The sequence below is a fragment of the Humulus lupulus genome, chromosome 2, assembly GCF_963169125.1.
Source record: "Humulus lupulus chromosome 2, drHumLupu1.1, whole genome shotgun sequence".
NCBI lineage: Eukaryota > Viridiplantae > Streptophyta > Magnoliopsida > Rosales > Cannabaceae > Humulus > Humulus lupulus.
Genome location: NC_084794.1, coordinates 168459647 through 168531735, shown reverse-complemented (window position 1 = coordinate 168531735; position 72089 = coordinate 168459647). Strand labels below are relative to the sequence as shown.

At 37.8% G+C, this 72089-nt stretch overlaps 1 protein-coding gene and 2 long non-coding RNA genes across 10 annotated transcripts; 2 read left to right on the top strand and 1 right to left on the bottom strand.

The window, feature by feature from the left end:
- The first annotated feature begins 32364 nt into the window (after nt 1-32364).
- Nucleotides 32365-37645, top strand: LOC133818697 (uncharacterized). 4 transcript variants are annotated; one of them, XR_009886047.1, is made up of 4 exons: nt 32423-33001; nt 33109-33307; nt 33514-33656; nt 35572-37645. It is a non-coding gene; the product is annotated as an uncharacterized LOC133818697 (long non-coding RNA). The 4 variants fall into 4 exon arrangements; XR_009886046.1 differs by having other exon boundaries at nt 34594-37645; XR_009886045.1 differs by having other exon boundaries at nt 33956-37645.
- A 711-nt stretch (nt 37646-38356) lies between these two features.
- Nucleotides 38357-43031, bottom strand: LOC133818696 (uncharacterized). 5 transcript variants are annotated; one of them, XR_009886041.1, is made up of 5 exons: nt 42733-43031; nt 41120-41240; nt 40767-40929; nt 39369-39553; nt 38357-39249 (listed from the first exon to the last, which is right to left on the bottom strand). It is a non-coding gene; the product is annotated as an uncharacterized LOC133818696 (long non-coding RNA). The 5 variants fall into 5 exon arrangements; XR_009886042.1 differs by having other exon boundaries at nt 40771-40929; XR_009886040.1 differs by having other exon boundaries at nt 40390-40929; nt 42757-42893.
- Nucleotides 43032-49864: 6833 nt separating this feature from the next.
- Nucleotides 49865-51078, top strand: LOC133818695 (NDR1/HIN1-like protein 6). The gene has a single exon (XM_062251730.1). The coding sequence runs from the start codon at nt 50052-50054 to the stop codon at nt 50814-50816; it is 765 nt and encodes a 254-aa protein (XP_062107714.1). The 5' UTR covers nt 49865-50051; the 3' UTR covers nt 50817-51078.
- The last annotated feature ends 21011 nt before the right edge of the window (nt 51079-72089 follow it).

Genomic DNA, 72089 nt, shown 5'->3' with positions numbered 1-72089 from the left:
GTGTGACATGCATGGATATTCGTGAGGCATGTTGATTGTGTAATATGGACATGGATTGCACATGGAATGCTTAGCATATGTTGTTCACTTGTGCATAGCACTAACTAATTAGTCAGGTTTGGCAAAGGTGCTAGTATCAACTGTGAAGCTGTGACTTATTAGTCAGGTTCGGCAGTGGTACTGGGCATTGGTCACGTTGCACTGACTCGCCAGTCAGAATTGGCAAAGGTGTTAGTATCAGCTGTGAAGCTGTGACTTATTAGTCAAGTTCGGCAGTGATACTGGACACTGGTCACATAGCGCTGACTTATTAGCCAGAACGGTCTTAGCGTGGTTCACGCAAGCCAACGGAGATTAGATCTAATCGACCATTAGCATTGAATGGCTCAAAGAGCATTAATGCCAAATCGACCCCGAGGGTCGATGAATGGAAAAAGCACTTGGAGGCTAGTGGCTTGCCTAGCAGCCACTCTCCCTCTTGGATCATGTGATGTTCACTCATTTGTTTGAAAGCTTTATGCTTAGTGTGATTATAATGATAATCATTTGATTATGTTTATGAAAAGTATTATGTTTTCTTGCTGGGCTTTGGCTCATGGGTGCTATGTGGTGCAAGTAAAGGAAAATAAAAGCTCACCTAACCTTGAGTGGAGAGCTGATGTGGTGATGTGTACATATGCGGCCGCTTGACCACCACGGCCAAGGAGTTCTCAGAGGAACTAAGGGGTTTACCCTATTTTTGCCGCTTAGGTCGGTGGGTTTGTAAATTTAAAACAGTAGTGACCATTTTGTACTGAGAACCACTTGTGAATGTTTTATTTAGCTTTGCAGAGCAGTTTGTAATGAAAATCTCCATTTCCTTTTTATTGGTTTTATACCTTAACCTGTTAATTACACTTAGAGCACGTTTTTGACCAAAGGACTCGGGTAGCGAGTCAAATTTCTGGTCCACCGTTCACCGTAACTGTTCTGGGGTAGCCAGGGTGATACACTTTTGGATTTCCTCCAAAGAATAATCCTCATTTTTATGAAGGATTCTTTTCCTATAGTTCTTCCAAGTTGGTGGTAATTTAGCCACTATAGAACCAACTTGAAAGGCCTCGGGAAGCTCAATCTTTAAAACTTTCAGTTTGTTAACAATAATTTCCAATTCATGAATTTGAGGAAGAATAGGTTTATCACCAAAAAATTTGAAATCAAAGTATTGAGATATCAAAAACTTTTTGGTACCTTCCTCTTCCGCCTTGAACTTTTTCTCAAGTGCATCTCATATCTCCTTTACTGATTTGGTCTTGGTGTAGAGGTCATAGAGCCTATCGGATAGGGCGTTGAGGATATGACCCCTACAAAGGAGATTGTCCTCCTCCCTCTTCCTTCTTTTCTCCACCTCCTCGAGAGTGTCCTTGTCGGATGGCGTTGGGAGAGGTTCTAGAGTGGATTCTAGAATGTAGGCGATTTCGAGAGTGGTCAAAAGGAATCTCACCTTGTCTTGCCACCTAGTGAAATTGGACCCATCAAACCTATCCAACCTCACTAGATCTTGATGGTCTCACCTTCCATTAAAACAAACAAAGGGATAAGCTTTTGAATGTTAGGAAAAAATAGATTTTCCTCAATGGAAATGGTAAGAAAATTACAACTCTATGCAAAATATTACAATAGACAAGGATTGATTAAATAAAGTGTTACAACTCTATAACTAAAAATACAAATGAACAAAAGAAGAAGAAGAAGAAGAAGAAGAAGAGAAGAGAAAAATACAACTCTAAGCAAAAGTTGACAAATAAAGTAAAGTGTTTGAAACAAAAGAAAAGAAAAGATTACAACTCTTAAACAAGAAATACAAGTAAATAGAGAAGAAGAATATAAAGATTAAAAACAATAGAATGAAAGAAAGGAACAAGAAACAAAAGATAAACAACTCTTACTCACACTACCAAAGTGAAGAGTGTTGGGGATCACCAACTTGAACAAGGTTTGAAACCTTTGTCCAAAAGCTTATTTTCCCCTAACTCAAGCACTAAGGGATCTCTCTCAGATATTGGAAATGCTTTCTTGAATTATCAAGCCTCAAGGTGTTTCTAGCCAAGTGCTCTAATGGATAGAAATGTTGTGTCTTTCAAGTGAGCTATAGGCTCCTATTTATAGAGTTTAGAGACACCCTTTGAATTTCAAATTCCACCAACCCCCATGGCTGTTACCAATGTTTAATTGGATTAATATGAAATTAAAAATGAGATTTGGGAGTTATTTGGGTTTTTGGAACCGTTCAACACTTTTGGAAAAAATTGAAAAAATGGCCTGAAATGCACCTGCGGTCGCGGCCAGGGACATCAATGGCTGCGGCCACTGCTTTCTGTCCCCCAGGCCACGGCCACCATCATTCAGTGGCCGCAGCCACAGCCTAGTTTCAACACTTGAAAATGTGCTATTTTTCCAAACGGTTCCAAACCCTCTCAAATGATTTTATAACCCCCAAAACACATTATTGGGGTTAAAATCATATCTCTAACAGCCATTTCTCAAATCGCTTTATGAAATTCATCTCAATATTGTGTAACACCAAATTTACACAATAAAGGGTAATATTTGGAAGTTACAAATTTATAACACCTAATATGTTACATTATTTAGATATATCTCATATATCTAAATATTGTAACTCTCTATTATATGTTACAATATGTGACACTCTTTGTCACATTTATTTAATTTAAAACATTATATTATAATATAATATAATATTACATTATATTATATTATAAAATAATATAACATATGTTGTGGCGTTTTGTTCTCTTGGTATCTGTTGGATGGTGTATTTCTTGAACTGAGCAAGCAGGTCCTTGATCATGCTAAGATAAGCTATCATTTTTATTACCGAGCAGTGTACTCACCAAGGACTTGATTGAAAACAAGCTGCAATTCACTGTATATATCCAAGGATTCAGCCTTCACTTCTTTTGCTAACCTCAGGCCCACGATTAATGCTTCATACTCCACTTCGTTATTAGATGCATTAAACCCAAAACAGAGTGCATAATGGATGTGTTGCCCTTCAGGCGTTATTAGTGTAAGACTGGCCCCAGACAATTGTTTGGTAGATAAGCCATCTACATGCAGCTTCCAGCCTTGTGCTTCATTCTCGGAATGGATAGTACTTGACTTTAGTTGTTCATTTTTCTGCTCAGCACTTGTACCGAGTGGTGGTCCAGATTATGATGGCTGCTCGACCATTTCCTCGTCTGTTTCTTGTACTCCTGCACACTCAGCTACAAAGTCTGCTAGAGCCTGACCTCTAATTGTTGTTTGAGGCTAGTAAATCATCTCATACTACCCTAACTCTATAGACCATTTCAGTAGCTGACCAGAGGTGTCTGACTTTTGCAAGACTTGCACAATGGTTGGTATGTAAGGACCTTGTTAGGATGAGCTTGGAAGTATGGACGAAGTTTTTTGGAAGACAGAAGCAGATAGTAAGTCAATTTTTCAATTAACGGGTATCTGCTCTCTGCCCCGATCAGCCTTTTACTAACATAGTAAGCTGGGTGCTGGACTCTGTTTTCCTCTCTGAACAAGATTGCACTAATAGTGTGGTCTGTTATAGCCAGGCATATGCACATTTATTCACCTTCCAGAGGTTTTGAAAGGATCTGGGGTTGGGCCAGCTGTTGTTTTAGAGCTTGAAAGGCTCATTCGCACTCCTCAGTCCATTCAAATTTCTTGGTACCCCTAAGGATATTAAAAAATGGAATGCACTTATAAGTTGATTTGGATACAAACCTACTTAGTGTTGTTATATGCCCTATCCGGCTGTGCACGTCTGATCCTGGTTGGTGAGTGTATGTCCAACAGTGCTTTTATTTTCTCGGGGTTTGCTTCTATTCCCCTGGAGTTCACTATAAACCCCAAAAATTTACCCAAACCCACACCAAAGGAGTATTTCAAGGGGTTCAATTTCATTATGTACTGCCTTTGAATGTTGAAACATTCCTCCAAGTCGCCAATATGCCCCCAACCTTTTTGGACTTCACCAACATATCATCAATGTAGACCTCCATGTTATTTCCATTCTGATCTCTAAACATACGATTTACCATCCGTTGATATGTGGCTCCAGCATTTTTCAAGCCGAATGGCATGACTCTATAGCAGTATAGCTCCACGTCTGTGCAGAAACTGGTGTGCTCCTGATCAAGAGGATGCATGCTTATCTGGTTGTACCCCGAGTAAGCATCCATAAATGTTAAAATCTCGTGGCCGGCAATAGCATTCACTAGCTGGTCAATTCTTGGAAGTGGGAAGCAGTCATTTTGGCATGCTTTATTCAGATCTGTGAAGTCTATGCACACCCTCCATTTGTCATTGGGCTTTGTTATCAACACGGGATTGAATACCCATACTGGGTAGAAAGCCTCCCTAATGAAATTGTTGTTGTAAAACTTCTCCACCTCCTCCTTCAATGCCCTAGCCCTCATTTTATCAAGTAACCTCCTTTTCTGTTGTACGGGCTTGAAGTGGTCTATATCGATATTAAGGGCGTGGCTTATAATAGTTGGGCAAATCCCAACCATATCATCATGAGACCAGGCAAATACATCTTGGTTGTCACGAAGGAAATGGATCAAAGTTGATCTTATGTCCCCGGAAAGCCCTTTCCCTACTTGACAACAGTGATCGGGTGCCCTGGGTCAAGTGGGACATCTTCTAATTCTTCAATTGGTCCCACCCCTATGTCAATATCCCCAAAATGGGGGGCTATGTCCCCCCCCCCCCCCCCCCCCCGCTTTGGGTTGCATCCTATTTCTGGTTACTGGGACCTGTAGGTTGCTCGGTATAGACTGCCTTTTCAGCCTTTTTCACTGATGAATTATAACACTCCCTTGCCACCAATTGATTCCCTTTAAGACACCTGATACATGCCCGAGTTGGAAATTTGACGAGCAGATTGGGAAGATTGAAGTTATTGCTCAGAGGTCATACAGGGTTGGTCAGCCTATCATGGCATTATTCGGAGAAGGGATATCAATTACAATCAACAAGGCCATGACAGTGTTGCTTTTAGGTGTCGTTCCCACCATTATAGGCAGTCTTATGCTTTCTGCGGGGGCCATTGTAGAGTCCAAGAACTTTACTTAGCTAGTTAGATAGTAGTATAATAGTAATAGTAGTAGTATTTTTATGACTGTGGACTTTGGTTCAGACCGGGATTTATATTGGACACTCATAGTAACACTTGTAGATTTTCTAAGTTTAACCTGTAGTTTAAGAATATTAATTTTAACCTAAGGTCTGATTAATATGATTAATATTGGTGGTGATAAATATTATATTATAAGGTTTAGATAGACCCAATAAGAAAGTAACACTTGTCATGAGTATGTTTAATGATAATTAAGTATTTTTGAGGAATAGGTTTATTAAGAGTAATATTTGAATATCCTAGGGTCTATCAACAGCTTTGAAAACGTTAGGGGACTTAGTCAAGGCTGTTTACTCAATTCAAATTAAGCTAAAATTGTGTAATTTGGTGTTTAAATATTCAGTGTATACCGATATATCGCAGCTATAGGGGGCGATATATCGCAGCTATAGGGGGCGATATATCGCAGTACGGGGATACGAAAAACACGAAACTTCGCACGATTGCCTCGGGCATGCTGGCCCAGGTGATATATCGCCTACAGGGGGCGATATATCACCTCCTTCAGTGCATTTTGAAAGTTTTTGAAAATGTTCTCAATTCAAATCTTTAACCTCTTGATAAGTCCAGCATCTTTCTGAACGAATCTTCAGCCTCTACTGAACGATAATTCAAATATTTTTCACTTAAAAAACCATTATTTTTATTCAAGTTAAATGAAGATCTTTTCATTCATAAACTCTATAAATAGGACCTAGTACCCAGCCATTTATTCATTCATCAAACTAAGTTCAGAGGCTGCAAGTTGCTAGATTATTGTGAGAGTGTAAACACTTGGGTTGTGGATTATAAGCTTGATCATTATAAGCTTACCAAACACTTGGGAAGTAAGGTATATAGCACATTTCGGTTCTATGTTTAGATTGGTCATAGAAGCATTCAAGGTATTCCAAACTCTAGCTCATTTGGTATTATTTCTCTTTAAGTTCTTATAGTTTTCTATTCAGCACCCTAACTTTATTCTTTATTCTTGGATAGGAAATCTAAGATCGTGAACATAAGGTTTTTGGTAAGTATATTTTTAATGGTATAGTTCTTCCATTCTTTTCATCTCATTCTCTTTAGTATACTCACCCTTCCATTTATTGTTTTTAGGAGTGTTCCAAAGTCCCAAAACTGTTCTCATATCCCGGTATTTTTGGTAAGGAAAATAGGATAAGATTTATGTGTTATATGATTTATATGATAAATGTTATCTTATGATTATGTGTTATGTAGTATGCTATAATATGTATAATTGTAGACTTGGGCGTGTGACCCGTACAACTAACAAGCCCCAATAAATTATGGGCATATGACTTGCTTAGCTAGCAAGCCCCACTAATCTAATGGGCATATGACTTGTTTAGTTTATGGGACCCCAAGTAATAATGGCCATTATAGTATGTATGTGACATATGTGTTATGATATGTTTTATGTTACATTATGAAATTTATGTATATGGTTTATGTGTTAGATTTTCCTTGTTGGGCATTAGGCTCACTACTTTTATGTTTATATGTGCAGGAAAATAGTTTTGATGGCGGGAAAGGTTCTTGGTAGTTTGGGCATGTGTATTGAGGCGAAATGGAATCGAAGGGCCGAGAGTTCGATTCGAGGATGAAGTTTCTTTACTTATGGTTTTATGTGTATTTTTCCGCACTTTATTATGTAATCCCTTTTAATTACAATTATGTTATGTTTTGATTTTAAAACAATGGGATCCCATATCCTACTTTAAATTTTATGTAAGTTTAACATTTATTTTTACAAGTTTTTAATAAAGTTATGATCATTTCACTTGTAAGTTTTATTAAGGATTAGTGTCTATGTATAGTTTTCGTTAATGGTCCAAAGTCTAGAGTAGTTGGGTCATTACAGCCATGATGTTTCCTGTGAACCCATATAGCATCGCTAGAGTGTATTTTCTCGTGCCTTGTCGGTATTACCAGCCAAATGTGGTCCTCCACAGATCATATCTAGCCGACAAGCAACTGGTGGTAGTAGGAGAGGTTGATTTCCCTCATACTGTTGTGGGGGTTGTTGCTGATTTGGTCAGTAGTCGGTCGTACATACCTCTTCAGATGAGCATTGTTCTGTCGAATGAGGAATTCTATCTCTTTCTTCAAGTGGTTACATTCATAGGTTTCATGACCATAGTCATTGTGAAACTGACAAAATTTAGTCATATCCCGTTTGTTAACATCCTTCCTCATTGGTGGAGGTCTTCTGTACAGTATGACTCTCGAGGTAGCGTTGAAAACATCTGCATGGGGCTCCAACAGGATGGGGTAAGTAGTAAACTTAGGAACATATTATCGTGGTTTGGGCAGCTCGGTAGTCTTAGGCTTCTTATTGTGATTCTGGTTACTACTACTTCCAGCCTCATTACCACGTTTGTCGGTTTTGGCCCCATTTTTACTTTCTCCAGCTGTGTTAGTGGTATTTCCAACTTCTGTTTTTCCCTGCCCAGTAGCTGCTTAAGTTGGATTATCTACCTTCCGTTCAGCTTCCTTAAGCTTAATAAATTCTTCTACTCGATCTAGGAATTCTTGAGTGGTACGCGCCAACTTCCTCTTCAAGCTGCTCCAAAATAGGCTTTTTACTTTGACTCCTGAGTTGATGGCTATCAATTTACCAACATCGCTTAGGGATTTCACCCTGGTGGCTCCTTCATAAAACATTGAATGTAGTCCTTTAAAGGTTCATTATCTCTTTGTTTTATGTCCACCTAGTCATTCGCCTCAGCCAAAAGGGGCATTGCTAAAGAAATTAGGAATAGAATATGCATACAAATCCATCCCATGATGTAATCGACCCTGGCTGCAGCTTAAAGAACCACTGCTGGGAAATTTTCGACAAAGTGGCAGGGAAGATCCAGCACCTAGCATCATCCCGAACCCCCTGGAGATCAGTTTGTAGCTCAAAGTTATGAACATGAGACACTGGGTCTTCCCACCTAGTGTACATCTTCCATGCTAGCATCTTGAATTTGACAAGTATGGGCAACTGGTTAATACGTTCTGAAAATGGGGAACCTCTCTACCTCTCTATTTCAATATCCATTAACTTGGGAGCTTTAGGTCTCTTAATAATCGCGTTAATAGGTCCAACTGGGCCTGGATGTTTGGGTCTACACCTGCCTAGGGCTGCGCTGCATTGTGGACCTCATCCATTCTTGGGTCCCGAATAGGCTTAGGCAGAGTTGTGCTATTCAAGTCCTGGTTTTCCCTACTGCGATTGAGATCATCTCATAAATCTTCACCTCCCCTGGGGCCCATACGGTTGAATACAGAGTTTGGTCGTGGCCTTCCCCCAACGTTTTGGCTATCTGGTACTAGAGGTACCCTCTGGAACCCTTCACGCCGGGGTGTCTAGTTGATCGGTACATCCTACCCTTGTGGTAAAAATGGTCCTTTGGGCTGGTTACCCCTTTGAACCTAATTATTTTGTTGGCGGACTTGACTCGCTGCCTCCTCATGATTATATCCATCGGCATAGTGGGATCTGTATCCACTACTAACCTCTAGCTCCTCCTTTCTGGATCTTGGTCGGTAGTTCTGGTGCTGTTGTACCGACCAGGCTGTTGTTGGTTGTTTCGAGGCTGACCACTCCTATTCAGCATTGGTGCTCAAGGGTTTTCATGCCGTCCTACATCCCCAAGATTTCTGTCATGGCCACTGCTCTGAGATCTCGGCCGAAAGTTTTCTGCTTGGTCATGTCCCTTGTGGTGCCTTGAAAGGACATGTTCGTTAGCCGGTAAGGGATGCCTGTTGTTTTTGGTTTGGATGCCCTAGCCAGATCGGTGACTCCTGGTCGGACCTTGATTCCCATTCAGAGATCGAGCTTATGGTCCATTCATGACTCCATTGCCAAAACCAAAAACAAGAGGATGTTGTTGGTTGTGAGCGGTAGTTCCAGCTGCAGTCCCCATACCCTAAGTCTGCTATTGTTGCATATCATTGCGGATGGATTCAGCAGCCTTCCTCATTTGGCGTTCCATGTCTTCCTGACGGGTCTGCATCTCCTGAGCATGTCGATCCATCCATTCTTAGAAATCTCTTTTTGTTTTTCGAAAGCCTCATTAATGGCCTCCTGGGTGGTAGCTCGCCCCTGGTTCATGGTGGCAAGTTGATCTTGCATTTGTCCCATGACTTCCCTTATCTGCTCAATTTCGGGGTCAAGTCCTTCAATATCCACATGGGGTTCATATCGTTTAGGACCTCCAGCTCTCGGTCCTGGTTGGTCAGTACCCCTTGTAGCACCTCCACCTGAGGCTCCTGCATTAGTAACTCCTGTAAAGGTAGTAGCCCCATGCCCGGCTGTAGTGGGCTCTGCAGCCTACCCCTCAGTGCCAGGCGGGTTTCTAGGTAGAAAATCAGCTCGCCCCCCATTCAGATTTCTCATTGGGGGAACTCGGTGCGACGATATAGCTTTGCACTCCAGAGGTTCTTGACATGATCTTCTTGTTGAAACCACCATCTTTGTAGTAACGAAATTTGAATGTGATTGTTCTTGATCTCAATGAAAGCACCAAAATGTTGACTGGTGTTTTAGCCAACTGACGCGGAGTCAAAATAATTAATTTGAGAGCTTTCATTAAAACAATAAATGAGTCAAGAACCTAGTAATGATGAGCAATAAACAATAAAGAACACCAAAATTTATAGAGTTTCGGCCCCAATGATTGGTAATGACCTACTTCCTCTTAGATTTGTATTAATATTAAAGGTTTACACAAGATCACATGGGATTACAATTGGATTTCTATGTGTAAAAGACAACACAATAAGGCAGATTAGCTGCTAGGTATGGAAATAGGTTGTGCGATATGTTTCTAAATACTGGTCGGTAGGCAAGTTCGTGAACCCCCTCCACTGTGGTGGAAGGTTTGTATTTATAATGTTCTATTGGCCTAGGGGTTGCACATAGTGTAGCTGAATCATGGAAATATCCCATTATTCTCGCAGGTAGTTACAGTCTTATTTGTGAAGTCTTGACCGATTCTTCAGGGCTATTAGGCGCCCCTTGAGGGTGGTCGGGTGATTCTAGCGAACTTCTAACAGTGAGTGTAACCTCTTTTTGCCGACCAGGTTTGTCTATTCGTTACACTGACCAGCTCGTTTTGCTGGTATACTTGCCGAGCAGTAATTATTATGCTTTTAGTGTTTACACGCTGACCAGCCTGACTGGCCTAATGCCACGTGTCTAAACTTAATGCCACGTGTCTAAAGTATAATGCCACGTCATATTTGCCAATTTTTGGGACAACAATGAGGATATACTATCATTTAGGAAGATTACAAAAAACAATGCTTTTCTTACTCGAGCTATGTTCTTTTTAGGGTTTCCTCTTTGTTTCATCATTTCTTCTATTGGCGAGGGGCCCCACCAGCCTTGTTTGTGCCTTGGTTTAGAGAGGATATCGCCCTTGTTTATTATGGGTGGGTGTGATAGATTCAGGTGAAGAGGTTGCTTCCATGCATCGGTTCATCTCAACTCATGCAGTTTCAAGATTATCATGTTGGGTGTTCATGGCTAGTAAGGCTCTTGTGTTTTAGGCATGGGGTGGGGTTTGTTTGTTGGCATCATGGGTGTTTGTGGTCGGGAACCTTGTTTTGTTCATGCTTTGGTGGAACAACAACCTCCTTTGTTGAATGGTCTTCCCTTGGTCCAAGGGTTTTGTGGTTGGGATCTGGGGTAGTTGCTTTTTTTGGCAGTGACGAGATGGGTGTCTTTGTTCCACAGTGGATCGAGATCTTGAGTTGCGGCATGGTGGCTCTTTCAAATCTATGTTGTTTTATTTTCAATTTTTTGTTGTTTGTTTTATATTCTATTTTTTAGTGTTGTTAATAAAGTCCCTCTATCTGGGTGGGTGTAGATCACCATGTGTGGTGGTGTTATGAACAGTCTATGTTGGATAGTATGATATTTCGTTCACTTTGTCACGTTGGACCTTGCCATTGTGTTCCCGTGAGAAGATTCTAATTGTCCAATATTGTGACAAAGTTAGACTCCGAGATGCCTTGAACTTTGAGACAAGGTTACATCTTTTTTCACCATTTGATAATACTAGATGTATGATGTATGACTCCTTGAGTAGATGAGGATTTGACTCTTAATTTATAGAATTATTTATTTATTTTAAAAAAATTAATAGGGATATATTTATATTATTTTATTATAATTATATATTCGATAATAATTAATTAATTATAAAATCAAAAAATAACCCTCTTTCCCCTTCACTTTTGCAAGAAGTACCCATTTACCCCATATCATTTGACATTATGCATATTTGCCCCATAATTTACAAATGTGATTCAAATTTTCCTTATTTCTCTAGAAAAAATTAAATTTACTACTTATTATGTAAATGGGGGTAAGACAAATAACTATTTATTAAATATACTCTATATAACTTTTTAGTAATACACATATGAAATAGAAATATACATATAAAAAAGAAAAAAATTAAGGCATAAATACCTATGAAGTTTGTTTTGGCAGCAAAAATACCTACTATTACTCTTTTAGTGTGAATGTTGGTCCCTAGGCCGCTATGTGTGTCAAATGGTACACATGCTAGCACCCGATTAGTGGAAAAATTCTCTTTTGGAAAAAATTTAGTATAAATACTTGTGTAATTCGTTTTGTTACACTTAAATGCTTATGTAAATGTTGACGCGGTTTTTCACCAACAGTGAATTAAGAAATCTGACAACAGAGATATTAGTACTTTCTTTCTAAACTGTAATTAGTCAAATGAACAATATCTCAAACACTCACACTTTAACATGGTTCAGTGGTTAAAATCCACCTAGTCCACGAGAAAATCTTACTAATCTCTTTAAGGCTCTGGATGAAATTATTTCTTACAATTTCAGCAGAGTTTCTGTATATGAAGAAGTAGCCCATTTTCCTATCCATTCCCCTAATATTTATAGAGGATTTTCCTAGACAACTTTGGGTAAGCGAGTGTGTAGATATGGTAAATAATCAATCAGAATAATCTCTCATTTACATAGGGATATGATTGCCTATGGAATTTACATCCGTTATCTCGGGTAATAAATGTGTAATAAAATATGGGCATTAATGAGCATATAAGGGATCTTTGAGTCTTTTGGGATCCTTCATTGTGCGTCATGATCAAGCTTCCGCGACCCGAACACTTCCCTCAACCTGGATGTCAAAGAGTTAATGGAACTTGACACGGGCCAAGTTTAGAGCATCTAGAAGGCGATATAGCCATCACGCATCTCGAACTACGTTATTGGCACAAAAGGAGACCTGGAGATTATTTGATTGTCATACTGTCAAGTTTAACTCGAACTGCTCACACTAGAGTTAGCTAGATGTTCTACTTGTTCTCTTTCTCCATGCACTTATCTGCCAGATGTACCCCGTGCTAAGTGATTCAGTTTGTATTTATTTTGGGGTACACATTTTCCCCTCAAGCTCCTGCTCATGCATGATGTCACCTCTGACACGCACAGTAGGGGCTTTCAGGCTTTTGTTATGTGAAATCATGTCCACCCACTACTCGAGTGTTAAATGTGTGTCTGTCTGTAAAAGGTACCTATTCAAGTTTCGAATAATGTGACAAATGTCATGTCAACTTTTTGCTGCCGCAGGGATTATTTAATCTTGAACTTTGGATCCCGAACAAACCTAATCGAGTGGCCCAGATTAGTTACCTAAGTTTACGTATAAATAGGAGAAACAAACCTGAACATCATCACATTTGCATTCAAAAAAATTCTCTTTTCTTCTCAGAGCATTTTCAAAAACCTTTGGTAGTCTCCCATTCTTCAGAAGCTTTCAGGCTACTATCTTTGGAGCTATCATTACTTCCATCGATCAAACATCTAATATGTAAGTAATTTTATGCCCAGTTCAAATTTCTCCCTCTTATTTTTCAATAAGTTTTACGAAATTTTCCATTATAGTTTCTTACTTCGGCCATGTTCGAGTTTAATAGGGGTTTTTGATTGGCCAAAATAACAATACTAGGTTTTATTAGAAATAATGTGCGTAAAAAGTGGGTAATTTTATGGGTTTTGATAAAGGGTTTCCTATGTATACGTAGAAATTTTAGGATTTTTAGGTTCAGTTCTGGGTAGCCTAAAGGTTACGGTTCCCCGAGCCTTTTTGCATTAAACCGCCTTCAAAAAGGGATTGGGTCTGACATACAAATCCCGAAGTATCAAGGTATTTCCTGAGTTTATAGCATGTGGCTGCTGAACACACGTGGACATACGCATTGTTGCTAGGAGATTTCTTAGCTCATGTATTATTTTTAGGTTGAATAAATTGAATTCAAACCCTCGATTCGTCGTACCTTTATCACCGTAGCAAGGTTTTGTCTTAGGTCGCCTCTAACAAGCCACTTTGTCATCAGGCGAGCTAGATCATGGCCCATCAGAAGAAGTCACTTGCAAGCTCAACTTCTCAAAGCAAGAGTAAAGGCAAGCAGATTGAGTCTGAGACCCTTATTCCCCACTTCGGCCCAGCAGTGGATAGGGAGATCGTAGTTGACCCCAACGCCTTGTTTGAAGTTGAGCGCATTGAATCCCGAATAAAGACTCAGGGAAAGGTGAATAAAATTTTGTTGAGCCACGAGATCAAATTGGGGTCTGAGAGCCTTGTTGCTTGACCTCCATTGGAAGGAGAGTGGAGCTGCACCCCACTTCAGGATGACTTTGGGGCCTAGAGTGACGAGCATCTGAAGGCAGGTGCCTTTCTCCGTTTGGACTAGTACTTCGTGGATTTTTTGAACTATGTCGAACTGGTGCCATTCTAGCTTTCCCTAATTAAAATCGGCTTTTGGCAGTGCTGAAATATTTATTTTTGAAACACGAGTGGGAGGTCCCCACCTCTGCTGACATCATGTACTTCTTCTGCCTCAAAGCCAACCCCAAATAGAAAGGGTGAGGTGATGGTTTCTACTACCTCACCAGATTACCCAATAAGGCCTCCGTCATTGACCTCCCCAGCCACCCGAATGACTACAAAGATCAATTCTCCATGTCAAACAGGTTCAAGAACTGCACCCATCGGTATTTCAACTGTTCTCATAAGTTTCTCAGCTCTTCAAGTTTTGTATTTGAATTCCTTTTTGACCTAGTTATACATATTCTGATTGAGTTGTTACTTTGTACAACTATATACAAGAGAATAGGGTGATCAGAGACCCTTGGAGGTTAATATGAGACATTGTCTCGTATTCCTGCCAAAGAGAAGGAGTTTTGGATGGTAGTTAATGACACTACCATGGTGGCCCGCAAACTGATCCAGAAAGATAAGACACTAGCCATTAGAGCTCGAGGTCCTCCCCCCGAGCTCCCTCCTCCTCAAGAAGTCCTCCATGCAATTGAATATGCCAAAGAGGGAGAAGAAGTCGCGCAGCTGGTGCCTAAAGATGGGCAACATCCTGACTCAGACAGAGAATTAAACTGAGCTGCTGCCAGTTTTAGGCTAGTTTTATTCAACCCACGATAGTTCATGAGTCGACATCCGGTTGATCCGAACCTGAACGTGACCCTCCTCCAATGTATGGATCACTTGGTTGTATGGTACGACCATAGCTATCCCCGATGTACTATAGTGGTAGATAAAACCCTTCACTATTAGGCCCACCATCTTGGAGGAGTACGATACAAATATTTTGTCATGGCCTTCCCTCTGTCATGGTGTTTTTTCCCCAGGTATTAGGCAGACTGCGCAAGAGTCTAGCTCGGATGAAGTGCCTGAACCCCGTAGGACCCAAAACATAATATTATTAGAGTCCCCCCCCCCCTCCCCCGCCTCCTCCGATAGTCCACGAGTTAGAGGTTTTACCCAGTCTGGTTCGTAACCAAGAGTCGATCATAGTAGTTGCCTCCTCTAGCTCGGAGGGTAGGGTTCTTGCTCAATTATTTTCCTTACATTACCCTGACTAACTATTTCTTGTATCTGAATTCTTTGCTCATCCCTTTGCAGGCTAAGATATGAACCTGAAGAGCACCTTCAAATCTGGTGGGGCCGGAGCTGGACCCGTAATTAAGAAGGAAAGAATATTAAAGAAGAGTGCCTCAAAATCTGGAGTTGCCACCGAATCTCATGCAAAGGATAAAGGTGCCAGATCCACTCAGAAACAGTAACAGCAAATACAACCACCAACTCCAGTAACTACAATTATCGTTCTTGAGGCTCCTCCTCCTCCTCGCAATGAACCTGTTTCAGTTCCCTAAGTTGTTTAGGGCGAAGCCCCATCTGTTCTGCTCCCAGTCAAACCCCTCGAGGTGGCAAGGATCCCAGAAGTGCTTTGAGAGACCCTCCACGACATGGAAAACCACATAGTAGGTCACGCCAATCAAGCGAGCGTTAAGGATCTGAGGGCCATAGAGGAGCGTTCCCCAAGGGATGTTATAGAGTTTGTCTTAAGAATGAACCTAATTGTGAGTCATCTTTCTTCCCCTATAGTATTTTCCTTTTTTTGTTTTTACTTTTGCGAGCTAATCCACCCTTGTGTCTTTCTTTTGTAGTCTTCTTTACCTCAAATCTATGGCATTGCCCATTTCCAAGCTTAAAGAGAGGAGCTCAAGGTCACCCTGTCTGCATCCCAGGAGAATGAGCAGATAGCCAAGGACCAAGTTGTTGAGGTGAACCAGTGATGCGATCAGCTGCAGGCTAAGATTGATAACCTCAATAAGAAACTTGAGGAGGTCGATGTACTAAAGAATAAGCTGTCTGAGGTCGAGGCAAAAGCCACTGAAGATGCTGAGAAGGCAAAGTTGTATGTTGTAGAAGCAACGAATGCTCTGGAGGAGATGCTTTATCGATTCTAGGCTTACAACTAGGAAGGGGATTTGTCCTTTATAGAGGCGGAGCTTTGGGGACGTTATCTTGCCAAGTTCCAGAGTCGATTATCACAAGAGCCCTCTGAGACCGTGGATGCTTCTGGAGCTGCTGAGGGGGATGGTGATGAGGTGTCATCACATGAGCAAGTTACCAAAGCTCATTGATGTTTTAGTGCGACCTCATCTTTCTTTTTCTTGTGTCTTGTAATTATGCTTCACAAACTGAAACAATCTCCTCGTGATAATCATATACTTATTAGTACATGTTCATTATTTTATGATCTAATTTTTATCCCCTTAATCTATTATCTTGTCATGCTTATGAATTTAAAATTCTTGCCCACTCGCAATCATAGGGGTTATCTTTAGATTGAGATAGGTTTTGATGGCTTGACCAAACAATTCTGGTTGATATCCTGCTTATACCCAGGATTTTGTCCGCTTAATAGCATTATACTTGTTAGGAATCAGGCCTCGAACATGTTTATCTCTAGGATTCCCTAGTTAACTTCTAGGTTTTGTTTTGTTTTTGAATTTTCCTAACTTAGTTAATATTTGGAATTGCTTTGAAAATTCAAGCTTTCAAAAGCCGTTGAATAATCAATTTTCCAAATTCTAAGTTTCAAATTTTACCCAAATATGCTAAATACTTTTAAAAGCTCTTTGACGATTATATGCCCCTTAAGCGATCAAAATTTATGGATATTCTAGGTCACTTTTACAAAATGAGCATGTGATACATCACAACAATAAGATAAAAATATTGGTTATACATTTAAATTACGTAGCAATCTAGTGTTATTTAAATAGAATGACTTTTATAAATAAGCCTTACACAAAAAAGTACTGAAAACATTAAAAAAGTTAACCAAGTCGTCCTATTACTGATAGAATTTTTTAAGATGTAGGGCATTCCAACTCTCATAGGATTTCAATGATCTGGTATGTTCCTTCCTAGTTCGGTCCCAATACACCTTCTTTGGGATCTTTACTGGCTAAAAACACCCTTCGAAGCACTAAATCACCAAGTTCGAGTCTGAGGCCTTTTACCTTCAAGTTAAAGTAATGAGTGATTCTTTGTTGATAATGGGTGAGTTGTAATTGTGACACTTCCTGCTTTTCCTCGATCAGATCCAGAGATGCGTTGAGTAATTCGTGGTTTCGATCTTGAACGAAGGTTTTCTGTCTATGTGTCATTACTAGTGCTTCAATTGGAAGCATAGCCTCACTTCTAAAGGTCAAAGAGAAAGGAGTGTTCCCCGTGGAGGTGTGATGTGAGTTCCTATAGGCCGAAAGTACTTGTGGGAGCTGCTCGGGACATAATCCCTTGGCTTCATCTAGTCGCTTCTTTAAGCTCGCCTTTAGGGTTTTATTTACAGCCTCGACCTGCCCATTAGCCAATGAAGAGAAACTCTTGGTTATGTCGTATTTCTCACAAAATTTTGTGAAGAGATCACTATCGAACTGAGTTCTGTTGTCAGACATGATCTTCTTCAGGAGCCCAAAATGACATATGATGTTCTTCACGACAAAATCTAGGACTCTCTTCGAGGTTATGGTCACCAGAGGCTCGGCCTCGACCCACTTCGTAAAGTAGTCGATGGTGACAACTGCATAGAAAACTCCTCCTTCTCCTGTCAGTAATGAACCAATCAAGTCAATTCCCATACTGCAAATGGTCAAGGGGGTGAGATTAGTTAACTCAATGGGCGCTGCCTGGGCAATTGTGGCGAAGCATTGGCACTTGCCGCATTTATGTACGTACGAGGCCGAATCCTTTTTTAGTGTAGGCCAAAAATAGCCCTGTCTCAATATCTTTAGAACTAAGTTTTTCCCCCAGCGGGTTTTCCACAGAAGCCTTCATGTATCTCATGTAGGATAGTCTGTGCTTCCTTGGGTAGAACACACCGCGGGAGGGGCAGCGAATGCGCTCATCGATATAGAATTCCCTCAACCATAACATATTGTGGGGCTTGATATAGCAATTTTCTTGCATCCTTTTGGTTGTCCGGTAGTTTACCGGTTGTGAGGTATTCCACTATGGGGGTTATCCAAGTCAGTTTTGTATCAATCACTTTGATCTCAACCGGTTCTTCCATTAGGATTGGTTGTTCTAAGAACTCCACTAGGACTACTTTTATTATATCCGCCTCTTTGGTGGTGGCAAGTCGAGCTAAGACATTAGTGTTGGAATTCTTCTAGCAGGGTACCGACTCAATGGAGCAGAACTCAAACTCGAACAACTCGTCTTTAACCTTAGCTAGGTAAGCCACCATTTTGATACCACTAGCTTGATACTCCCCTAATATCTGATTAACCACGAGATGGGAATCACTATAACATTGGATATCCTTTGCTTTCAGTTCTTTTGCCACCTTTATTCCTGCCAATAGAGCTTCATACTCTGCCTCATTGTTGGATGCTTTGAACCCGAACCTTAGGGCTGTATGGAATCGATGCCCCTCTAGTGAGATCAGAATTATCTTAGCTCTAGATTCGCTCTCGTTAGATGATCCATCAAAGGAGATTTTCTGCAGCTCTTGCACTGGTTCTCTTATTGGCTCTTCCTGAAAACTTGTACATTTGACCACAAAGTTAGCGAGCGCTTGCCTCTTGATTGTTGTGCGTGGCATATACAATATCTCGAACTGGCTGAGTTCGATGGCCCACTTAAGCAGATGTCCCGATGTTTCAAGCTTTTGCAAGACCTGCCTTAAAGGTTGATCGATTAAGATGTGGATGGTGTGGGACTGGAAGTATGGCCTGAGTTTTCCTAAGGCCAAGATCAAGCATAACGTGAGTTTTTCTATTAAAGGATATTGGGACTCAGCTCCCAGAAGTGTTTTACTCACGTAGAACACCGATTTCTATGCCCGATTTTTCTCTCGAACTAATACGACACTGACCGCATTTTCTGTCACATCTAGGTATAAGAGCAAACATTCTCCAACTGGCGGTATTGATAGTATGGGGGGCTCAGCTAGGTGAGTTTTCAAATCCTGAAATGCCTGTTCGCATTCTTTAGTCTACTCAAACTTTTTGTTTCCTCTAAGCAAGTTGTAAAATGGAAGACACTTGTCAGTGGATTTTGAAATGAATTGGTTTAGGGCCACCACTTTTATAGTTAAGCTCTGTACTTCTATACGCGACCTAGGCGAAGGCATTTATAGTAACGACCTGATCTTCTTTGGGTTCGCCTCGGTAACGCCCTGGTTAGCCAAGACCGTTACACTGTGTGTTTATGAAGGTGCAAGACTTGCTAATCAAGTCCTTTAATTAAAAATGTGTTACTGAAACTATAATTGAGCTAGGGATAAAAGATTTTGGTCACAAAAGTTTCTTTTCATATATTTGAGCATTTTAGTACACGGGATCCCAAAAGTAATAACGTTTAAAAGATAGTTTACAAAAATTCAAAACAAAAGTACAATTACTAGTCTCTCTAAGGGAAAAACAGACATTTAGGCTTTTCCCATCCCGTATCACTCCTTGGCCGTGGCGGCCAAACAACTGACTATGTACATTCAGCCCCAAAGCTCTCCAACTCAGGACTGGTTCACCTTGCCCTTGCCTTTACCTGCACCACGTAGCACCCGTGATTCGAGGCCCAGTAAGAAACCAGATAACAGAGCATAACCATTAAGCAGTTAATTTACAAATCAGCAATCAAACAACTCATAAGCATAGCCACATGCTCAACAATCCACAACAGTTATATAATCAGGCATTCAACATAGCAAGTTCATCAATTAACATTAATAATCAAATCACATATTAGTCAGGGTCGATACCCTTAGGTCGCACCCCCTATTTATCGCACTGACTCCGGCCCGCTTAAACCGAGCTCAGTGAATATTAAGCTGTCCTCAACTACCAGTGGTCGAGCAGCACCCTGTGCGCAAATATTGATTCCGGCACTCTTAGGCCGGTTATCACATGTCCCATGGCATAATACCATCTATGACATTATACAGATATAGGGAGCTCTTAGTCCCATCATTAACACATAATCGAGTGCAGTTTCTTACCTTTGATTCCGCTAGCTTTGTTCAATGAAATCAACCCTCTTGCATGATCCCTTCCGAGCCCTAGCGTACACCTAGTCACATCCATAAATTAGAATCATCACCAAAATTCAATTCCAAAACCTAACCTCGGGACCAATCCCAAACCCTCGCGAAGCCCTAATTCCACAAAATAGGGTGGTGGAATCAAACCCCAAGCCCCCAGGCAAAAACCCTCTTCTAAAAATAGGGTAGCACTACAGCGCTTCAAAGAGGGCGCTATAGCGCTACAAGCAGAGCCATAAGCACCAGGAAACCCAAGCCTAGCACTTTAGCGCCCAAAGGCTAGTGCTACAGCGCTAGTCACAGACCAGCAACACCTTGTTTTTCCTTCCTTCAATTTTCCTCGAACCAAAACCCCTTGGAACCCTTCCAAACCTCAACTACAGACCAAATTGAGTCTACCATCACCTATATCTCACCCCACACAACCCAATAACACAAGACTGAACCACATGCATCATCAAACTAAGAAAACAAACATTGAACTCAAGAACTCAAGGATTCAACCAGAAACTCAGAAACTTAGAACTTCAAAGCCAAAATTTGTTACCTTCTATGGAGAATTTTGACCTTAGGTTATCTCTAGCATCCTTTCAGCCTCAAGCCCTTCAACTCCTCAAGCTTATTTCCCTTAATTCCATCCAAAACTCAAGCTTAAAAATCATCTCAACAAAAACTCAGAAAAACTCATCAGAAATCTTGAAACTTACCTCAGTTGAGTAGCTAATCCATGTTAACTCCTTTAGCTTCACCAAGGTCTTTAGCCCTAAGTTCCAACCTGAGCCTACTCTGAAATTCCAACTCAAAGACTCACAAAAAAATGGGGAGGAATAGAGCAAACCGAACAGAGAAGAAAGAGTCCCTGTTTTTCTTCTTTCTTTCCTTCTCTTATCTTTCCTTTAGCTTCTGAAACTTTCTATAGCCTCCACTAAAACTGAAAAGACAATATAACACTTATCTCTTTCCAGTCAAATGACCATTTTGTCCTCCCATTAATTCCTAAGCCTTAAAGCACACCAAGGGCATTTTAGTCACTAACTCCCAATTCCCGCTAATTCCTCAAGTGTCCCTGATAATTACCGCTTACATCCCGACACTTAACTAGTCACCAATTATTTTCCTCAGTCTCAAATAATCCCCAATATACTTCTCAAATTCCCAGAAATACCCCCGGACTCCCACGAGCCGGTTATAAATCCTCGCCGTGACTTTCCCGCTAAACCGCTCGCTAAGATTGCCTCGAGTCACAAGCTACAAATATATCCACATAATAATGTGGCCTCAACATTTCATCACAAATATTTACATTTATGCCCTCAACGGGCCAAAATTACAAATATACCCTTATACCCTAATCAGGGCCTACATGCATACTAATACACATAGTCATGCAGCACATTTATCCAAATAATCACATAACTTCCAATTGTGCCCTCCCGGCACACTAATCAAGGCCCTTAAGCATTATTAGTAATTTTGGGTCGTTACAGCTTCTATCCCCTTTGTGTTGACTATGAAGCCCAGAAATTTTTCCGATGAAACCCCAAAGGTACAATTCTGAGGGTTTAGCTTCATGTCATATTTCCTTAGCACGCCAAAACATTCTTTCAAGTCAGATACATGGTTACTGGCAGTCTTTGATTTAATAAGCATATCATCGACATACACTTCCATGTTTTCCCGATCTAGTTAACAAACATTTTGTTGACCAGCCTCTAGAATGTTGCAGCGACATTATTTAGCCCGAATGGCATAACTTTGTAGCAGTATAAGTTATGCTCAGTCATGAAGCTAGTGTGCTCTTGGTCTGCAGGGTTCATCGTAATCTGGTTATATCCAGAATATGCATCCATGAAAGACATGAGCTCGTGACCGAGTGTTGTGTCTACCAACTGATCGATTCGGGGTAGTGGAAAACAATCCTTAGGACAAGCCTTATTGAGGTCGGATGTAACCCTCCTAAATAAGATTGTTACACTGTGTACTTTCAATAGTGTCAAACTTGCTAAACAAGTCCCTTGGTTATAAACGTGTAACTAAGGTTAGTGACAAAGGTTAGGGTTAAATTTTTTGGTCATATGGAAACGTTGACTTTTCATTTAAAAGTTTAGTACATACATGGGATCCCAAAATAATATAAATAGATGTTTAAAATGTTATATATAAGTAAAAAGTTACAACCAGCCGACTTAAGCAGCAAAATAAGGGATACAACCCTAGTTCCTATGAGATATCCTCAACCAGGGTGCTTGAGTAGCCGCATATGTACACGCCGCCACCGAAGCTCTCCAACTCATGGCTGCTCCAGCTTTCCTTTCCCCTTACCTACACCACAAAGCACCAGTGAGCCAAGGCTCAGCAGGAAATCTATAAACAAGTGCATAAATAGTAAACACAGATTCCATATGCATATCTAGCATGCCCAGCAGTAATAACCTACTCATGCATGCATATAATTACGAATAAATAATCAAAGGATCATTTTGGGGCCTGCTGCCCCAGGGCCCTATGCCCTAGCTCTAAGTAACTAGCCATAGAGCTAGCCAAGCGCTTTATTTTCCAAACGACCATAGGGTCGGCCAACGTAATAGTACATCCCTAATTAGGCCTAAGCCTCGCGACCAGCGCACAGCGCGCTATTGTCGCCCTTGACTAATAAGACAATGCCTTAACCAGATATTCAGATAACCAGACAAATAGATACAGATACAGATAAGCATACTACAGACAATACAACTATGCATACATATTAATCATATATTTCAGCCAATTAAATACATACACAGTAATAACCATGTTCCTTAACGGAGCTGAGCCCTAATTACGCAGACAATGCAAACAATCATTAAACAATTATCCAGACACAAAGCATTCAAGCATGCTTAATCAATGAGTACGAACCTGACCTTAATCACGTTCATTCTAAAGGTCCCAAGCCCTATTCATAAATGCATTTAACAACCAGGCCAAGCCCTAATCACATATATCACGTATTGAGTGTAGTTTTCTTACCTCAGGTCCGAGTGCAATGTATATTAAGAACGACCCTCGAACACGATCCAGGTTCTGAGCCCCTAGCAATAACCTAGTCACAACCATAATAGAGAATCTCATCAAAATGAGTGAATAAAGGCTTCCGGACCGAGTCCTAGCCTCTAGGACGTCGAATTCTACTAAACAGGGCAGTAGAATCAATCCTGAGCCGTTAGGTTTGAGTTCCCGAACTCAAAACCTTCCTGGGGCTCAAAAGCCCTTCAAGCGTCGTGACCCAAGGCAAAAGAGCCTCTGGACCACACGCTCCGCGGAGCGACCCTACAAGCGTCGCGACTCAAATGGAGGTTCAACACCTCTTTCTCCCTGCGTTCATGAGAGTCGCAGCGCCCCAAGAACTAGGCCGCGGCTCGACATGAAAATCCAAAATTTTCTCTCGTTTCTTCAAGCCAAATATCACCAAAAACCTATCCAAACATAGATAAATCCCAAAAATAAAGTTCCCAATCAAATCAACACTTCAATACCAACAAAACCCAAGCTTAAACTTGGCCAAAACCTCATCAACTCTCCAAATTCAGATTGAGTTCTCAAAACTCCATAACATAGCTAAAACTAGAGAAAGCATAGAGAATTAAGGCTAGAAATCATTACCTTTGCTGCCCAAAATGATGCTAAGCTTTCTCCAAGAAATCTTGAGCCTAAACTTGCTTCGATTCCCCTTGTTTCAGCCTTTTCCTCGTCACAATTCAGAGAAATTTCTCAAGGGACATGAGAGAGATAGAGTAACGAGAGGGAGAGTGTCTTGCTGAGTGTTTTTGTGTTTTTTGGTTTATGTGAGGTTACTTAGAGTTCAAGTAACTCTAAGTAAATCCCGAGGCTCGGGGTACTCAAAAACGTCCCCGAGGGTAAAATGGTCAAAATCCCCAAAATTCTCTCCTAATCTCACTAACTCTGAATATATCCTTGAATATTTATTCCCATTACCCGATATCCCGATAATGCACTAAATACCAAAAAAACCCCGTGACTCACCCTGAATCGGGTATTGGTCCCGTTGTGACTTTCCCGCTAACCTGCTCCCTACGATCGCCTCGTGCGAAGTAACCCAAAAATATCCACATAATAATGCGGTCTCACACATATATCACACATATGCACATTTATTCCAAATATACACGTAGTGGGCCAAATTACGAAAATTTCCCTTCTAATAAGAAGATAGCTCACATGCAGATTTAATACACCTAAACATGCATATCTAGTCATATTATAATATAACTCACGTAATCATATAATGATACACATATACATCATATAAACACATATTTCATAGTTAAATCACATATATGCAAATAATTTCCGTAATTCGCCCCCCTGGCCCACTAATCAAGGCCATAAGCATTATTAGGTAATTTGGGACGTTACATTGGAAAATTCAATGCAAGTTCTCCACTTCCCATTGGGTTTTGGAACCAAAACAGGGTCAGCAACCCAGGTCAGATATTTTGCTTCCCTGATAAATCCACACTTAAGCAGGCGAACTGCATCTTCGTCTAAAGCTTCTGATTTTTCTCTCCCCAAAAGCTTACGTTTTTGTGCTTTTGTAGGCACATTCTTGTCCAAATTCAGAGTGTGCATTATTACATTCGGACTAATTCCCACCATATCTTCATGCAACTAAGCGAAGACGTCCAGGCTATTTCTCAAAAACTGGACCAGCTCCTTCTTCCTTTCGGTTCATAGATTTTTTCCAACTTTTAGAACCTTGAAGGTACTTCTGGGTTGATGCTAATTTTCTCAAGCTCTTCCAATGCTTGGAGCTCAGACTTGTCTTCACCTTATCTTGGATCAATGCCGTATACCTGGGCGACCTCGTTACTTCCTTCCTGAGGTTCTTGCGCCTCATGGGCAATTTCCATTACCCGGGACTCCTCTTCTCCTTCAATAACAACCATTGCTTGCTGCTTGGTTTGTGATTTTCCCTTCATGGAAATGCTATAGAATTCTCTGGCAGCGAGCTAGTCTTCTCTCACAGTACGTATACCTGAGGTTAAGGGGAACCTCATCGCTAGGTGTCGAATCGAGGTGATAGCCTCAAAAGTCATCAGCGTGGATCATCCCAAAATTGTGTTGTATGTGGTTCGACAATCGCTTACGATGAACTCGAGTATTTTATAAGTATTTCACGTATCATCCCCTAGCATAACTACAAGTCTGATCGTCCCTATCGCTATTGTTCCTTCTCTTGAGAATCCGCACAGGGTCATTGAGGTCGCCTTAAGATCGGTTACGGGCAATCCTATCTTTTCTAGGGTGGACCTGAATAGCACATTTACGAAGCTCCTAGCTCCCATTATCAACCAATACCCTCTGTACTCTTCGATTGGCGAGCTGAACGCTTACCACCAACGGATCATAATGCGGGAACTGAACATTGTTAGTGTCCTCTTTCGTGAAAATGATTGGTTGTTTCTCTAACCACTGTTGATTTGATAACCTTTGCTCCGAGATAAATTCAGTACCGTTGCGGGTTTTCAGCTCATGTATGTTCCTTTTTTGGGTCCCATTACTTGTGCCTGCCAAATGGGGTCCTCCGGCGATAGTGGTTATATCCCCTCCTACTATTAGAGGGGGGTTGACTTGGTTCCCCTGGTCTGTCTGAGCCCGGGGTTGGCCGACCGAATTTTCTGGGACTAGATGAGTATTTTGCCCAGTTGACTGATTGGGAACTACTTGGTTTCGGGCATACTGGGCTAACGGTCCAACTCAGATGAAAGTTTCGATCTCGTCCTTTAATTGTCGGTAATCATCAGTGTTATGGACGATGTCTTTGTGATATCGGTAGAACTTAGCGGGATCTCTCTTCGCCCTCTGATGCCTCAAAGGCTCTAGCTTCTTCCATGGAAGGCGATTAGAGTTTGCCAAGAAAATATGCTCTCGCGTTTCAATCAAGTCGGTATAGTTGGTGTAAATGGGCTTGAACTTTTCTCTGGGCTTGTTCTTTTTGGTTTCGTTCTGGTCACCCTCACCTGCCCCCTTCCTCTTATTATTCCCCACCTAGTTATTCTGGGTTACAGGTTGATTCGTAGCTACAACATCTGTCACTGCTCCAGTGGGATGAACAAGGGTCTGGATGGTTCCTGGGACAGCAGATCGCGCCTCATTTATATTTATCCATTCCTGAGCCCAGGCCAGGAATTCATCTACACTTTTTACTTCTTTTCGTTGGAGTTCTTGCCATAAACCACCTCCTATCGTGATCCCCATCCTCATTGCCATGAGTTTGGAGCCATCATCAACATCCCTAGCTCGTGCTGCTGCATTGGTGAATCGGTTCAAATATGCTTTCAGGGACTCACCAGGTTATTGTTTTATGTTAGCCAATGAATCGACCTCAACGTGAGTTTCCTTCAAAGCTCGGAATTGTCTCTTAAATTTGGAAGATAATTTCTTCTGTGAGGTGATTGAATGTTTCTTGTATTTATTGAACCACAATCTGGCAGGTCCAGTCAAAGTTTCGGGGAACAAGATACATCTTAAGTTGATCCCGAAATTGTGGGCCATCATTAACGTATTTAATGTCCCGAGGTAGTTGGACGGGTCAGTATTTCTGTCATATGCAAGCATGGTCGGCATCCTAAAGCCAATAGGATATGTAGTTTCCGCAATGTTTGGAGCAAAAGGTTCGAGCTCCTCATCGGAATCACAATCATCGACTCATTTTCTAGATAGGAGTTTCTTCATCTATTCCCCCATCAAGGCCAGTCACTCGAGGGTTGGATCCTTGGCCTCTAGGTTATTTGGGAGTTGATCCTATTGTACACATTAGATGAGTTGTTTTCCCTCCAAGCTTGAGCTCGATTAGGTGGGACATTCCCATTGTCGCGTATGATAGATGGATCTCCCTTATTATGAGTATAACTTAAATCATCATGGAGAACTGGATATCTTCTTTATGAATTCAAACGATCATGCAAGTCGGGCTGTGGGTCAGAACGAAGACTTTGTGCGAAACTGAAATGATTCCTTAGGTCACTCTCAGACCTGCCTCCATGGTGGCTTTCTATCTACTAACTTTTGTTAGCGAAACTTATAGCCTGAGGCTAGGATCGAGAACCCAGATTAGCGCGAGGCCGTGGGACATAGATGTATTCTGAGGGAGGAGGATTTCTCCTACTATCCCCCTAAGCTGAAGCATTCCTCTGTGGTTGAGGTGGCATTGGATGTCGAATCTGTGACGGCAGATGTATTATTAGTGAAGCTATCATTGTTCCATTAGGGCAAAGTAGGTTAGCCCGTCTCTGTTCTACCCCAATCTCCAGGGTTGGAGGTAGCACCAATTCATTTCTCTATGTTGGAGGCTCTGACCGTGGCACGGATGGATTTGCTGGGGTGTTTTCCCTCTTCGAATTAGTCCCAGAAGGCACAACGCTCGGAGTCGCAGTTCAAACAAATCGACTGACATGGGGCTGATGGTTCCTAGAGGATTGGCAGGTTGAGTATTTTTCTGATTCTGCTCTGAGGGTATGGAGCTCAGAGTTGCAGTTCTAACAGAGTGACTTAGATTGGGTCGGTCATTCCTGTGGGACCAATGAGACCCACTTTGCCTCCTTTTGATATTAATATCGGTTGTAGGAGGGGGTAATCGAGCCAAGATCTCCTCAATATGCTTGTTAGCCCTAGTGAGATGGCTCCTTAATTGGGAATTTTCCATCTCGATGGCTGTCAGGTACCCCGAATTGGGATTTGGTGGACGTGATGTTGAGCTCCTGGTATCATCTTGGCCCACATATTGCTTTCCAGGATAGTGCTGAGCGTCTAAGCCTTTTCCAGCAAGAACGGTCGTATGATGTGCCTCCTGATCACTAGGTTGTTCCATTTCGTTGTCATGCATAAACCAGGTGACCACCATGGTGAGTGTTGGGTGAAACTTGCGTGGGGGATTAAGCACTAATATGTTGTCAATGAAAGCACCAATCTGTTGACGCGGTTTTTTGCCAACAGTGGATTAAGAAATCCGACAACAGATATACTAGTACTTTCTTTCTAAACTATAATTAGTCAAATGAACAATATCTCAAATACTCACACTTTAACATGGTTCAGTGATTAAAATCCACCTAGTCTACAAGACAATCTTATCAATCTCTTTAAGGCTCTGGATGAAATTGTTTCTTACAATTTCAGCAGAGTTTTTGTGTATGAAGAAGCAGCCCATTTTCCTATCCACTCCCCTAATATTTATAGAGGGTTTTCCTGGACAACTTTGGGTAAGCGCGTGCATAAATATGGTAAATAATCAATCAGAATAATCTCCCATTTACATAGGGATATGACTGCTTATGGATTTTACATCTGTTATCTCAGGTAATAAATGTGTTATAAAATATGGGCATTAATGAGCGTATAAAGGATCTCTAAGTCTTTTGGGATCCTTCATTGTGCGTCATGATCAGGCTTCTGCGAGCTGAACACTTCCCTCTATCTGGATGTCAAAGAGCTAACGGAACTTGACATAGGCCAAGTTCAGAGCATCTAGAAGGCGATATAGCCATCATGCATCTTGAACTAGGTTATTGGCGCAAGAGGCGACCTGGAGATTATCTGGCTGTCATACTGCCAAGTTTAACTTGAACTGCTGACCCCAGAGTTAGCTAGATGTTCTACCTGTTTGCTTTCTCCATGTGCTTATTTGCCAGTTGTACCACGTGCTAAGTGATTCAGTTTGTGTTTATTTTGGGGTACGACAGTAAAAAAATTGGCGGCAAAAATACCTACTAGTACTTTTTTAGTGAGGACATTGGTCTCTAGGTCGTTAAGTGTACAAAGAGCGGTACATGGCAACACCCGATTGACGGGTGTTGACCCTCGAATTGGCCAACGACACGGAGTCAAATATACGACAAAATATGGAACGACACTTGAAAAGATAATCTAATGGAAAGGGAAACACCAAGGAATTATAGTGGTTCGGCCCCAATGATTGGTAACAACCTATGTCCACTTAGTATATTGTTATTATTGAACTTCAAAGTCATGATAAAAAAACTAGGGTTCTTTGAGTTTCACAAATCTTGGAAGAATTACAATAGAATGATGAACCATCACGATAGCTCTTTCTCTCTCAATATCAAGCAAAAAAGCTAATCAATCCAAAAGTCATCTCCTTGAGCTATTTCATGCATATTTATAGGCTCAAGGAGGGTTACACACGCTAACGTGTCCTATCTTTCCTTAATAATCGCATATCAAGGATAATTATGAAGAAATATTCAAATGCAGTTAATATTAGATTACAACTTAAGAAGGAAATAAATCAGGTTTCACGATCAGCCTGGTTGTATCAAAAATTAACATTGACGATGATGTGTGCTTTTGGTCAATAGTCGAACAGCACATTTGCCCTTTAATTACACCACGTGTCAATCCACGTGTGATAAATTTTTGCCACGTCATCAATAACTATTTTTGGGTAAACAACGGGAAAATTCGGTTTTTAAAAATTTGCGACATAAATACCTATTTAGTTCGTCTTATTATACTTTAATGCCTAAGTAAATTTTTTGTTGGTAAAAATTAAATAAAATAATTTATTTACCTTAAAAAATTACTAAAATTATAATTAAAAAATTATTGAAATGCTAATTAAAATAGAAACAATTAAAAATTCATTTAAAAAAGGAAGTAGAATTTTAAGATGAATTTTTAAATTATTAGTTTTAAAATTTTATTTAGTGTTTGTTTTAATTCATATTAAAGTTTTTTTTTTAAATTCATCTTAAAAAAATATTAAATTCTTAAGTTTTTAAAGATGAATTTTTAGTTGTTTTTATTTTAATTAATATTATAATCATTTATATTAACTTTTAGTAATTTTATATAGTAAGTGTAACAAAACAAAAACAAACTGCACATGTATTTATGCCACAATTTTTTTTTATGTCTATTATAAAAAAAACTATAAAAAGGATATTCAACAAATAATGATTTTATTTTTACCCCATTTATATAATAAATAGTACATTTAGTTTTCTCTATATAAAATAAAAAAATGAGGCAAATTATAACCACATTTGTAAATGACGGGGAAAATGATATGGGTAAAAGACAACTTGTTGCAAAAATCAAGGCCAATTTGATTATTTGTGCAATAGGAGAGGAAAAAGGAAAGATATCTATAGAACCATCTTTTTATGGACAAACACTAAACACAAAATTATAAAAATAAAAAATAACTATCTTTAGGGTCTAAATGCAAAATTCATTTACAAAAGTTTTAAAATAACCAAAATACATCATTGTTTAGTCAATAAATTCGTAAAAATCAATTCTTTCTCTTTGAATAGAGTCATGAGGCTCCATCTAAAAATCAATTGGTAATTAGTGGAGTTACTCATGTTCTTATTAATGACTTAATATTTGTACACTTATTCATGTGGGACACTATACTTCAATATCCCCTCAAGACGGTGGCAATTTTCCGCTCGCCAATCTTGAATCACCTGATCACAAGTGATCATTTTTCAGCTTGCTTATTTATTTTTTGGATCTCAAGTGTTTTTTGCACTATGCGGATCTCGTGCGGCTTAGCTCACTATTTGGATCTCGAGTGTCTTATTGCACTATGCGAATCTCGAGCATTTTTAAATTGTTGGCTCGCTATTTGGATCGGTGTGGATCGAATGCCTGCTAAGGAATTGGCTCATGATACTATGACAAAAATCATAGGGCTCTATCTAAAAATCAATTGGTAATTAGTGGAGTTACCTATGTTCTTATTAAGGGTTCAATTTTTAACACTTATTCTATGTAGGACACCATACTCCAATAACCTTTATCAAATTTAGAATAAAATTGGTAGCAATGTTAAAAAAAAAAAGCAATTCAGATTAAGAAAACACAAAGCAACCAACATCTAAAATACACCTGGTCAAGAAAATTTACATGTATAGTATCACTGAATTCTGAAGAAATTGTACTAGTCACTTTTGTCTATTCAAGTAAAATACCAACAAATTAGAATTGTTGCATGTTTTCATCCAAACAATCAGACTGTTCTTTACGGATTCTAGTAATTTTATTTAATGTTCTTTTATTCAAACCCACTTTTATCTCCTTTCATTCATTTATTATTAATTAATTCTTAACAAATATAACATTGTATAAATTAATATGAATATGCTTATATAGTTTTAAAACATAATTCCTACTTCTTAATACACTTCTCTCTAACACATTAGGTATTAAAAAAAATTAGAATATCCATTTAAGAAACCAAAATTATAAACAATATAGTTAAGAAGAAAAAATATGAATGTAGTTGTGAAATTGTGAATCTATTAATGATTTTAATTCGCATGAGGTAATATTACTTAAATTTTTATTGTTAATATTTATATTTTATTGCATATATGTATATCATATAATATTAACTTTATAAAAAATGTTGTAGTGTGTTTTTTATGAATTTTTTTGTTAAAATTGTTAATTGAATGTGAAAACTGTTTTTTATTTATTTTACAAAACATTGAATATAAGACTTTTTAAGAATTAAATAATAATATAGAGGGGGTGAGAAAATAGATTTTTTCAATATATTTTTTAATAGGTAATTTTGTAGTTTTAAAAATGTAAGAGGAGTGTGCAAAGAAATTTTATAGAGGTTTAATTAGATTAGGGGTGAGGAAAAAAAATAGGTGCAAATAGAAGTATTATTTTATTTATTTGGTATATTAAACTAATTTGTAAAAGATAAATAAATATCTTATATATTTTATCTGAACTTATATTTTAGACAGATTTAAGATATATAAAAATCCAATATTTTTCAAAACACAAACCATCACGTCTGGATAGGATTACAAAATATATAATAAATGAATAGATAATTTATTAATAATAAATTAGAAGAAAATAAGTTAGATGTAAAGTAACAATTCATTTTTCCAATCATAGAAATGCATAGAGATGAAAATTAGATAGGGTAAAATTATCTCAAATTTTTTAATGAGCAAATTTAGTTATTAAAACTAGAAGATTATTTAGGTTGTTATATTAATTTTTTTCAACATCTTCACTAATTTGATAAAAAAAAATTATATTATAAAAACTATCCAATCATATTCAATCAAATCTCATCATTTTTTTCGTCGCATACCTTGGGCAAGCATATGCTTGTTGTTGTGCATGTTTGTGATACTACACAAAATACCCTTTTTCATAAGATAAGAATATAATGCTACTCAAAAAGTATTATGATATACTTTTATATATATATATATATATATGTTAAAAGAAAAAAATGGCGGTAATTTATTTTGGGAGCCCGCCTATAACTTCTAAAAGTTATATTTTTTTCCCAGCTAATTCCTATTTTAATCACATTGTTCGAACTCTCCCGTTTTCTTCTTCGGCTACAGTGTCTCCGAAGTCAATCCCCTACTTTTTCCAGTCGTTCGGCTTCAAATCTCCTCCATCCCTCAAATCTCCTCTCTCTCTCTGTGATGATTGACATTGTCCATCCAGATTCCTTTGCGAGAAGGTTTAGGAAGCCTCGAATGGAAACACAAGAAGAGATCAATCAGTGCATGCGTTCAGTTGAATTGGCTATCAAAGAGGCCCTTACTACAAGGGGAAAAACACATTTTACTGACCAGGAGTTCCCTCCAAGTGATCAATCATTATTTGTAGATCCAGACAATCCCCCTCAAAAGTTACAGGAAAGTTAATGAAAAATATTCCTTTTTCTTTTTTGGTACTTTGAATCTATTTTCTTAATCTCTAATTTTTGTATTTGCTTGTTATCTAGGTTTTTTCTGATTGGATGAGGCCTGCTGATATAGCAAAGGAGAGCCGGCTTGATGCTCAACCATGCTTATTTAATGGGGTTGCCAATCCTTCTGATGTTTGTCAGGTCCAGATTGTTTTGCTGTTTTAACAGAAGTTTCACGAATATCAGAAGTAATTATTACTCCAGAGTACAACGATGAAGGGATCTACATTGTTTGTTTCTGTATTCAGGGCTAGTGGGTTCCTGTTGTTGTTGATGATTGGATTCCATGTGAATTGCCGGGTAAGCCAGCATTTGCCACTAGCAGGAAGGGAAATGAACTATGGGTCTCCTTACTACAGAAGGCGTATGCCAAATTGCATGGCTCCTATGAAGCTCTAGAAGGTGGGCTAGTTCAGGATGCTCTTGTAGATCTTACTGGAGGTGCTGGTGAGGAGATTGACACATATATACATGTAGTAATACATAGTATAGAATAGTATAGTACAGGATAGTATGTATATAGCAGCACTTCAAACTACTGACAGTCAAGTTACATTCTTTAAATAATCGATTTCATTACCCATTTTGCTTTGATCACATTTTTGTTTACTCCAACTTTCATGGGGAAATAACTTTGTTGTTGTGAGAAGCAGGGTTCTACAAAATGTAAAGCATCATTTGGGAATTATTATTATTTGGCATGTCATCCTCGACTCTGGCTACGAGTTGATCGCTCTCTCAAAGAATCCGAAGCTGGCGTTTTCCCCAACATTGACTCAGTTGTTGCTACTGCAAGGTTGGTTTTTTAATTTACCAAAAACAACCTCATTGATTTTGATTTTGATTTTGAGAGTTTTGAAAATTTGACTATATATTTATTAACAAACTAACTTTTATGATTGCTCCTACTAGTTTAGCAAATTTCCCATTGATTTTGCTGACTATCATTCGTTCAGTGTAATTGAGGGACTGTGATGGTCTTTTATGGTCGCTCAGTGTAATTCCATTAATTTATTATGGAAATGCTGCACAGACCCATATATATGTTATAGGAACAGAAAGAGAATCGCTTTTATTTGCAAATTTGTTTTGCAGATATAACTTTTTCATCGAAGTCATTTTTGCAAATGACTCAAATTGGGTGATTTCAGCTCTATGACCATTTGAGTAAGCAAATGAAACACATGAACAATGGCTCCTGCACAGCAACTCACAGCCGTTTAGACCAATAGCAGTAGCCCTTCAAGTGGTTATTGAATTCGGAATCAGTCCTTTTATCTCATAGAAATCATCACCATTTTCACAAACTAATGGAATGATCAAACAACCACTAGAATTCTGTGCCATCACAAAGCGAATAGTTGACCATTGAAATCTGCTGATCTTCCATCCTATACTTATTGATAACCCCATTATGAGCCATGACAAACCATGAATACACATTGCTAAGTGCCAGCTAAGTGCTTTTTCTTCAATATTTGCCTCTGTGGACACCATAACAGCCATAAAAAGTTAACTCTTTGGCTCCAACCTGATCATACTGTTCTGTAGGTATTTCTTTGTCATGTGTTCAGAATTCGGATCCCATGCTTCAACATACTGAACCCCATGCTTCTTTGAAATTCACCTTAATTGAACAAAGTCAAGAAGAATTCAAATTATTTTATACAAGAAATAGTAATAAATCCTAATGTAAGTGAAGCATTTTCTTTCTTCTTTTCTCATTTTCGCAGCATACCTTTGGGTGATACATTTGGGAACATTCTTATTGAAGTTCCTTGCCAGCATTCAACAAGTCATTCACTGAACAATGTATTTCTTGTTACATGCTTCAGTGTTGCCATCATTTTATTGTGTTCATCCTGAGAAAGAGCCAAAAGTACCCATGGCAACAGTAACTGAAGCACTTCACCACCAGTTGACCCTAATATGAACCCAATAATTTTGTGCTGCTCTTCCATAGAAAATTGAATTCTAAACAATGGTCACATCTCAAGTTCTTCCCTTGACATATGTTGATCTATCATCATTCTTATCGACTTGCACATGTGTTCAAGCTTAGCAAATAGCTCATAGTACTGTCTGATGCATTCAATGTCATAGTTAGTAGTAACTCCAAAGGTTTGAGCAATGAAACTTGTGTCAGAAATACAATAACATTAATTTTTTGAATAGTATGACCTTGAGGTTTGAGCAAGTAATTCTTGAAAAGACTGATATAAGACCTACCAATTGTATATTATTGAGAAAAATATGAGCTTCTTCATCAGTCATTGCTCCAATCAGCCATGGCAAGACTTGCTCAATCAATCTCAAGGGCATCATACACAAGCTTTGATACAAAATTTCTTGTTGCCTTTTGACATTTAAGTTCATTCTAGCAAGTCGAAGAACCTAAACATGTAGAGAGGTCAGTCAATTTCAAGAATGAAAAATTGACTTAAGCTAACTTAAAAAAATAGTGTCTTCAACATTTTTCATCTTTGTCTAAGTTATTATTTTCAATAGTATGAGAAGTATGAATTTCTAGCAAACTAGTTGAACACTTGCAACCTTTTACTATTATACTTCACTGATGCTTTCGTACTAATGCAAAATCATTTGGACCATGGAAAATTTATTCTCTTTAGAAAGTTAGAGTAAATAAGGAAAAATAACCTGGACCTCCTCAATAAAGAAGTGGTTGTTTATGGTTTCTACTATTTGATCAGCACAAGAGCATAGGTTTGAAAGAAACCCAGCTGAAGTAGAAGAGAATGCTCCTCCACTTCCAATCAAATGCCAAAATTCATTGAATTTGCTCTTTACTTCACCATGCTGATGGAAAATTGAAATATACATCCTCTTGATCTTCTCCAGTGTCTCATTCAATTCTCTTTTGATTGCCTTATGCCAGAGCAATAAATCATCTATAGGATGTGAACAAGTTTCACTTTCACAGTTTGATTCCTCCATTGGAGTATTATTCAATATGGTGTCATGAGAATCTTTCCTTTTAATCCAATTGAAAATGACCTTCACATGTGATGTGCATAATTAGCTCTTTCCTTTGTAAAAGAAAGAAAATAATTTTATTTGTTTGTGGATAAATTGGAAAATTTACCTGTTGAAGAAGCTTTTCCTCTTGGACTATTCTAACTAAGAAGTTTTGAAGATGTTGATATTCATCAATTGAAAGAGAAGAAGGTAGCCATGAAAGTAACTTAGCTAGCACATATGTGGGCATGTCACTCAAGAACCCACACTAAAGAGGCTTGCTGTTGAAGAGAGTAATTCTCAATAAGCAAGGGAAACACCTAATATGATCAAGGGAAAACATGTTAGAATAATCTCAATTTAGTTCTCATTATTAAAATAAATAAATAACTCAGGCAGGGGAAAAAGAAAATATATGTGTGTGCACTTGTTTGATGTTTGATCAGTCAACAGTAAGATTAGTGAGCATTAGGGGAAAGTGATCTTAGTACAAGCAATAAAAATGTTAATGGCTAGATAAAAAGATTATATTTTATTTCTCACTAATCCAACCCTTAAAAATAGAACAATAATAATATCAATTCTTGTATAGTTTCTAAATTCAAAGTCCAAGTCTATGTTCAGCAACTTGTCCTATAATTCAAGAATATATGCCAATAATTCAAGAAAATTTGTTAACTAGAAAAAGAAAACTAATGAAAACTAACTTACTTATGCATGATATATACCCATATATATAGTAGTTTTTTTATCTACTTCTTGGAGACAACTAAATCTTTAGAAACATGTCATTTAATTGAATATCATTAATCTCATGTAACATCAAAACTAAATTCAGTAGGCATGTGTTAATCTCATTAGATTATTATAATTTATTGACATTTTTGCTTTATACATTCCTTTTATTTCCAATTGGCGCTGAGAAAATTTCATAACAGTTGATTGCTTTTATTTCCTCTTGGCATCTCCTTTGTCACGAGTTGTTAAGACTTAAGATCCTTTAGTGGGTAAGTCTTTTATGATCTTGGTTTTAAATATAAATATATCAGTTTTGTTACATATTTTAACTTTTCAGCGTTTTGAGATTTGTTTTTTTAAAGTTATATATTTATAATGTTATATATCTTATTTTTGTTTTATTTGATATTTAGTAAAGTATTGTAGATAGTTTTTCTTGATCTTTCTAATAACAAAATGTCACTTTTAGTTTACATAAGATGCTTTAGCTGAACCATCAATTTAAAGAATTTGAGAAGCTTTAGTCTAACTTTTTTATGGTGTTATATATCATTGTGAGTGAAGCAAGTTTTGTCTTATAAAAAATAGAGGTATAGTTCTTCTCTTATCACTTTACTCATTTTTATATAAATAAACTTTAATTGCTTTTTCTTTTATTAGTGCCTAAGTGTGGTCCACATTGAAGCAAGTTTTGCTAATACCATATGGTGGATAGAAACATCCTCATTCTTATTATGTTGGTGATCTACTAGAAGTAAAGAACTATTTTGCATATGTAAAGGTTTGTTATTGTTAATGAGACTAAATTTTTATTTGAGTGAATTTCCTCTGTATTTTCTCCTACAACCTATTTTGTTTGTGGGTTTGTTAGGGTGTTGGGATATAGGATCACTATTGTGTTGGTAGTAGATAACTTATTTTCACAACTTGCTTATATATGCTTTAAAGCATCTGTTTATCGTGACCAAGTCATTTTCTACTTCTCTGGCATAGTGACCTCACATTAATAATATTTATTCTTTTCACACTGTATTAATTTAGGCGTGTTAAATATAATAATTGCAATTCTTATGTGAGCTATAATATCAATTAGATTCTATATGTTGATTATATTTGTGGTGCCAAGCCCTTGATTTCCTAAAAACAATGGAACACTGTGGCCAATAAAAATCTAGAGGATCAATAACCTTGAATCTTTAACAAATAAGCTATCATAGTGGCCAATCCTTAGTAGTTGCTTGTTTATGGTAGTTTGATCTTGTACTGGATTTTATTTCTAATTTTTGATGATGTTGGAAAATATACTATTGATTACTGTGTCATTTTGTAAACTTGTCATTGCAGATGGTATATAGACATGTAGATTATGCTCAAATTTATGGGATGATCATATTCCTCTTTTGTGGATTGCTCAATTTTGTCCACTGTATTCTTTAAGAGTAAAGGAAGTCTCAATCTGACACTACCACAAAAAAAAGTTTTTTAGGACTAGCATTGCGAGTCCTAAAAAATCTGGTTGAGTGTCTTTAATTAAGTTTTTAGGACTCTCAACGCGAGTTCTAAAAAATCGGGTTGAGTGCTTTTAAGTAATTTTTTAGGACTTGCAAATCATGTTGAGTATCTTTAAATTAAGATTTTAGGACTCGCTTTGCATGCTCTTAAAAGTAAATTTTTTTTAAAAAAATGCAGTTACAATTTTCATTTTGATTTAAAAAAAATATATCCCTTTTGCAAAATGTAATGTATTATATATGTTAGATTTCTAAAATTTTCAAAAGAAAATACAACAAAATAATTTTTTTATTAATTACTCAAAAATATAATTTTAATATTTAGTCTACTTAGCTTACAAAATCATATTACATGATAGTTATAGTTGCATATGGATATTTTGGTCAAAGTAATGTTAGTCCATGCCATTCCAAACAAAATTTCAACCAAACAAAAGAATTGATATTTCTTTCCCATTCTATTTCTATTCTCACATAAATACTATCATTTCAATCCCAACCAAACAATATTGTATTAAAAAAAGATGATAAGAAATCACCTGTATTGTATTACAGTCTAGACAGCTTCACACTAAGATGGTACACATAAGACATAAAATTACAAACAGAGAACAACAAAGATAGCAAAGAGGCCCTCATGAAAAACTATCAAAACTACAACCACAAGTGCCAGTCACAAAGAAGCCTTGAGTATTCCTTAAAGCAAGGAGTGTTACACCAAAAAAAAATGCCTAAGCATTTTTCTTTTCAAGCAAGGAATGATTTCACAGCATCACAATTTTTTATTATTATTAGAAATTCAAGAATTTTCAAGTAAGAGAAAAAATAATTAAAGAAATAAAATTAAAGGATAAGTTACCCACTTCCAAGTTACATCTGGAGCGGGAAAATATGTGATATACAAGGTAAAACTAAGTGGGAAATTTGGCAGGTCTCCTTGAACATCCTTAGTTTTACCACCTACATAAACACAGCTTAAGGATTTCTTCATGAGGAATGAATTTAACTTTACTAGTTTCTACTGGCTTTTTCTTCTTGGAATGAAGCTGTGAAATTGACAATTGCCTCTTGCTCATTGCTATTGTGACAACTTCATCTCTCTTCCCAGATTTACAGACTCAATCTTCAGGGACCTCGTGCTTTACTTTTCTTCCCATGCAATAACTGAAAACAGAGAGATATAAGAATCATTTATGATTAATTATTATCAATACTTGTATCATCACACACTCAAAAAGACATGGAAATAATATATATGAAAGTTAGAAGCAATAAACACGTACAAAAGAATATCTTCATGTTGAAAACAAGAGCATCATAGAGTTGCAGCACACCATAGCTTACAAACATGAAATTTAGGATCATTGTTCTAAGCTAATGTATTAGCAAGCATACGACTTTGCTCCATATCAGCTAAGTTTGCAACATTTACTCTCACATGATCCATTGACATCAACTGAGACTGCTCCTATGAACAAAATTACAAAATCAAACTCAATGTATGGATGACTATTTTATAATTCTTCAAAAGGTTGAAAGAGCAGCCAAACAATCAATCAAAGAAATACATCTCTTAAGTGGATGAAGTTGATGCAAAAAAGAAGATAGAATTTATAACAAAAATATATATTTAACTACATTGTAAATCAAAACTTAAGTGATCCAATTTGGATACACGGTCCAAGAGCAATTTTTTATTGTAAAGGCTTACGTGCCAATTATCTTTATGGTTAGTCTTTTAAAATCCTATAAATGAATTAACATTATAAGTGTATATCTCATCCTGTGAAATTTTTTATAAGATAAACATAAGCAAATATTGCAGCTTTTATATCTAGAAAAGTTGAAACATAAAAATAACAATGAAGCTATACTATTTTGATTGACACACCACAAAATTGAGCTCTACAACTAGTGCTAATGGTACTACTGTAGACCTCAAATAATAATGCAAGCTTAAGATATTCAGAGCGTTGGCACCGCAAATCTATAATTAGTACAAAAGATATACATTAATTTCAACAGAACAAATATTTCAGCAGAAGTCATAATCATGAGGCTCAAACATAATAAAACTAAGCAATCTAGTAATCTACAAATACGCAAGATTAAAAGAAGAGAAAAATATCTTGAAAATTAAAGTTACATTTTCTTTCAAGTCACCAAAGTTGTTTATTTTATTTACTAACTCACTTTAGGAATAAAACCTCTCAAACCTTGCAAAGTAAGATTTAAGATTGGTACCAATTGACTAAAAAACAAAACAAATGAAATAAAAGTCACAACTTTATTTAGAGGACATACATTCTCAATTATTTGGAGCCCATTCACATATGTTTTATCCTCTCTTCATCAAGAATCAGAATTTGACAGCGTAGAATTTATCAATGGCCAAATATGTGTCATTTTACACCTCACATTAACCCAATTCAGCTTGAACAAACAATAATGTAGAAGAAAACTACAAGGCTACATTAACAGTATCATTGAAACATATTTGGAAACAGATGGTGTGCAGCGTCAATATTCTCAGAGAAATAAAAGACTATACTTAAACCAAATAAGAATCAAACCAGAAATAATGTTTAATAAATAGCATGAGACTGAACAAGACCCAAAACAGATAAATGAAAAACAATAATTCATGGAAAATGAGATATGATAGATTTAGAAATGCATACCAACCATTGTTTTTTCCCTAAAAATTGCCTCATTTCTACTTTATAAATGCATACCAACCATTGTTTTTTTCCAAAAAATTCATGGAAAATAGTCTTCTCCCTAGCCATCCCGAACAATCTCCTCTTGACTATTTCCTGCATTGATCTTGAAGCTCCCTTCTGCCTAAACATGAGAAAACTGAGAATAAGTCCCTACAGATACTAAAATCAGCATAATTTTTCATCCAACCATGAATGTATGAAATGTTTCAAGCGCCTTCTACGAAGTTCTAAACAAAATTTTGCACGTATCACATTCAAAGATTCGAAATCAGGAATGAAAATTGTTGAGATGAACAAGAGAAGTGGCATACCCTTAGGCCTCCTTGAGCATATAAGTGGCCTTGCATAAGCAAGAGAATTGTTGGTACACTATTCCCTCTAGAATCATAAGATAGTTGCATAGATTATGTGGAAACTCCAAACACAGTTGTGCTACATAATAGAAGCTTTATTAAATTAGAAAACTATTTAATGATTGTAATTAAATTAGTAAATCCACAATATGTTGAAGCTAGAAATGTCTTAACTAATTGAGTTTTTAAATCCTAAACTTGCAATCCAACAAATTCATCTCAATTTTTCAACATAATAGTCATTATTGTTTTACATAAACACAGTAAATTCATAAGCCAAATGAACATTTAGAAACAAAAGAAGCAGGAAACCCACCAATAAAAAAAACTCAAAATTAACATACTTATTGAACAGTATGTATATAAATATATATATATATAGGAGAAAACATAATCAGAAAAGTTCAAAATACAAATAAGAGAAATATATATAGAAATTGAACAGGAAAAAATATCAGTAAAATCAAACTCACTCAAGCTTCTTTTTGAATTAGAACTTGGAAACCGAGTTTCCTACATTAATGATATATGTGCACACATTAGCAATTGTCAAACCTAAAAAAAAGACAAATTTGAAAATCACTATAAAATAAAGTGTACAAGAAGCAAACAGCCATGCTTCATAAAGAACTATGACTCTATGCACTTTGAATATATATATATATATATATATAAATAGGGTCCTTGGTATACATAATATATAATACAAACATATGTAACAAAATCTGCCCACATTTATATTTGGATATATACATAGAAAAAAAAACTAAAGATGACAACTTAAACCCAACCCATTACAGAATGTTTATCTCAAAGATTCACAAACATAAAGTAAAAATATTTATATCCAAAAGTTAAATATACAAAACACAAAAGTCCATCTCATTCATTGATGTTGTTTCTAATTTCTGGACAAGCAAACACATAGAAAAAAAAAATAACACAAAATAATGCTTATTGATGATCATGAAAATTGGGCACTAAACTTTGGTTCCATTTTCTAGTATGCAGAAGTGTTAACTGATTAAAAAGTTTCCATAAACATCTTAATATCCACTCATAATATGTGCAAGTAATAACAATGGTTAATACCACACTAACATAAATAAAACCAAAAATTATAAAGGCTCATCCGGATAGGACACATGACCTATCAATTCAATCTTTGTTTCTAATAACAAATTTTTGGCATTTTGTCGAACTAAATATATGAGCTAAACACAATATAAACCTCTAAGAGTGCATTCGACCAAAAATTTAACGCATAGCAAAACCACAAAGATTGAAAGCAAATATGACATACAAGGGCATCAGTTCTTAAATTCTCCCAAATTAGGCTTCAAATATTATCTTGTTTGAGGCTTTGAGCTCAAAATGTAAGTCGTAATCAAATCAAAGGTCAAATATTAAAAAAATCAGAACAAAAAAAAAATCGGAATAGTAATATAATAAAAAAAATAGTGATTAAACCTGAGTGAGAAAGCCTTGGATCTAAGAGAAAAGTGAGAGAGAGCCTTTATTAAGTTAATAATATTAAAAATAAATGAAACTAAATATATGTATATATATACCTGAAAATAAAGAGGGAGTTGCACCTGTAGATGAGCAGGAGCAGAAGGGAGGGAGGCGAAGAGACAGGCAGTCGGAGGGCCATCTACAAGTCGGAGATCAGGAAGAAGAAAAAGGAAAAAAAAACAGTGGGGAAAAATTAAAGAAGAAGAGGTATCTAACAAAAAAATGAAAAAAAAATTAACCAACAGTGAGCTGAGGGAGGGAAAATGGAGAAGATCTTGTGGGATTTGGGGGTTTCGACATTTGGGGTTTCAGAAGGGAGAGAGAGACTGAGGTGCGAGAGAGCTGAGAAATAGAATTGGGAAAAAAATTGGGATTTTTTTTATTACCTTTAGCGCGAAATAGAAGAGGGAAATTGAGGAAAATTCGAAACATTGAGTGTTTTTATTCTCTTTTACTTAACAATTTTAAGGACTTGCTTTGAGAGTCCTTAATATTCTTTTAGGACTCGCAAAGTGAGTCTTTAAAAGTCATCATTTCTAGTCCAAGTGTTTTTACAACTCGCAAAGCGAGTCCTTAAAGAGTATTAAGGACTTCCAAAGCAAGTCCTTAAAATTGTTAAGTAAAACACTCATTTTTTAGCCCAGATTTTTTTAAGACTCGCATATTTTTTTTAGGACATTCGTTGCGAGTCCTAAATTGTATTTTTTTTAGGACTCTCAATGAGTGTCCTAAAAACTCCATAAATATTTTTAAGGACTTGCATTTATGTGTGTGTTCTAAAAAAGTGTCCCGTAAAGGGTATTTTGTAGTAGTGTGAAAGTTACAAAACTGAGACTCGGGATTCATGCAACAAGACTGTAAGGCGTATTCGTGTAGAATGGAGGGCGTTTGTTAAACCAAAAACTAGTAAAGAACATATGGTAAGATTTGAAATAAGTGATTGAATATTTAAGTAGAGATCAAAATATTTTTTTTCCTAATGTTGGTTTCTTTTATGTTTTATTTACCAAATTCAACAAGTGAAGTGCAAAAGAAAATCTTATTTGGAAGGTTTTGGTGTGCTGACATTTGGAAGATCATGAATTCCTACCTTTACTTTTGAATATGCAACGGTTTAAGACTATTTTGTTGACTATTGTTAGAATGATTTGTTTATGTTAATTAGGCAGTGTTGAATATCTTAAGACTTTTGGATTGTTTTTTAGATAATCCTGAATGTATTTTGACACAATTATTTAGTTATATGTGTTATGAACCATATAATTGGTATTTAAAAATATATTTGTACAATGTTAAGGGTGTCTTAAGTATATTAAATGAAGCAGGTTTGAATTAAAGCAATAAAAATTAATTATAATGTACAGGTTTATATAATAATAATTCAAGCTTATCCAAATATTAGAATAATACAAAAAATGTGTTATTGTATCTTTTACAATAACACTGGTTTATAAGCATAAAATTATGTTATGCAAAACTATTTTCTATAATGTAGAAAGTGTGTTATTATAAAGTGTATCATAACACTACTTTATAAGTACAAAAAAATGTTATATAATCTATTTATAAATAGCATAATGAAATATTTATCTAACTATTAAAATAACACAACAAAAGTGTTATCGTAGGATATACTATAACACATATCAATAACTATGGAAAAATGTTACGCAAAGTGCTCCAACCTACTATAATACCGCTTTCCTTAACACATCAAAAAATGTTATGGTATATATTTGATAATACTTTTTTAGTCTTATTGAAAGTATTTTTTCTTGTAGTGAGCTAGTTTGTGCCTGTTTGTAGGCTTAGTTTTGTGCACATGGTGTTAACAGATTGTTGATGATGGTGCTCCCCTTATGACACTCTATTATGAAGAAAAATAGAAGCATCGAATTTTTTTTTACCTAATTTATATTCAATCTTACAAACCTTTTTCTGGGTATCTGGTTGACATTTCAAGGAGAGATGCTTGCTCTTTTAATAGATGTTTTTAACCTCTAACTGAAAGACTTTCCTTCAACTAGAATAGTCAGTAACATGCCAATTACACATATATATATATATATAAATATAAAATATATCATGGTAACTTATAAATCATATTTAATTTTCAGGTTGAAATCTCGCTTCGTTGGGAGGCTTAGAAGCGACCAATTTTGTAGGCTTATAGTATTTTGTTTTTAAATTTTTATTGTCTAATTTTTCGAGGCATCTTTGTATGCTCTTTGGCTAGACAATAAGATTGTAATCTTATTCCGTTTTCAATCTAAATAGTAATAAAATCTATTTCCAATAAAAAAAATCCCACCACTTTTCAAATGTGACTAAGCCAACAACACATATCACATGCATTAAGTTTGTATGGAATTATACCAATGCAATTATATTTTCATATATATGTCCAACCACTTTTTTTTCTCTCATAATTTTTATTTAGAAAAAAATTACACATTCTCTAGGTACAAAATTGCTCATTAAAAAACAATTTTAAAAATAACTCCAGCTTTATACTTTTTGTTTAGAAAAAATTAAAAGTATATATTTGATACTCTCAATTTAAAAAAATAAGAATAAAAATCTTAATCGCAAATTTAATTTGATTTCTTAACTCAATAGATAAGAACAAATATAAATAATTTAAAATTAAAAAGATTTCTCACATTACATCAAAATTATAAGTAAAATCACAATATTCAATTTTTATACTTGTAAACATTAAAATATGTAAAATTTTATTTCTTAAAAATCATAAACAAATTAATGTACATATAATATAATAGATACTTTGAGGGTGTGTTAAAACAATACATCTTTATTCCTTAATATTCAATACAGATGTTTATATAATTTAAAAATATTATATATTTGATAATAATTAATTAAAAAAGAGTCCTACATATCTTTATATATTATAATAGAAATTATTGTTTTTTAATAGATTTAATAATTTTTTTCAATTATTTTCTAATAACTTTAGTTTAAAGTCATCTAAATAAATATAAATAAATTAACAAAATGTAATAAAGTTATCTAAAACAGGTAAATAAATTGAACTAAAAAGTAATAAATGTGCCATTATAATTTCAAAAAGTAATATGTGCCATCATATATTTTAAAATTTTATATTAAATTATTTAAATTAATCGATCATTTATATTTTCAAACTGTAACCAAAAATATTTATATGCTTAATTCTTTTATTAATTATTTATTTTGTCATTGCACGTATTTTGTTTATTCAACATATATGTAATAGTGAAATAAGAAATAAATAAATATATTTTTTATTTTGTGGTTCAGTTTTTTTATGAGAAATTAGTTATTTTAATTACTTGTCATTAATTAAATAATATATATTTATAAATAACATTTTTGGCTTAATTTTTTTAAGTTAAATAATTAAAATTTGATCAAATAAACTTTTTAAATTCAAAGTTTTAATTTAGAACTTTTTAAGATTTTATTATATTGAAATTCATCTGTATTTTTTAAAAGAAAATTAGAAAAAAATATTTAATTTTAAAACTAGAATGAATACTATAGACAATGTTTTTGTTTATTTTTTTTAAATATGTTTATGTTATTTTTCTATAATATATGACATTGTTTATTTATTTAAATTTATATAATAATTAAAAAATAATAAAAATAAATTAATATATTTTTTTAAATAAAAATAAGCAAACATGCATTGCATGTTACTTTTATCTAATAAATTTTAAAAATATAGTTTTAATTATTATTTTTAAAAATCACTAAGCTCATCATTGATATGAATCATGAAGTACATAAATCATAATACAATGTGGAATCTCCTCCAACCATGTAAACTCATAATTTATTGAAAGGGCATGTTTCGGCTTCACTAGTCCATAAGTAACAATACAAGAACGCAACATATGAACTAGACATACACTCGAAAGAATAATTAGACAATAAGCTCATAATATTCCTAAGTAAAAAATCCTACTACGAAGAAATTGAATATGGTGAGATAAAACAGAAAAAATAAAATGTTTGATTAGACACAAATAATCTAATATTTTTTTTACTGCAGTAGCTAATACATGAGGGATATATTATATATTCTAGCAGTAGCAAAAAAGGAATTCTTCTATCCAATTTTGATTCCAACCTATGAATGCATGCCACATCATTAATTTAATATATTTAAATTAAAGATGAGTGTTACGGTCAATCTCCTATCAACTTTTGCTATCAAAAACATATTTTGGAGTATTTTATTTCCAATTTTTTTTCATGGCAGTATTTATTGTACTTACAACATTCTTCCTACAAATTTTCAAAAAATTATGAATAATTTACAATGTCGAAAACATATTTGTATTTTTTCGAACACATATGGTAAACCAGAATATCAAAAATTATGTTTTTGGCACTATAAACTATTCAAAAAATTTTGAAAATTTACAGGAAGGATGTCGTGACTACAATGAACACTGCCATAAAAAGATTGAAAAAAAAATACTCTGACATATATTTTTGGGGACGGAGGTTGACTAAGAAGTTGAAATAGAAGGTTGTTACTAACACTCCTCTAAATTAAAATGATACAATTGGAAAATTAATTTATTAATTACTAAATTTTAAAATGATGTGACAATCATTCAATTGGTTGAATATAAATTAGGACACTAAAATTAGATAGAGAATCTTAATTCTCTATAAGCTGCATAATTTGAATAAATTTTCGGTTGTATTTGGTAAAAATTTTGTTTTTGAATTTTTTAAACACAAAAATGAAAATGTTATTTTTTATTTTTGTTTTTTTTAAATAAGAAATGTGTTTGATACCTTTTATTTTTATTTTTATTTTTATTTTTATTTTTGGTTTAACAATACAAAATGAGGTGTTGATTTGAAGAAAATTAAAAAAAAAAATGAAAAGTAGAAAACTGTATGTTTAGAAAAAATTTGAAAGTGAAAAATTCTATTTTCAAAATTTAATGAATTTTAATTAAAATTTTTAAAAATAATTAATAAAAATAGAGTTACCAAATAATATTTTATATTTAATTATCAAAATTTTAATTAATTAAATAAATAAACTATTTTTTTAGGTGTTACTAAACAACACATGTGTTTGGTAACACTTAAAAAAATAGTTTTTTATTTAATTAATTAAAAATATGATAATTAATCATAAAATTGTGTTTGATAACACTATTTTTATTTATTATTTTTAAATTTTTCATTAAAATTCACAAAATTTTGAAAATAGAATTTTTTTTTACTTTCAAAATTTTTTTAAACCGTTTTCAAATTTTCGTTTTTTTTTTCTTCTCTTCTTCAATTCAACACCACATTTTTATATTGTTAAACAAAAAATGAATATAAAAGTTATCAAACACATTTATTATTTTTTATTTTTAAAATAAAAAACAAAAATAGTTACCAAATATATTTTTATTTTTGAAAAATAAAAAAACATAAATAAAAATAATATTTTCATTTTTGTGTTTAAAAAATTCATAAACAAAAATTTTACCAAACACAACCAATATTTTTGAAGCTACATATGGTAAAATAAAACAAGTTATCATCTTAGATTTTCTTAAAATGATGTATAATACCTTTTTCGATTGTGTACATATTTTTTCTCCTTCAAACTGTTAGTGGAAATTTCGTACGGGTCATTTTAAATTAAGATAAACACCAAGATAATACACATTTACATTGGAGCAAAGACGGTTGTCCAAGCTAGCAAATATTATTCGTACACTACTTTAGTAACCTCATAATTTATAATCTGAACAGACACAACACACAATATATATGTACCAAAATATTTACCTAGTCAAATTTATTTCAGTTGGGATAATTCAAAAGAATGCCAATGTTGGTATAATATTTTAGTCCACATATTATATTATTATTCAACATAATAATTCATGCTATTTATTTTCTTGAACCATTATAATAAGGACAAGGAAAGGACTTTTGGCTTAGAGAGAACAAGTGTGAACGTGAACTCTGGATTAAAAACATAAGGCAATAAACCAAACACAAAAACGCAAACTTGAGGGGTAGGAATATAAATGTGTAAACAGAGATGGAGCTACCCCTTGTAGCTAAGGGACCAAGAATTTGGGGGAAAATATTTATGTAGTATTATTTTCATTATAGTCTTTAGCTTTTACAAATATTGTGTTGACCTCTCATTTTTTTTTATAAATTTTGCCCCCCTTAAAATTTTTTAATGCCTCTGTCCCTGTAAATAATTTCTAACCTTTGCAAACTTTACAAGATCCTTTTCTCATCTATTCATGTTATTTAACCATATAAATTAAAAGTACGCAATAATTTATTTTTTAATTATGATATATTTTATTCATCACCAATATTCTTTAGCCAATATAAAATTATATATATGTCTTTAAGTGGTTAGGTGTGTGGCTGTATAAAAAGAAAAACAGTTTAAATCCCTAATTTATAAAAAAAATATATGTAAATTTATTGGCCATAGATGTAAGAAAAGAAAGTTTTAACATATGGTCACTTATATGTATTTATATATGGGTGTGCATATATATTGTACATATGTCATAATTAAGATTGCCTTTTAATATACGTTGCATTCAAAATAGGTGTCCTATATACTCGAGTGACAAGATCAAGAAGCATGTGGAATATATGATTGTTTCATCTAACAGAGAAGTTTATTTATTTTTTATTTTTTTAATCACTAAATCTTAGAAAAGCTTGTATGTAATGTTGTTGTTAATGACTCAAAAAAGTTAATCGATATTGTAATATTTAATTCTTTAGAAAAAAGAAGTGTAATACTTAACTGCTGCATAGAAGGGTCCTTCCGAGAAGGGGCCGAGATATTTTACCAGCTCCATTAGTAATATATATAATAATATTCAAAAGTAAGGCGCGTACACTGAGATTTTATAAACGCGTAAAGTTCCAAACATCACAAAATTCTTTGTTTGATTAGAAAAGCGAGAACAGAAGCGTTTATCGTTGAATTTCAGGTTATACGTATTACGTACTAAAAGGCGCCTCCCCTATATGATTAATGTGTCTATATTCTAGAAACAAGACCTCTCGCTATAACTTGTTAAAGTCAAAGAAAGCAAATTCAACCAATATTTGTATACATATGTACCTACAAATATATATATATATTACATAAGGCTGAAACGCTAGCTTTGTCTATAAATATATATAATACTCTCTTCCAACCATTTAAGAAACCTTCTTACTTTAATTTATAAACTATAGTTGTATTAATAACATTTTGCAGCTATAGAACTAGCTAGTTGCTCTCCTCAGTATTTCTGAATTATTATCTGATCAATTTTGTCTAGCTAGCTATACAGTTTATATATATCAAATACCGGCCATGGCAGATCATCAGAGAATCCACCCAGCACGAGATGTAGAAGCACCGGCAACAGCAGAGGTTCCTTTGGTACCACGAGGAGTCACAAAGTCCGACAACGGTGACCCGGTTGCACAGCCATATGCTGCTCCATTCCGCCGAACCATTCCAGTGATACACTCCAAGCCACCAAAGAAGCGAAGAAGCTGCCTATGCAGATTCCTTTGCTCGATAGTCCTCCTCATCACTTTTCTAATAATAGCCGTCGCCATAGCCGGAGGAGTCATGTACCTGGTGTTCCGACCGAAGCTGCCCAAGTACACGGTGGACAAGCTTCAGATAACGCAGTTCAACATGAGCAACGACCAGAGCCTTTCGGCGACTTTCGACGTGACAATCACGGCCACAAATCCCAACAAGAAGATCGGGATTTACTACGAGAGCGGGAGTAGGATTAGCGTGTGGTACGTGGCGACGAAGCTTTCGGAGGGAGCGCTGCCTAAGTTCTACCAAGGGCATCGCAACACGACGCAGCTGGTGGTGCCACTGTCAGGGCAGACGCAGAACGCCGCAGGGCTTTTGGGTGCGTTGCAGCAGCAGCAGCAGCAGATTGGGTATATTCCCATCGTTCTTAGGGTAAGGCAGCCGGTGAGAGTGAAGCTGGGGAAACTCAAGCTTTTCAAGGTCAAGTTCTTGGTGAGGTGTAAACTCAATGTCGATAGTCTCTCGGCTAACAATGACATTAGAATTCGTAATAGTAGCTGTAAGTTCAGGTTCAGGTTATAGATTATATGCTCTCTCTCTCTCTCTCTCTCTCTCTCTCTCTATTCTATCTATACACCCTTATTCGCTTCCCTTATACGCACATGATCTAGGGAGTTTTCCATTTTTCCATTTTTCTCTTTTCGTGTATTTTTTTTTACACTGATATAATCATATATATATATATATAGCCTATACATATACATTTATTTTTTTATTTCTCTGTACTTGGATTGGATTATTGTTTATTGCGCAGTTTGCACTTAATATATCTTATATTGATTTAGATTATATTTATATATATATATATATATATATTAGTGTGTCTTCTCCTTCTCTTGAGCACTGACGATAGTCACGCAACTGCTTTTTGGCTTTTTTTTTTTACCGTGTATGTATATATATACATGTGATTAACTTGATTTTGGGACAATTTGGTTGTTGATCAGTCATAATATATATGATGTAAAGAAACCTAAAATTATGCGCAAGCGTGTACATATACGCCAAAACAATATTTGAAAATTAATATTTTGAATCAAAGGGGACTCAGATAGATAAGACTAGAATATTGGATTGGGAGAGGCTATAGTCTATAATGAAAATATAAGCTTTTCTAAGATTGTTTATTATAGACAAGTACATAATATATAAACCTTGAATTCCATTCATGGGAATGGTTCTCCATGAAAAGGAAGAGAAATAAAAAAAAAATTAAGAGGACAATCGGTCACGACTGATCAACATTAGTTGGCCAACCAAGATAATTAATTAAGTTAATTATAGTCAACTTAAAGCCACCTTGGTGATCATTTTCTAACTTTTAAATTGATTATTACTAGATCTATACCGTGTAAATGTTAGAAAAATTGCAATTGTTCCGTACAAAAATTTAAACTCAGAATTATTAATTAAAAAAAACCATCATATTTGTCAAAAAGTAAAAAAAAACCTTCATAGGTCTATTTTATTTGTAACACCCAACAATATTTTAATTGATATTGAAACATCATTATTGATCATAATAAAGTAATGTATTTATTATAATAATAGAGTAATTTTTCAATAAGATTATTTTTTCCTAATAACTCTTAATTATAATTTTATATTACATTCAACTTTCTTTAAATTAGAAAAAGAATTATATTTAACCTTCTATTCTAATTTATTTCCAAAAATATCATTATGGAAATTTTATTTGATACAAAAAAAAAAATGGTCTCACTGATGATCAAAATATTTAGAAATTCAAAATTATATGTAATAAATTGGCCTCTATCGGTGAACCAGTAAGATCATCTGATTTATTTCCTCGATAGCTTGGGTCGTGAGTATGAAGCTTTTGTGACATCCATTCAGAATCAATCCGATAAGCGAACTCTCGAGCAAGTTCAATCTGTTGTTGAGTTTTGATTATCGACAAGAGCGTCAAAATAAAACTGATCCCACAAGCTCTCTTCATGTCGATCTTGCTCGGTTGAACCTCAATAATAAACAAATAAAACAAAAGTCCCATATTCCATTTTCTTTTCTCCAACCTTCTTCTTGTTCCCCAATCCACCAGAAACAGAACAAGTTGCCTATCCCTTCATAGAACCTACTTGGAAAACCACTGTCTATTTCTTCCTATACTCAATGGAGACCCACCTTTAATTAATCTTCCAACCCCAAACCCAGATGTCAAATATGTCTCAAGCCTGATCACACTACAAACATTTGCTATCATGGTACAAATCTAGTGTCACGTCCCGAGCCTTAAGCCGTGGTAGATTTGTAATATCTATAATTTGGGTGGTCAAAGGTCAAATTTTGACCCTTGTTGGAAAATAGTCTTTATAAATGATCATTTAATTTATATTAAATCATACTATAATTATAAGTTAAAATAATAAAATAAATCCTATAATTATATATAAAAATATTAGTGATAAAAGCATGATCATTTATCATTATACATAGAACAATAATATTCTCACAGCTATGTAATAACAAAACAGTTAAATTTAATAAGTCTAAACACCCAAAATAATACTTAGCATCCACCATTCCTCATCCCTAACTATTTCCTAGCTCATTCAGATATATCGACCATTAAATTCGAAGTTGAATACATAATATGTTCAAAAGATAAGACAATGACACTAAATAGAAATAGGCTAAACACATTGGATCCATCGATACTTCATCATTTCCACATTCGCGTCACTAGGTTCCTGGAATGGGAGAGATAGGGGGTTGAGCTTATAAAACCTAGTAGGAAAGCAACTAATATCATAGGACCTAAAAAGTTACATAAAACCCCTGCATGGTTAGCTTTGAAAACAAAACATATATCATCATGTATAAACCAAAGTAGAGAGAAACCACAAATAATCATAAGAGCATAGCTACAAGTGCACATCACACCGTCCACTAGATCCCTAGTTCCCGTTACCCACCATAGAAAAACTGACATCCTAAACTGGGTAGCCAGACCTGATAACCACCACAATGGGGAGGCTCAGAACACTTCCTGTATACAGATCCTAGGCCTTTACACCTACAGGTGAGTGGACACCTGATCTACCAATGATGACACAGAGATTAGGTCGTGAAACAACAACATGCACAAATCATATCACTATGGCTCTCATCGGTATAACCAAATGCAGGTAAACATGAAAAGAAAGAAATAGATTCCCTTTATATTTTAGAAAATTGGGCAGCATAACAGTTGCATTTGAATAAAACCCAAAAATCATAACCTGCATAAATAAGTGAACAAAATATTTTTGGCACTCAGTGCCCTCAAAACAGATAAGAAAACATGGAGATTAAGTTTTCAATTTTTCAAACATTTTATAAATATCAAAATTGGAATATGTTTAATGAAATTCAATACAAGTAAAATAAGTCCAATAGTCAAGTTGAGTCCCTGCCTCCTTAGAATTTTCAATCCAAGCTCAAAGCGACGCTCCTAAGCTTAACGATGATCCTATAGTGATTTAGTCCGATTTTAATATCACGTTTTCCTACGTGCACCAAATAAGCAAACGGTTATAGTCATTGCATTCCTTATTAAAAATCGTGTCCAATGACATATAATATGACCACATTTAAAATTTCAAGTTCCGGAACCTCACCCAAGCGGTGCACAATAGCGGTTGGTGGCGGTACCGGAAACGTCGACAAATATATGCATGGCATATATCAAAACGATCCTCTCGATGAGTACATCATGGAAGTGCAACTCCTTTGCCCAAATGAACTCCGATGTCGCCGGAAAATGCTTCCAAAGGGGCAGAGATACCCAAAATCTCGCCAGAGAAAAATGGTGAGTTGACCGGAATGACTTAGTGGGCGACGTTCCTCTCATGACACTGATTCCAATGGTGCCACCCACTCGCCGAACGGTGGTCAGAGTTCGCCGAAAAGTCACCCCAAAGTTTCGACGGCAAAACTTCGGAGTGGTCGTACGGGCGCGTCCTTGCTCCAATGGTCACCAAACTTTGGGGTTGCTGTCGTCGTCGGTCGGGGAAGCTGCAGCACCGGCGCGTGTCAAAAATGGTGGCCGGCAGAGGTTGGGTCTGGTGCCTTTTACGTGGCTTGCCGAGAGGAAAGCAAGGAAAGAAAAGAAAATAAAGAAGAAGAATCGGGGAGAGAGAAGAAAAAAAAAGGAAAAGAAATATGAATATATAATTTAAATTATTTTTTTTCCTTCCCTTTTTGACTTTTCAACCTGAAAATTCTTCAGGTTTTACATTCTTCCCTCCTTAAAGAAATTTCGTCATGAAATTTTCAAAATACAACCTCAAGCTGAAAATTACACAAATGATGATACCTCTCATACATCTCCGACTCTAACTCCCAAGTAGCCCCGTCTTCTCTATGGTTCCGCCATAAGACCTTGACTACGGGAATCTCTCTATTCCTTAGCACCTTTAACTCTCTCGCTAGAATTCTGATAGGTTGTTCTTCATATGTCACGTCATCTTGATGAGGGATAGCCTCATACTCAATGATGTGCGATGGGTCTGGAGTATACTTCCTCAGCATCGACACATTGTGAGCATGCCCCAACCGCGCTGGTAAGTTCAATTGATAAGCGACCTCCCCAACCCTTTCGATAACCTCGAAAGGTCCAATATACCTCGGGGCTAGCTTACCCTTCACTCCAAATCTCGTCACACCAAGCATGGGAGTAACTTCCAAGAAGACATAGTTACCAACCTCAAACTCAACTTCTTATCGGAGGAGATCGGCATAACTCTTCTGACGACTTTGAACAACCTTAAGTCTCTCCTAAAAAAAATACTTTGATCTTCCCAGTAGTACTAGAAATTTGAGATCCAATTGTGACATGCTAATCTCTTTCTATCAAACACAAAGGTGATCTTCATGGTCTCCCATATAAGGCCTCATAAGGAGCCATGCCTATACTGGCCTGGTAGCTATTTTTTATAAGTGAATTCTACAAATGACAAGTGTTCTCTCCAGCTACCCCCAAAATCCAAAATACAAGAATGAAGCATGTCCTCCAAAGTTTGGATAGTCCTCTCAAACTGTCCATCTATTTGAGGGTGGTGAGCGGTGCTCAAGTTAAGTTTAGTTCCTAACTGTTATCCCTAAAATCAGAAGTGAATGACATGGCAGGCATTAATTACACGTGGCTGACACCTGTCAGAATCTGTGTTCGACTATCGACCAGGAAGACATCCAGTATCATGCGATCGGTTTCTTCATACGACCAGCCTGGTCGTACGCACATTATACGCGGAGGAAATCTCAGGCAATTATGATGGAATCCGAAATTATCTCCCATGATTTCCTGACTATCCGATTATTTAGGAAAGAATATCTGTAACAAATCAATGTAAATCTTCCCTGAGCTTATAAATAGAAGAAGAGGGCTCAGGGAAGAGGATCTGATTTCTTTTCTTTTAAGCAAAAAAGATCATTTGAGATTAGAGAGAGATTACACTAAAATAATTGTATTTTCTTCTTCAGAGGTTAGTGAAACTCATTGAACCCCAGTTCTTTGATCTCCCCTTTGGATCTTATTTCAATAACAATTCAAGTGGACGTAAGTTATTACCATATCCTGGGGCCAAACCACTATAAAATCTTGTGTCTTTAGTATTTTCATCATCACATTCTTTTCAACGTTTTCATCCACGTCAAGCGTATTTTGACTCTGTGTCAGTTGGCCAAAATCTGGGTCAACATTCTAGTGCTTTCATTGAGAGCTTGATATAGCATCGTTGAGAAAACCAATGGCGAAAACTACCAAGAAAACTGGACAGGCGGCCGCCGCTGCACCATCTAACCCGCATCCTCCTCCTCCTGCAAATGTGGCTGAGGATGAGCCACATTTGGACTTTGATGAGGAAGAAATGGACGACGCGACACTGAAGAGTACCCTAGGGGCACTGCATGAAGAGCTGCCCAATCTGAGGGCCAGCTAGGAAGGTGCTGCCGAAACCATGGCGCGGCAGCAACAAGAAATTGAGCGGCAGCGCCTGGAGCTGAGTGAAAGGCAGGCGGAGATGGACCGTCGCCAGAGGGAGGCCATGGTAGCCCTCGAGGCAGCCTTACAATTGGCTAGGAATCAGGCTGCACCTGCCTCGCAGCCTGATCAACCCGCAAATGGGCCACCCCACAGGGGTCCCAATCCTAGCCCGCCTGTCCAGCCCTCGAGCCCACAAAGGCCAGAGCAGCCACAGGTGCCCCATGACGATGTCCCGCTGATGGACCCTGAGGAGCAGCCTCCATCCTAGGCTGGTCGCCGCAATCCCCCGCAACAGAGGCAGAATAGGAACGAGCAGCAGCCGCATAGTCCTAGATGCCATAGGGGCGATGAGCCAAACCTTCCGAACAAAGGACAGCATCCTCCTGGTAACAGGAGGAATTCAGAGTTAGGCTCTGTGGTTCGAGGCCCCCCACGACATGATAATGCACGGGGACCTAACAACCAACGCAAACCACCCTCTAACGCTCGGGAGGTTCCAGCCCAGGAGGGCCATCGAGGGAATAGCCGATCCCACCATAGCCAATCAAGATTCAGAGATGGCCATGGTTATAACGAAGCCGACTCAGTCAGAGGGAATGCTGGTCGGAGAAATGAAGAAAGAGGTGGAGGCAGGAGCCAGCTACCTCAGGATGACCAGCCCGATAGACGGGACGTTGGGGGGCAGCCCAGACAAAATAATGTCTTCAACCGGCTCGGAGCTAGCGAGCAGCGAAGAAGAGATGAGGACTTGAGAGATGTACTCAACGATCGCCGCGAGCGGCACGGCGAGTACGTCCCCCCAGCACCAGAGGCCACGGTGATCCCTAGCGCTGTGCAGGCCCAGATAGATGCCCTCAACCAGGCAGTGCAATAGCTGGTCGGGGGAAGAACATCTTATATCGACCATGATAGGAGAAAAGGTACGCCTTTCATCCAGAGGATAGCCATGGTGGAAACTCCTAGTAAGTTTAAGATGCCTACGCTTCCAAACTTTGACGGGTATGGTGACCTGGTATCTCATGTCAACAAGTTTAAGATACAAATGGACATTCAGAAAGTGTCCGAAGACGCTCGGTGCAGGATCTTCCCTGCAACACTCACATGAGTGTTTTTTTAAATTCCCTCCTGCAAGTATAATTTCCTGGGAAATGTTCGTGAAGGATTTTTATGGACAGTTCTATGCGGGTCGCGTACACCCTACCGAGGCAAATTAGCTGGTCGAGATACGCCAGCAAAATGGAGAATCGCTGAAAGACTACGTTCAGCGTTTTATGCGAGCAGCCGCCGGAGCAAAAACGGTGGGTGATGAAGGCAAAATGATGGCCATAACGGCAGGAGTTAAGCATCGTACCCCTCTCTGGGAGAGCCTCAGAAAGCATGGGGTTAGGACGACCCAGGAGTTTCTAGATCGAGATGATCGTTATATTAAGCTCGAAGACGCCATTGCCAATGAAGGAAAACCCCCAGGCAAAGATAAGGAGACAGCCGAACCCGCCAAAGCCGCCAATGGGTCGAAACCCAACGGCAACGGGAATGGCAACGGCAATGGCAAGAATGGTGGAAAACGGCCACACAACGAGCCTTCCACCTCTGACAACAAAAGGACCAAGGGTAATCGTTATGAACCCCGGTTCACTAACTATACTGCCCTTATTGAGTCTCGGGGAGAGGTATATCAGGCCACTAGTTCCAGTGTGCCTTACAAGAAGCCTGCCCCCATTCGAAAGGATATTTCGAGGAGAGACACTGCCAAGTTCTTTCATTATCACAACGACTACGAACATGACACCAATGAATGCAACCAGTTGAAGGATGAGATCGAGTTCCTTATCAGACAAGGACACTTGAGAAGATATGTACGAGCCTCGGGAAATTCCCAACGAGAAGCTCCAGGTGGCAACGAGCAAGCGCCCACACGCCAATGCTCGCCACCTTTGCAGCCTGATCCCGTAGCCGGCACCCTATTAACCATCTACGGAGGCCCGCACCTCGCGGGAAATAGCGGTAAGGCCAGAGAACGATATGCTCGGACCCTGCACCACGACTAGGACATCGAGATGATGGCTGTGGAGGACCGCGCGCCGAAAAAGGCTCGATCAGAAGAGGGCGAGATAGCCTTCTCTGATAGCGATGCCCAACATGTCCGGTTCCCACACTCCGATCCGCTGGTCGTGGACATTCAAATGGCCAATATGATGGTGAAGAGAGTTCTAGTTGATACAGGAAGTTCAGTGAACATCCTGTACAAGTCTTCTCTGGAACGCATGAAGTTGTCCGTTAAGGACTTGGAGCCTTGCAACCAAACAATATACGGCTTCTCTGGCGAGGGACTCGCCCCTGCAGGGTCAATCAGACTTCCAGTGACAGCAGTTACAGCACCTGCTACCAGGACATTACTCGCTACTTTCATAGTGGTCGATTGTCCCTCGGCGTACAATGTCGTCATTGGAAGACCTATACTGGTAGACCTACGGGCCGTCACCTCCATATGGCACCTAGCCATGAAATTCCCAACAAACGCAGGGGTAGGACGCATGTTGGGAAACCAGAGGGAGGCCAGGGAGTGCTACAACGCCTCGGTCACGAAGGCGAAGAAGGGAACATCAAAAAGCACTCCCTCTGAAAGGTTGCAGATGGAAATTGATACGCAAGCCCAATCCGGTGAAGGAGTCACCAAATAGGGTGTTGCCCAAAGTGAGGATAGAGATTTAGATCCTCGCTTTGGGGATTTTGAGGAAAATGTTGGACCCGTCGAGGACCTGGAAGAGGTCCAACTTGACGAGAAGGACCCGACCAAAGTCGTGAAGGTCGGGAAAAACTTAGAACCCACTACGAAACATGCACTGGTGGAATTTTTGCGGAAGAATCAGGAAGTCTTTGCCTGGTCGCACAAAGACATGGCTGGGATAGATCCTGCAGTCATAAGCCATGCCCTGAATATAGACAAGAGTTTTCCGCCCGTGCAACAGAAAAGAAGGCTTCTCGATAAGGATCGGTCGAGAGCCTTAAAAGAAGAAGTGGAGAGATTAAAGGAGAATGGGTTCATCATGGTGTCATTTTATCCATCGTGGGTCTCCAATCCAGTACTAGTTCCCAAGCCTAACGGAAAGTGGCGAACCTGTGTGGATTTTACGGACCTCAATAAAGCCTGCCCGAAGGATTGTTTCCCACTCCCAAGGATCGACCAGTTGGTCGATGCTACTGCAGGACACGAGATCCTCTCTTTCATGGATGCATATTCGGGCTACAATCAGATTAGCATGCATCCCCCTGACGAGGATCACACCAGCTTTCGGACTGATACGGGATTATACTGTTATAAAGTAATGCCCTTCGGATTGAAAAACGCAGGTGCGACTTACCAGCGACTAGTTAACCACATGTTTAAAGAGTTGATCGGCGTAAACATGGAGGTATACGTGGACAACATGCTGGTAAATTCAAAAAAGGCGGAAGGACATGTGAAGGATTTGCAGGAATGTTTCGATGTATTGAACAAGTACCAGATGAAACTAAATCCTCTCAAATGTTCCTTGGGAGTTGGATCAGGGAAGTTTTTGGGGTTTATTGTTAATTCAAGAGGAATCAAGGCCAACCCCGACAAGATAAAAGCCTTGATCGATATGAAATCGCCAGAAAAGATCAAGGATGTACAAAGTTTGACTGGGAGAATTGCAGCCCTAAGTAGATTTATTTCCAAATCAACGGACAAGTGTGTCCCTTTCTTCAATCTACTTAGGGGCAATAAGAAATTTGAATGGACAGGAGACTGTGAGCAAGCTTTTCAGGCCTTGAAAGCCCATATGGCACAGCCTCCCATTTTATCTAAGCCAATCGAAGGAGAAACCTTGTTCATTTACCTGGCGATCACTGAAGTTGCTGCGAGTGCGGTACTAGTACAAGAGGAAGAAGGCGTACAAAAAGCGGTTTACTATGTAAGCAAGAGGCTAATCGGAGCAGAAATGAGGTATCCGCCCATCAAAATGTTAGCATATTGCTTAATCCTGGCCTCCAGGAAGCTACGTCCTTACTTCCAAGCCCATCCTATCACAGTTTTAACCGACCAACCCCTTCGGCAAGTCCTCCAGAAGCCAGAGGCGGCTGGGCGTCTATTAAAATGGGCAGTCGAACTAGGGCAGTTCGATATTACGTATTCACCGCGAGCAGCAGTAAAGGGACAAGTCTTGGCCGATCTCATTGCAGAGTTTACCGAACTCCCAGACGACGAGCAATGCGAAAAATCTAATGCGCCTGAGCCTCATGATCAAGCTCCCTTGTGGAAGTTGTTTACGGATGGGTCATCAAACGAATCTCATGCGGGGGCAGGAGTGATATTGATAACGCCAGAAGGGCATCGATTTCACTGTGCCATTAGGTTTGATTCATAGCCTCGAACAATGAAGCAGAATACGAGGCCCTCCTCACTGGATTACGATTGGCAAAAGACATGGATATAAAAGTGCTCGATATTTACAGCAATTCACAGCTGGTGGTGAGTCAAGTTCTAGGGGAATATCAAGAACGGGGTCTCAAAATGGGAGCCTACCTAACGTTCCAAAAGTATACCCTCCAGCAGATACCTCCAGACCAGAATTCGAATGCAGATGCCTTAGCCAAACTCGCAAGCGCGAAAGATGCTGACACTTTGAACATTGTGCCAGTAGAAAGATTAAGCGAGCTGAGCATACGAGCAGATGTGACTAGCATGGAAATCCGGATGGAAGACACATGGATGGCACCTTACTTGGAGTATCTGACCAACGGTACACTGCCGACAGATAGGAACAAAGCCAGAACTCTTCAAAGGCAGGCTGCGAGATATATATTGGTCGATGATGTTTTGTATCGAAGGGGATATTCCATGCCACTGCTCAGATGTATTACGCCCGAGAAAGCTAAGGAACTGATGAAGGAAGTACATGAGGGCTTTTGCGGAGACCACGCTGGGGGGCAAAGTTTGGCGAAAAAGATCCTGAGGCAGGGTTATTTCTGGACGACTATGAACGAAGACTCTGCGGAGTACGTGCGGAGGTGCGATAAGTGTCAAAGATTTTCCAAAATCCCACGAGCAGCTCCAAATGAATTAAAACAGATGCAGAGTCCTTGGCTTTTTGCAGCATGGGGAATAGACTTGATTAGATCATTGCCAACAGGGAAAGGTGGAGTAAAGTATGCAGTCGTAGCAGTTGACTACTTCACCAAATGGGCCGAAGCTGAACCACTCGCTACCATAACGACCAAGAAAGTTCTTGACTTTTTTATCAAGAAAATTGTTTGCCGATATGGTTTGCCTCAAAAAATCGTCTCAGACAACGGCACCCAATTTGACAGTGATCTGTTCACCGACTTCTGCGAAAGACGCGGGATTATCAAAAGCTTTTCTTCAGTTGCTCATCCACAAGCGAACGGGCAGGTCAAAGCATTGAATAAAACGCTTAAGGACACCCTGAAGAAAAGACTTGAATACGCTAAAGGAGCGTGGCCAGAACAGCTACCTGAAGTCCTATGGTCGTATAGAACTTCTCACCGAACAGCGACAGGTCATACTCCGTTTTCCTTAACATACGGATATGAAGCCATGTTTTCATTCGAGTTAGATCCGACCTAGCATCGACGAATTACATACGACCAGGATCGGAACAGCCAATTGATGATGGAGTCCCTAGATTCAATAGAAGAAAAACGAGAAAAAGCCCAACTCCAAGTAGCTGCGTACCAGCAAAAAGTCGCCCGGTACTTTAATTCAAAAGTAAAAGAAAGAAAATTCAACGTTGGAGATCTAGTGCTACGACGAGTTTTCTTGAATACCCGCGACCCCACTGCTGGAGTACTAGGACCAAATTGGGAAGGATCGTACCAGATCAAAGAAGTCCTTCACCTGGGCACATATAAACTTGCACGCTTAAATGGAGATTTCGTTCCACGCTACTGGAATGGAGAAAACCTGCGCAAGTACTACCAATGAACAGACCTTCTTAAAGGACTGGCTTGTATTAATTCTTACTTTTTACAAGTTTCGAAAAAGGGTTAGCCATGTTGTATGGCTAATCGCTTATAAGTGTAAGATCTTTTTTAAGATCCCTCGTACATACATGTTTAGTCCATTTTAATACGAGATTATAAGGGACTGTGCGCAGCCAGTCATTCTTGCCAACCTTTGTAAATTTATTTTTACAAGTATTTGTTCATTACATGTGTTGTTTTGCTGTATTACAAGTGTTGAATTCTATAACAAGCAGTAATGTTCGAACAGGTCGTGGTCAGGGCAAGTGACCAAGGACCTAAAGCTCCTCGATCACTTGGGGGGCATATAAGGTACATCGATAGCAAAGCGTACCATAAGGTATGTAAACACATGAACAAAATGAGTGAAAGCATGCTACGGTACTTAGAGCATTTTTCAAAATTTATGTTTTGAAAAATCAAACCAAAGTACTATGCTAAGTTCGGTCATGCGAACAGGTATTATAATAAAAGAAACATTATAATATCATTAAAGCAATGTTTACACCGCGAGCATTAGTGCTCGGATGTAAATATGTAATTAAAAGGAAAAAAACCTTTTACACCGCGAGCAGTACTGCTCGGATGTAATCGTTCAAGTGTAAGTAAAAAGCTGCCCTCGCAGCAATCAAAAATAAAATTGTCTTTACAGGTAGGCCCGTGGGCCATAAAAACAGATAAAAAGAGAATTACTGGGGAGCAGGAGGGTCTTTTGGACGAGGAGCGCTCTTGTCAGCTGGAGGATCAGCCTTAGCATCAGCAGCGGGGGTCTTGGCCTTTGCTCTTTCCTCTGCCTCCAGCCGAGCAGTGCACTGCGCCATCAGCGTCTTTTGCAACTTCTCGGAGAGGTAGTTAAGTTTGGCCCCCCGATTGTGTTTCCAGAAATCGTAGAAACTGAGGAAGGCGGCTTCCTTGTACTTCTTCAGATTCTTGGCCCCGTCCTCCTCGAGCTCCTGAATGCGCCCTTCAAGCTCTTGAACGCGCCCTTCAAGCTCCTGCACCCGTCCCTCGAGCCTCTTTGTCTCCTCCCTGCTGCCAGTCAAGTCAAGCATGGCTTGCTTACACTCTTGGGTGTTTGGTACAACACTTTCCCTCCATTTATTCCGCTCCTCGTTGGCTTTTTTCAAGGCCCCTTGGCTCTCCTGAAGCTCTTGGGTGAGAGTGGCATGGTCCTCACACAGTTTCTCGTTCAGCTTGGACAGCTCCTTGTTCTCCACAAGCAGCTTATTGTTATCCTCGAGCAGCTTAGTGTTATCAGCCTCAAGCGCTTGCTTGGCCTAGGCTAGCTTGGAGTCGAAGTTCTGTTCTCGGGAGACCAGCGCCCCAGCACGGCGCCAGCTAGCAGTCAAAGACAAAAACCCCTGAAGAAAAAATGAGAAAGTTAAGGAAAGAAGTATAATACAAACCATGAGGTAGCAAAAGATGACTTACGCTGGCTATCTCATTCAACCCTCTATTTATGATTTGGTCGACGTCCATAGTAGCAGTGTCATTGATGGCGGTCTGGCTGCGTCTATGCTTCGAGAGCCGATATATTCTCTCCCTGGCCATGCCAACTATGTGGTTGGACAGGGAGCCTTCAGACAAGTGGTCCAAAGTCTCTTTGTCTGCGGCCTTTGAGGAGGGTCGTGGATTGACGGGCGCGGGGGTCGTCTGCTCAGGGGGGGGGGGGGAGGTGGTAAGTCCTCCTTGGAAGGGGCTGTGGTAGGAGCATCTTTTGTTTCTTCGAAGGGGTCTTGCTACTTTCCCCTCGAGCCCTTTTACTGTCCTTCTTCGGGACAGAAGATTCAGCAGCAGCTTGGTAATGGTCAAAGAATTCCCCAGAGTCCATGCCTGCACAAAGAAAAACAATTCAAATGATGAGATTAAAGGGTCGAGGGAAAACATAGATTAGAATAGAAGGATCACAAAAGTAAGGTACCCGAGCTACACCTACTGGTCGTAACATTATCTACTGAACTACCTAGTTCCTGGAAGAAATCTGAATTTAAAGAAGAGGCATTCATAAAGTTGCCATACCCATCAAATAGATGGGAATGAATTGGCAGATTATTCAAAAATGAGAATGATGTACCGTTTACATCCGACGAGTCGTCAGATAGTTCGGTAGGCTCAGCAACCTTTTGTTTCCCCTTGCCCTTGGGGATCGATGATTCTGCTGCTCGATGGGGAACAGCAGGTTCCCTGATTGTAACCCCAGTTGGCCTCCGAGGAGGAGGGGATGCCTGAGGTTGCTGCTCGGGTCCCTGCTCAGGTTCCACATCGGCATTGACACCACCCGCTGCGGGTTCGTTAGTCGAAGGTTGGGAGCCCCGAAGGCTAGCCAACCTAAGGTTAGCCTCATTAATTAAGTTCTTAACACTCTTAGCAGCACTTGGCATGCTGGCTAAGAGTGCTGCCCTTGACTCTATTCCTGGAGTGGGGGTCGGGCGTAACCATGGACCTGGAACACATTGGAACAACGAAGTATTATGACAAGAAAGAATTAAAGTACATAAGCTACTGGTTCAAGGATTATTATTCTCTTTACCTCCTCGAGTGAAGGCCAGATTTTCCGCGGCAATGTCGGGCGTAAGGAAGTACTCTTGATGGTACTTCCCCACATTGGAGATGTGAGTGGTATCAGACAGAAAAGTGCGTCAGGTCTCCTGGTGGCAGAAATGAAAGAACCCCGTATCATCCTGGTTGGGGTTGGACTTGAGGTCGAACAGAAAATTGACCTCATGAGGAGAAGGAGCTGGCCATTTCTTGAGCTTGTAGAGGATATAGAGCGCGATCAGCATCCTATACCCATTTGGGGTGATTTGAAAAGGGGTCACCCCAAAGTAGTTTGCCACCCCTTGAAAGAACGAATGAAGAGGCAGGGTGGCGCCCGCCTCGATATGGTACCTTGACCAGGCGCTATAAGCCCCCCTGGCAGGTTGGCTCGCTAGTCGATGGAAGGCCTGACTAGGGTCACCCCCGTCAGATTGTATTTGTTTAAATAGTTGGCGATCATACGAATGGTCACCGAACTTGGGGAAACAACGTGCCACTCGACAGCCAGCTGGTTGGCATGACGAGGACGGGCACACCTCTGGACTTCGGTTTCAGGAGGGAATTCACCTCGACCACTGGTCGAGGGGGCATCAGCAGAAGGCTGACTTGGAGAGTCAAGGTTGCGTCTTTTTCTAGCTTTGGTTTTTGTTCTGGCCATTTTCTGATTGGGAATTGGTGGAGGATTTGGGTTAGCACATGAAAATGGGATTTCTGGAATCAGTATGTGTAGATTCTCTTCGCCTTCGAGTAGTTGGGCCAAAAGTTCGTCTTCAATAGGTCTTTCTCCCCCCCAAGGGTCTTGCATATGAACTGCAAACAGACAATGGAGGAGATAAGACACAATCCATGAAGTAATGTGGAAGATTGGGATAACGTTGCTCGTGCCTAAATAACCAGCAGCATCCTAATTCTATGCTAACTTCAACGTGGGTAGTTTGAAAGACGGATAAAAACAAAAAGGAAAGTAAACTGTTTTTTGAAAAGAGAGCTTTTTTGACTCCTGAGGGGCGGGAAAAAATTTCGGTTTTTTGACCTTTCTTAAAGGTTGAATCTTTCATCAACCTAACGTCCCAAACCAGAGATCCTAACTATCAAACTATAGTCTTAACCTATACAAGGCATAAAAACGCACTTTTACCAAGCAATAGGCGGTTTATACCAAAAAACCCTTAAAACCCTACTCAAGAACACAGAGGTCGCAGAGCATAAAAACGACATGCATGGCGTAATAAAGAGCTTAAAGAATGGAGTTCTTACCTAGGCGAAGATGGAGATTCGGAAGAAGATGAAAACTCGAACCGGAAGACCTTCGGCTAAGTGTCAGACTGGTTTCCGAAGCTCTAAACTCTGGAGCAAGTTCTTGAAAATTTTAGCAAAGATGGTGAGTAAAAATTTCTTAAAGGGGAAGAAAAGCCTACTTATAGGGATCGAAGGGATGGCCAAAAGGCAGTAATCATCACTTCCCACTTTCGAAACGTGGGGAAGTGTATAAGCCGTCAAATTGCCTTTTTGGAAACTGAAAATGCTTGATTAGACATAATTATGTCACAATTTTCGAAAATGCACGGGGATTCTAATAGACATCATGGGGATGTGAACAGTTGTTCTTTTAAGTTTCTTTATTGCTGGTCGTACTAAACAAACTTGGGGGGCAAATTTTATCCCTAAAATCAGAAGTGAATGACATGGTAGGCATTAATTACATGTGGCTGACACCTGTCAGAATCTGTGTTCGACTATCGACCAGGAAGACATCCAGTATCATGCGATCGGTTTCTTCATACGACCAGCCTGGTCGTACGCACATTATACGTGGAGGAAATCTTAGGCAGTTATGATGGAATCCGAAATTATCTCCCATGATTTCCTGAATATCCGATTATTTAGGAAAGAATATCTGTAACGAATCAATGTAAATCTTCCCTGAGCTTATAAATAGAAGAAGATGGCTCAGGGAAGAGGATCTGATTTCTTTTCTTTTAAGCAAAAAAGATCATTTGAGATTAGAGAGAGATTACACTAGAATAATTGTATTTTCTTCTTCAGAGGTTAGTGAAACTCATTGAACCCCAGTTCTTTGATCACCCCTTTGGATCTTATTTCAATAACAATTCAAGTGGACGTAGGTTAGTACCATATCCTGGGGCCGAACCACTATAAAATCTTGTGTCTTTAGTATTTTCTTCATCACATTCTTTTCAACGTTTTCATCCACGTCAAGCGTATTTTGACTCCGTGTCAGTTGGCCAAAATTTGGGTCAACACTAACGCTTTTTGTAATGCTCAAAAACCCTGATGTAAATCGAGGATCTCTATCAGAAACAATGCTGGAAGGTAACCCATACAGTCGAAGTATATTACCCACATAAAGTCGAGCTAGTCTAGAAACCTTATAATCCTTCCTAATTGGAATGAAATGAGCAGATTTGGTCAAACGATCGACAATCACCCGGACAGTGTCATGCTTTAATGGTGTTAATGGTAATCCCATCACAAAGTCCATCGTGATCTTGTCCCACTTCCATTATGGTATAGGTAAAGGTTGAAGCAACCCTGAATGTCTCTGGTGCTTAACTTTAACCTACTAATAAATCATACACTTAACTACAAAGTTAGCCACATCTCTCTTCATACCTTCTCACCAATATTGTCTTTTCAAGTCTTGGTACATCTTTGTGCTTCCAGGATGTACAACAAACTTAGACCTATGGGCCTCGATCATAACAGACTCTCTAAGATCAGGGATATTTGCAATGACTAATCTTCCCTCTTGGTATAAGAATCCTTCAGCATTTACTGTCCATCCATCTAACTGCTCACCGTTTCAGATTCGATTCCAAATAAGTCTCAATTTCTCATCTTGCCACTGACATTGCTTAACTTGCTGAAGTAGCACTGGTGTAACCATTACGTTTGAAACACAAACAATCTATTTTCCTTCATAGTACTCTAATTCATGATCAGCCACCGTGATTGTTCTTTTCCAATCCTCAAGATCCAAACAAGCCAAAGTGCCATGAGGTTTTCTACTTAATGCATCAGCGACCACATTTGCTTTTCCAGGATGATATTGCAAAGTGAAGTCATAATCTTCCATGTACTCGACCTATCTTCTTTGCCTCAAATTCAAGTCTCTTTGAGTAAAGAGATACTTTAAACTCTTATGATTGGTATATAATTCAAACTTTGCCCCATATATGTAACATCTCCAATCTTCAAGGCAAAAATCATTGCTGCAAGTTCTAAGTCATGTGTAGGGTAGTTCTTCTCATCTGACTTCAATTGGCGTGAAGCATAGGTAACAAACTTGCCATTTTGCATGAGAAATCCTCCTAAACTAGTACCACAAGCATCAGTGAATACTACATACGATTCATCACTATTAGGCACAGTGAGAACAGGCGTCGTAGTCAATCTTTGCTTAAGTTCTCTGAAAGCTTCTTCACAACTGTCATCCCACACAAACTTTAAATCCTTTCTTGTTAGCTTTGTCAAATGCATAGAAATTCGAGAAAAATTCTCCACAAAGCGATGATGGTAACCTGCTAACCCAAGAAAACTTCGAATCTCAGTAACGTTCTTTGGTATTTCCCACTGCAAGATAGAATCTATCTTTGCATGAATCCACAGTAAGATAGAACCCAAGCGGTGCACAATAGCGGTTGGTGGCGGTACCGGAAACGTCGACAAATATATGCATGGCATATATCAAAATGATCCTCTTGATGAGTACATAACAGTAGTACAACTCCTTTGCCCAAATGAACTCTGATGTCACTGGAAAATGTTATAAAGGGGCGGAGATACCCAAAATCTTGCCGGAGAAAAATGGCGAGTTGACCAGAATGACTTAGTGGGCGAACTTACTCTCGTGACGCTGATTCCAACGGTGCCACCCACTTGTCGAACGATGGTCGGAGTTCGCCAAAAAGTCACCCCAAAGTTTCGATGGAAAAACTTCAGAGTGGCCGTACGGGCGCGTCCTTGCTCCAATGGTCACCAAACTTTGTGGTTGCTGTCATCGCCGGTCGGGGAAGCTGCAGCACCGACGCGTTTCAGAAATGGTGGCCGACAGAGGTTGGATCTGGTGCCTTTGCCGAGAGGAAAGCAAGGAAAGAAAAGAAAATAAAGAAGAAGAAGAAGAACCAGGGAGGGAGAAGAAAAAAAAAAGGAAAAAGAAATCTGAAGATATAATTAAAAAAAAAATTTCCTTCCCTTTTTGACTTTTCAACCTGAAAATTCTTCAGGTTTGACATCTAGAGTACCAACCTTAGTCCTAACAACCAAAAGCATTTAATGCTCTTCTTACTCCACAAATGACCAATTCAAAACATATCACAAATTCTGGTGACATGGTTGCTTCCTCTAATACTCTGGGTGATGCAAGTTAGTATGTTGACTTGGGGATGTCTCATCATTTTACTTCAGACTTGAACATGCTAGATGACTCAGCCACTCTGTACTCTGGGGTGAGCGTGTCATGGTTGGTGATGGTAAGACTATACAAATTTCTTATGTTGGCAATTCTATACCAAATTCTATTAAACCTGTTTTCTTACCTCATATTTTCCATAACCACATATTTCTAAAAATCTTCTTTCAGTTTTCGAAATTGTGCAATGACAATAAGGCCTTTGTTGAATTTCACCCCACTCATTATTTTGTCAAGGATCAGGTTTCCAAACAAATTCTACTCCAATGTGTCCTTGTTGATCAAGGTCTTTATTGTGTTTATTCTTGCTCTCCATCTTCCTCAACTGGTCCCCACATCATGTTTTTCTTGCTTCTACGTCTGACACAAATCAATGGCATAGGTGTCTTGGTCATTCATCCTTTAATGTTATTCAGCATGTTTTACATTTATGTAATGTTCAGAAACAATATGAGAACAAATTTGATTTTTGTAATTCTTGCCAATTGGCTAAAAGATAGATTGTCATTTCGTTTGTCAAATTCTCTAGCCACAAAACCATTTGATCTAATTCACACATATTTGTGGGTCCTTTGTTAAGGTTTTATGCCCTAATTAAAAACTAATTTCTTTGTAAGCTCATTTTATTATCAATAAAAGAATATAAATTATTTTTGACTTGGTCAATCGCTTTGCTCATATATTTTATTTTCATGATTATTTGTTTAATATAAACTTCTATTAAATCACGAGCATATAGCTAATCATGTTTATAGTGACGTTATCACAGTGGAATATAAATATGATTATATGCTCAAAAATAAGTTAGTCTTAAGATTAGTCAGTGCACATGATTTACACTGACTTGCCAATCTACAATATGATCTACTTACACATTGTAGTGTTATGTTCTTTCCATAACATTAGCAAAGTATATAAGATTAGATGTATTTGTCACATCGAACTGGACCGATATTGACAGTAGATAAGATAAGTAAACTTACCATCATTATCTATTTTAGTCATATCATATAGTTGACCATAGGTCAATTCAATCTCAATTCTAAGTAGTTAGTATTCTAACTTATTGTCTTATTTGCACTACTACAATTTGGACATCAACCATCGATCATGAGAGGTCGGTTCTGCTTAAACCGACTTAACACATGTTCGTAAGTCAGTTTATACAGAACCGACTTATCATGTATGTCAAAGCTTAGCATTGGAGGTTGGTTGCACGGGAACCGACTTACCATGTGGACATGGTAGGTCGTTCTGTGTGAACCGACCTACCATGCTTGTAGAAGACATAATAGGGCGATTCCTGGAAAACCGACTTATCATTTTTGTGCGGACTGACCTACCATGTCCTACCTTCCTGACATGGTAGATCGGTACTATGTGAACCGACTTATCATGTCACATTATTATTTATTTTACATTATATGAATTTTATAATATATTAATTTATTTAAACTATAAATATATTTAAGCTAATAGTGTATGAAATAAATATAAAAAATTTATATTTATTAATATTACTGTTGACGCGGTTCTTCGCCAATAGGTAATTAAGAAAAGAAGAGAAAGGGATTAATGCTTAGGTTGAACCGAAACAGATATATGATCTTAGAAAATGAAATGGTGACCCAAAAGACGTTTTTTGAGTGGTTCAAAGGTTAAAATCATTCTACTCCACTAGTCAGTATTATTGCTATATACTGGGTATTTGATTTCAGTGTATTTCTTACAATCGAGAGCCCAACCTCTATTAACTCCCAAGGTCTCCATATTTATAGGAGAAGGCACCTGGGAGTTGGTAAGAAGGTCATCCCGTGACCTTCTTACCTATCATGTCAACTCTGTGACATTCATGATTAATTCCTAAACCTGACACATGAGTGTGGTCAAATCAAATAGGTAAGGGGATAATGGGCCGTATGGCCCAAACCAGTCGTGGGAGTCTGAATATGCACGTTCCTGCTGTGTGTCCGAGAAGTCAGGGGTATATCAGACACGTGATGTCTGATATATGCACGTTTAACTTGCGTGGTTGACTTTATAAAAGGTCACAACCTCCAACTCTAGCTCGTACCACGAGCTGGATGCCTACCTCGACCTGCGGCCTTCAGGATCCAAACTCAGTCCTTTGAGCAATCTGGGCGAACCCTTAGGTTACCTCGAGCTAAGGAGGTAGGACCTTACGATGGCAGCTCCGGTCTTAGGGATGTCCACGTGGTAGTCATGATTAGGCCGTATCTCAGCTCGCTAATCAGCCCGTGGGAAAATCAGGGCGTACAATTACATTATAGTATTTTGAAGTATAAATAAATGAATTAAATTAAATTAATATTTTTTAAAATTCAAATAATGTACAATTTATATTTGTTAACATTACATTATAATTATATTTTATAAATAAAAAATATTTTAATTTAATAATATTTACAATTTAAAATAAATAAATAAAAACTGGATAAAAAAGTACCATTAAGGTGTTCCAGCTATAAGTTAGTTAGACAAACTAAAGAATTAATAAACCCAGCAATCACTCACACGGATCTGCACGACTTACACTCCAAACTGTGTGACTTACGATCATAAATGATAGATTGCTAAATCAATTAACTCGAATGTTAATCTAATAACTTATAACAATAGTTGCCTTCAGATATGATCCCTATTGCATACTATCTCTACTTCATAAATCTTTGAAGGAAGGATTTAGAAGAGCATTTTTGATAATGAACACTCTGATATTTTATTACTTCGTTATTCTATGCCTTACTCAAAGAGAGATGATGACTTTATATAGCCATATACTCCATCATACAAACTTAACTCATCTTAGTCAAAA

Excerpts from the sequence above, each read along its gene's own strand:
- LOC133818695 (XM_062251730.1), top strand. The coding sequence starts at position 50,052 with ATGGCAGATCATCAGAGAATCCACCCAGCACGAGATGTAGAAGCACCG.